The 72,089-nt window shown below is 34.3% G+C and overlaps 1 protein-coding gene across 1 annotated transcript; it reads left to right on the top strand.

Moving 5' to 3' along the window:
- Positions 1 to 14,098: 14,098 nt before the first annotated feature.
- On the top strand, positions 14,099 to 55,880 carry LOC148947219 (intraflagellar transport protein osm-1-like). The gene is made up of 7 exons (XM_089097323.1): positions 14,099 to 14,242; positions 23,623 to 23,806; positions 36,727 to 36,996; positions 39,639 to 39,809; positions 43,920 to 44,123; positions 47,599 to 47,835; positions 55,652 to 55,880. The coding sequence occupies exons 2-7, from the start codon at positions 23,666 to 23,668 to the stop codon at positions 55,868 to 55,870; spliced, it is 1,242 nt and encodes a 413-aa protein (XP_088953449.1). The 5' UTR covers positions 14,099 to 14,242; positions 23,623 to 23,665; the 3' UTR covers positions 55,871 to 55,880.
- Positions 55,881 to 72,089: the final 16,209 nt, after the last annotated feature.

Genomic DNA, 72,089 nt, shown 5'->3' with positions numbered 1-72,089 from the left:
TTGCTTCAACACACTAAATTTCTAACAAAATCCCAAATAGTTATTATATCATACAAAAATTCAAACTTATTCAAAAAATAATTCTTAAAAAGCATAAATAATTATTTGAAAATAAAAAAGCTATTAGAAAATCTAAAATAGTTCTTTAACAGCAAAAGCTATTCTTAAAAATAGAAAAAATCACGTACATAAATCCAAAATAGTTTTAACAGAATTAAAAATTTAACAGCTTCTGTAAAATATGAAATACTTCTCACAGAGCACAAAAATTCTAAAAACACCAACAGTAGTTATTACATAATACAAAAATTTAGAACAAATTCCAAAAATATTTATTAAAAAAAAAAAATCATAATTAATAAATACAAAAATATTTTATAAAAATAAAAAATATTAATAGCATAATAAAAAAAAGTTTTTTAAAAAATTTGAATACTTGTTAAAAAACAAAAATATTTCTTAAAACATCAAAAATAGTTCTTACAGAATATAAAAAGTTCAAACAAAGTCAAAATTGTTCTTACGAAACATAAATAATTCTTAAAAAATATAAAAAGTTCTAAGAAATCCAAAATAGTTCTTACAAAACAAAAATTATTCGTAGTAAATACAAAAATACTTTACACATTCAAGATATCTGGCATTTAAAACTACTAAATGCTAAAATTATCTTCTAGAATACTAACGCCTAGGAATCGATAACGAGCAGAAATCTAAAAAAACCTAAGTCTGAAAGCCCTAAAAAGATAATAAACAATTTTATTTCATGGTTTTAGGCACATAACTGGCTTTGCATTATGCATAAAAAAGACAACGAAAACAAATAGAGATCTATAGCCAGTGAACAATAAGCTTTCATTGGTCAGTCTGCCATGTAGTTATTATAGCATACAAAAAATTCAAACTTATTAAAAAAATAATTCTTACAAAGCAGAAACAATTCTTGCAAAATAAAAAAGTTGTAAGAAAATCTAAAATATTTATTAAAAAACAAAAGCTATTCTTAAAAATCTAAAAAACCCTTTACATAAATCCAAAATAGTTTTAGAAGAATTAATAATGGATTATGTAAAATATGAAATACTTGTCACAGAACACAAAAATTCTACAAACACCGAAAGTAGTTGTTACAGAATAAAAAGAATTCAAATAAATTCCAAAAACTGTTCTTAAACAACAAAAGTCATTCTTACTAAATACAAAAATATTTTAGACAAATTCAAAATAGTACTAACAGAATAAAAAATAGTTGTTGCAAAACTTGAAATACTTGTTACAAAACAAAAATATTTCTTAAAACATCAAAAATAGTTCTTACAGAATATAAGAAGTTCAAACAAAATCAAAATTGTTCTTACGAAACATAAATAATTCTAAAAAAATATAAAAAGTTCTAAGAAATCCAAAATAGTTCTTACAAAACAAAAATTATTCGTAGTAAATACAAAAATACTTTACACAATCAAGATTTCAGGCACATAAAACCACAAAATACTAAAATTAACTTCTCAAATAATAAACCCCAGGAGTCCAGCACGAAAGAAAATCTAAAAAACATAGGTCTGAAAACCCTAAACAGATAATTAACTATTCTAATTCATGATTTCAGGCACATAAAACCATAAAATACTAAAGTTAACTTCTCGGCAAACTATTCATCCCAAACTAGAGGTTTCAGGAAAGAAACGCTAATGAGAGACTAAGAATCATAGCTCTGAAAAGTCCTAAAAGCAAACTACACATCCCAAATCATAATTTTCTGACAATACACACCTATGAAAGACTAAGAAATCTAGCTTATAAAAGTAAAAAAAAAAAAAACCACCCATCCCAGATCATAGGCTTCAGTCAACACACCCCTATGAAAGGCTAAGAAAACCAGCTCAGAAAAGTCAAAAATAGCAAACCACCCACTCCAAATCATAGGTTTCAGACAACACACACCTACGAAAGACTAAGAAATCTGGCTATGAAAAGTCGGAAATAGCAAATTACACACCTCAAATCATAAGTTTCAGACAACACACGCGTACAAAATGCTAGGAAACCTTAGCTCGGAAAAACCTGAAATCGCAAACTACTCTCCCCACCCTTTTTGTTTAATAAAAAAACCACCTATTAGGGCCAACATTTGGTTTCTATTATAAGAGTAAAGTTTTTGTTTTATTTTCATTAAAAAAAAAAAAAAAACCATCTAATTTATTAACTGTTATTTTTTATAAATACAAAATATGAATTAATTTTATGTATATTATTAATTGCTTGAAAAAAAAACGAAAAAAATACTACTAATAACAACTCACTGCAATACAAAACCATCTGATGTAGTCACTGCTATGTTTTATCAAGAAAATACCATACATACCTATGAAAGGTTAAGAAATCCAGCTCAGAAAAGTAAAAAAATAGCAACCCACACATCCCAAATCATAGATTTCAGACAACACACACCATTAAAAATGACCCCTGAATCAAAAAGGTCGCTTAATTAGAATAAATAGCTCTTTTGAAATCAATAAACAAACTTTAGCCTAGAGAGTGAGGTATTGACGAAGATGCGACCCTCCTCATATAGGTATTTTTTTCGATAATAGTGGGCAATTGCTCCTTATATCGCAATTGTCACCACTACTAACCTCAGCTCCTGCTGTAGCTAGTTTCGAATATTGAGATTTGTATTTTTTATAAGTATTAATGAAAAATTAATGTATTTTTTCAAGTTTAGGGGGCAATTGCTTCTTATATCCCATCTGTCAGCACAACTATCCTACCTTTTGGCTGGATATCGCTTTGAATATCTTTCCTTCTAAAAGTATCATACCCAGATTAACAATCTAACTAAACCCCTATTCTGTATGTGAAAGGGGCGGCCCCCGCCGCAAAAACTCGCGTTTTAAGAAACAGTTTGTCTTTCTCACGACTCTTTTTTTTTAAAACAATAAAAAACTTTATCGTAAAGAGCAAGGCGTTGAGGAGGGGACAGCCCCTTTCATATACGGAATAATTTCTGTTCGGTTTAAGTTTTACCGTCGTTCCTTGCTTTAATTTTAAAAAAACTTGTTTTTTTTATTTAATATACTTAATAAGTTACAAAAAAATTATTTTTTTAATTGATTGTATAAATTATAAAAATAAAGTAGATAAGAGCATTAGCTTTCGAATGAGCCATTAAACGTCAATCTAAAAGTGCTGGTAGTCCACTAGCCCCCAGCTTTTCCACTTGAGACATTGCACCAAAAGTGCCGTTTTTAGTGCCGTTTTGAAGTTGCTGATGGTTGAATTTATAAGGATAACGTAGATATGAGTAATATCTTTTATACGAGCTACTAAAAGTTTGTATAGATAACTGCGATAGCAATACACCCAAAAATAATACATCCGATACCGATACACAGTGCAGCACTTTCCCCAAGGGACTAGGAGGGTCATAATATCACCAACACCCAATATATTTGACTCTAGCAATGTCTCTTGTAAGCGTCAAATCTATTAAGTATCTGATGTAAGCACCCCATTCTTTAATTACCCGTGAGCCATTCTTAACCATCGCAATACCTTTATGCTAATACCTCTTCGCAAAAAACTCGCAAATCTCGTAAACTAAAGAAGTAATTATATCACTGTTGCTAGCTCCATCATTAATCTCCAATAATGTAAATGCATCACTCATTTTTTTCCTCTACTAATATCCTTGCAAATAAAAACTATTCTCATTGAATTCAATTCTCTTACTAATATGAATTGTAAAGAAAACTAAAAAGATACACCTGTTTTTCCGACACGGATCTAACCTAAAAAAAAAAACTAGTATATCATGAAATAGAAATTCAGTTAATTGTGTCAGAAAAAACTTGAACCAGAATAGATTATAACCAACCTGTTTGGTATGGGCGCGTACGCAAAGTATATACCTTCAAGCAAATTCCATATGATTTTTCAAATTACTATAGCTTCTATAGAAATGATACCTCTTTGCAAATGACCCTGGTAACCCAATTACTTGAAAACTTACACACATATCTATGCCTAAGGCGTAAGTTTGAATGTAAGTTTAGAATCTTATATGGCCTTACTACTCAAGTGAGAAACGAGTGTGTTTTATGGCTATGAAATATTAAAGCCCAGATAGGTAGTCTATTCCAGAAAAAATAATAAGGTACTTATCTAGATGATAGAGACAACACTAGAACTCCGGACGAAGTCATAGAAATCAAGACTCTACCAAGGAAATTGTGATCAAAGTGTAGAGATCATGGTCCATTTCTATGCCATCATTAGCAAAACAATGAAACCCTGACAATTTCATAAGAAACAAGAGCAAACTATAGAAATTACGGGTAACACTAGAAATCAAAACCACCGTAAAAATCTAAAGCAAAATGTAGAAATCACGGTCAACCTGTAAAGTCATTACCAAGACAAGGAAAGCTCGAGAAATGTTTTAAATAATCTGTGGTGTGAATTGCATTGGAGTAACATGTTCTAGCAATGAAATTTTGAGTCCCCGCAGTTCAAGTGAAAAAAAAACAAGAAAAAAAGGTTGTTTAATGGAATTCTTTAGCTTTTTTTCGGGACAAAAAAGGTTGAAAATATTCTAGGGAGTGAGGGTTGGTGCCCTGTAGAGGGCTGGTGCCAGTGTGAAAACAGTGGGGCAGCGCTATTCCGCTCTGGACCATAAGTATATTTTTTAACGGTTTGGGTATCTATCCTTCTCGCAAGGTGATTTTCCAACCTCTCCGATTAGGTATCTTTGCTTAAGATATGTACCGCCGTTATTACACAGCACCCGTGTGTGTGTGCCTTGCTGGAGCCTTTTTCTCGTGCTGGGGTCCTTTTAGTCGATTTGGCGAGATAAACTAGCGTCATTCATATTATACTTTGTCACGGAAATCCTTAGAATCTTCCAGAAAAACAATATACCAAAAATGGGTGGGAATCTTGGCAATACTGAAGAAATAATAGAACGCCTGGAATCTTGGGTGGGCTGCCAGGGGTATGAATCGTGCTAGCTGAGCGCTAGAAACAGGGATGATGTGATGTCAGAGGCGAGCAAGACCATTTTTTAACCTCCTTTATCGCCTAGCTGAAGCCTAGATTCCGTCCCCGAAATGAGTAGACACAGATCAAACTCCCCCGTAACGCGCGGAATAGGTGGAAACAAGAATTTCCCATCCTTTGTGCATTTTGATATTTTTGCTGAAAAATGTGTCCTGGGTTGCATAAGGACTGAGACAAACAGCTCGGTGGACTAGATACTCCCTCGGAGGCGACCAGCGAGCAGGCTTAAACCTTAGTGAACGGAGGTTGGATACCAATAAATATACACTTGAAAATTACCGCTTTTTATAGCAAAAAAAATATAAATATAGCAGTGGTGAGCTGGTTAGCAAAAAACGGGCATCCTCCCCTCACTGACACCCCCTCATCCCCTGGAGTCTTCTCCCCTCATATTTCCTTAAATTACACATGCTATTGTTTATATATTTTATTCTTTTATAAGCCACAATAATGCCTAAAACCAAGGCGCTATTATCAAGGCGCTCTCTAAAAATGAATGCTACTAGGAGGGTTGAACCTATTGTTAGAATATTGTTAAATATTCATAAATTTATCTTAATGAAAAAAGGGATATTATCCTTAAAAGCGCTTAAAATACTTTTAATCCATGTCTAATATCACTCCCACTCCCCTACCTTCAGGAGTTGTATGCTAGGAGCTATGGTTTTCTATAATACACAGTTCTTTTTGCGTATATCATGATCCTCTCCTTGATATTTTTGCTGAAAAAATGAACCCCAGGGGGCTGGGTCAGAGCTGAGAGAAACCCTTCGGGAGGACTGGACACTTCCTCGGAGGCGGGCAGTGAGCAGGGCCGGCGCCCTAGCTAATGGAGGCATGCTATCAATAAATATACACTTGAAAATTACCGCTTTTTGCAACGAAAAATTATAAATTTAACAGTGGTGAACTGGCGACAGAAAACAGGGCTCCTCCCCCAAAGATGCCCTCCCCTTTCCCTGGAGTCCTCTCCCCTCGTTTTCCTTAAATTACGCATGCTATTGTTTATAAATTTTTATTATTTTATAAGCTACAATAATGCCTAAAAACTACGTCTATTATCAAGGTGCCCTCTGAAAATGAATGCTAGGTGGGGGAGGAATCTATTGTTAGGATATTGTGAAATCTAACATCCCACTCGAAGAAATGGATATTTTTGTTAAAAGTATTTCAATAATACCTCTTAATATGGTTTAAATATACCATTAATATCAGCTCACCGGGGGAGGGGGAGTCTGGTGCCATATGTTGATGGATGAGGGTTGATGTCCTGTCGCTGTGGAGCGGTTTTAGATAGGTGAAATGCTATGGCGGTGTGGAGTATTTTGTGGGGCATTATGATTGGCTTGGGTTTCAAAAAACTTGAATCACGAGATTTCAAGAAATAATTTTTAATATGAAATGTCAGAAAAATGTCTTGGTGGAGATTACGTCTTGTCAGGGTTGGGGGGAGGAGTCATGTAATGTCATTGTTGGGTGAACTAGAGCTTAAAAGTTAGGGTGGACACATTAAGGAATTTTTCCCATAGAAGAGGTGAAAATCTAACTGGTACTAAAAGAAATGGATATTTTCCTTAAAAGCTCTTAATATGTCTTAAATTGCATGTAATATCAACCTTATTCCTCCGGTATTGCATGCTAGAGGGGGGGAGGGCGTATTGTCACGATAATGTGAATCTAATATCCCACGTAAAGAAACGATACATTTTCGTTTTATCGTTATTAATATCTTGAGAGCAAATGTCCTTTGGAGTGTATCAAATTGGGAGATTAACGCATCATTCTAACGAGTGGCAAAAAATGGAGAATCTTAGCTGTCATGCAATAGATTATTTTTAGAATATGGTTCCAGATACAAAATACTGGAAATGATTTCATTGACGACTTGCTTGGGACGCTGTACCATTGGAAGGGTACAGTCCTGGCTGTGTCAAGAATTCTAGAAAAAGAAAAAATATGAAAGGTCTTTTCGAGCGAAAAATGAAACTCCGAAAAAAAGAAAATGTCTTGAGGATTTTGGGCGAAAAATGTCAAAAAGGGAAAAAATATCCCCTAAAAGTCATACAACTTTAATGAAAATCACATCGTCAGATTCATTGAATCAGCGAAGCCTACTATAATTTTCAAGCTCCTATCTCCAAAAAAGTGGAATTTTGTGTTTTTTGCCATGTAAAATATCACGAATGCGTGTTTATTAGTTTTTTTTGTTTTCGCTTTTTTCACAGGGATGATCGCATCAAACCAGCGGTCCTAAAACATCGCAGGAGGGCTCATTTGAACGAAAATTTCAAGTTCTTATACCCTTTTTCAGTGACCAAAAAATGGAGCGTAACTAGGCCCCCTCCCACGCTAATTTTTTTCACAAAGTCACCCGATCAAAATTTTGAGATAATCGTTTTGTTCAGCATGGTCAAAAAATACAATAACTATGTCTTTGAGGATGACTTAGTCCCTCACAGTCCCCGGGGAAAGGTCCGCAGGTTGTGAACTTTGCCCAATGTTCAAACAGTTCGTGGTATGCACCTGAGAAAATTTGGTTGATTTTCGAAGAAAGGGGGAACGACCCCCTAAAAGCTATAGAACCTTAATGAAAATCACACCATCATATTCTACTACAGTAGGAAAACCCTACTGTAGAGGTTTCAAGCTCCTATCTACAAAAATGTGGAATTTTGCATTTTTTGCCAGAAGAAAGATCACGGATGTGTGTTTTTTTTTTTTTTTTATTTTTTTTTTTCAGGGATGATTGTATCGACCCAGTGGTCCTAGAATATCATGGAAGGATTCATCTGAACGGAAATTAAAAATTCTAGTGCCCTTTTTAAGTGACAAAAAAATGGAGGGCAACTAGGCCCCCTCACACGCCCATTTTTTTCCCAAACTGACTTGTTCAAAATTTTGAGATAGCCATTTTGTTCAGCATGGTTCGATATATGATAACTATGTCCTTTAGGATGACTTAATCCCCCGAAGTCCCCGGGGGGGGGGCTGAAAGTTATGGAGTTTACCCAATGTGTAGTATTGGTTATTAGGAAGTATACAGACGTTTTCAGGGGGGATTTTTTCGGGTAGGAGGGAGGTGGATGGGTCGGTGGTTATGTGGGAAGATATTTCCATGAAGGAAGTTTTCATGTGGGAAGGAACCTTGCTATGAAGGGGGCGTTGGATTTCCCAGCATTATTTAAAAAAAGATCAGAAATTAAATATAAAAAACAAGTTTTCCAACTGAAAATATGGAGTAACATCAAAACTTAAAAACGAACAGAAAATATTACGTGTATGATTGGGTTCACCCCCTAGTCAATACCTCGCTCTTTAAGCCAAAGATTTTTTAGTACTTTCATAAGAGCTATTTATTCTAAATAACGGCCTTTGTGATTAAGGGGTCATTTTTAAGAATTGGAACAAAATTCGAACTTTAGCAGGTATTGACTAAAGTTCTTCGAAAGAGCGAGGTTCTTCGAATGACTTCGAAAGAGCGAGATATTGACCAGGGGGCGAGCCCCCTAATATACGTATTAAAAATATATGAATATAGAAGTTCGTTACGTAAGTTAACTCGTAAGTTACGCATATTTATTACTAATAAAAACTTTCGTAAATAAAATTAAACAAGTTTCGAGAAAACCATTTAACCAAATAAAAGTAAAATTAATATGCAAATTTTGTTTTAATTATTCATGTACGGTGAGCCAAAATCAAAACCTGCATTAATTCAAAAACGTTCAAAAATTAAATAAACAAAAACAAGTTTTTTTAACTGAAAGTAAGGAACGACGTTAAAACTTAAAACGAACAAAAATTATTCCGTATATGAAAGGGGCTGTCACCTCCTCAACGCCTCGCTCTTTACGCTAAAGTTTAACTTTCTCACAACTCCTATTTTTTTAAACAATAAAAAACTTTAGCGTAAGGAGTGAGGCGTTGAGGAGGGGACAGCCCCTTTCATATACGGAAAAATTTCTGTTCGTTTTAAGTTTTAACGCCGTTCCTTACTTTCAGTTTAAAAAACTTGTTTTTTTTTATTTAATTTACATATAGAATTGGTTATTGGGAAGTATACAGAAGTTTTCAGGGGGATTTTTTTCTGGTAGTTGGGGGGTTGGGGATTGCATGGAAGGGTCTTTCCAGGGAGTATGTTTTCATGGGGGAAGGGACATTGCTATGAAGGGGGCACCAGATTTCCCAGCATCATTTGAAAAACGATCAGAAATCGATTAGAAACGATCAGATATACGAATATAGAAGTTCGTTACGTAAGTTAATTTGTAAGTTACGTCAGATCAAAATTTAGAGAAAGATATTTAGCCAAAAAAAGTTAAGTTAATATGCAAATTTTGTTTTAATTATTCATGTACTGTGAGCCAAAATCAAAGCTGTATTAATTCAAAAACCTTCAGAAATTAAATTAAAAATAGTTTTATTAGTTGAAAGTAAGGAGCAACATTGAAACTTAAAACAAACAGAAATTATTCAATATATGAAAGGGATTGTCCCTTCCTCAACGTTTCGCTCTTTACGCTAAAGTTTGACTCTTTCTCACAACTCTATGTTTTTAAACAATAAAAAACTTTAGCGTAAGGAGCGAGGCGTTAAGGAGGGGACAGCCCCTTTCATATACGGAATAATTTCTGTTCGTTTTAAGATCTAATGTCGCTCCTTACTTTCAGTTGAAAGAAACTTGTTTTTGTTTATTTAATTTTTACAAGAGATGATGGTGTCGAACCATATAATTTTATGGTTTTTTTTTTGTTTTTTTTTTACAACAAATATGAAACACCAGATTTATCGTTAAGTCAGAAATAAATCATCTATTTCTGAAAAATAACCTGCAAACCAGGTTTTTTTCTTTTTTAAATATTCATTTATTATTCAAACACACGTCCCAATGGAGGCTCTATTTGTCACGGTAGTTAGGCTTCTAGCCACCTGCTAAATGGTTTCAATTTAAATGTTATTTTTCTAAAACTACAATGCATTCATGATGCCAAGTACACATAGAATTACTATGAGGAGAGGGGTCGAAAACAACCAAAGAAAGTATACTTTCATTAAAAATACCGGAAAGTATTAGCTAAACTTTAGTAATACTGAGATTTCATGGGGGCGGGGGAGGGGGAGAGGCTGAACACAGAACAACCAATCCATGAAAATAGGTAAGTCAAGGATGTTTTTTTAAATGCAGATACAAAAAGGTATTTTTCAAAATCTGTTTTTTTTTTTTGGTTTTTTTATGCAGTTTTGTTTTTTTTTCAATTTTTTCAATTAAAATTCTATGAAAAGTATTTTTTTCATATCATTTCATATCATATCTGGGGCGGAGGAAGGGGGTAAGACCTAAGTGGCAATTGCACCTCTCTCCTCAAATTGCTTCTCCTGCTTGAACGTGTTCAAACCTTACCATAGAGTTTGCTGCCTTAGGCGAGGAAAAGCGGAAAAACCCACCTGGGATCAAAACTGTAGATATGCCTGTATATTAGGCTCACTAAACTAAAATCTGACGAAGGTTAATTTTTTTTTCTTGAACCACTATAGACGTAAACAAATGCTCTTTAGAAGGCTTTAAGGCAAATGCTCAAAAGAATTTTTTGAGAGGGGATTACAAAAAAATTAAAATTAAAAAACGAATAAAAAAGTTGTTTATATAAATTTTTGTTACGTTTTTACAAGCCAAACAAATATTTTTTACGTTTGTGGGTGGGGGGAGGCTTCAGACCCCTACCCCCCTGGATACAGCCTTGGTCCCGGGGATAAAAGAAGAGAAAAAAAGAAGTCAAACAAAGTAAAAAACAAGTAGTAAGAAAAGGAGTCAAACAACTCAACGACATGTGACAAATATAAAAATATGGACAAAAGAGAAACACCTGTAATTATTAAAAACAAAAACTGCTTTGAATAGAATATTAAATAAGATTTTCTCTAACTAGGATTTAAATTAGATCTTTATAGGGTATTAAATAATAATAAAAAAAGTTTCTTTAACTGAAAGTAAGGAGCAACATTAAAACTTAAAACGAACAAAAATTATTCCGTATATGAAAGGGGCTGTCCCCTCCTCAACGCCTCGCTCTTTACGCTAAAGTTTTTCATTGTTTTAAAAAAAGAGCTGTGAGAAAGAGCAAGGCGTTGAGGAGGGGACAGCTCCTTTCGTATACGGAATAATTTTTGCTCGTTTTAAGTTTTAATGTCACTCCTTACTTTCAGTTAAATTTATTTTTTTTATTTAATTTTTGAACGTTTTTGAATTAGATGGAATTTTTTTATTTTGGCTCACCGTACATGAATAATTAAAAATAAATTGCATATTAATTTTACTTTTATTTGATTAAATGGCTTTCTCGAAAGTTGTTTAATTTTATTTACGAACGTTTTTATTAGTAAATAAATATACGTGACTTACGAATTAACTTACGTAACGAACTTCTGTATCCATATATTTTTAAAACGTACATTAGGAGGTTCACCCCCTTGTCAAAACCTCGTTCTTTACGCTAAAGTTCGAATTTTGTTCCAACTCTTTAAAAATGACCCCTTAATCACGAAGACCGTTAACTAGAATAAATAGCTCTTATGAAAGCACAAAAAAATCTTTGGCTTAAAGAGCGAGGTATTCACTAGGGGATGAACCCAATCATACTCTTAATAATTTCTGTTCGTTTTGAGTTTTGATGTGGCTCCTTACTTTCAATTGAAAAACTTGTTTATTTTTTTATTTAATTTCTGATCTTTTTTAAATAATGCTGGGAAATCCGGCACCCCCATCATAGCAATGTCCTTTACCCCATAAAACTTCCTGCGTGGAAATATACTCCCGCATAACCCCCGACCCCCCCCCCTCACTACCAGAAAAAAAAATCTCCCTTGAAAACGTCTTTATACTTCCCAAAAACCGATACTATATATAAACCTTGGGTAAACTTCATAACTGTCAGCTCTCCCCCGGAGACTTTGGGGTATTAAGTCATCCTAAACGACATATTTATTATTTTTCCGACCATGCTGAACAAAATGGCTATCTCAAAATTTTGATCGGTGAACTTTGGGGAAAAATGAGCGTGGGAGGGGGCCTAGTTGCCCTCAATTTTTTGGTCACTTAAAACGGGCACTATAACTTTAAATTTCCATTCAAATGAGCCCTCCCACGAGATTCTAGGACCACTGGGTCGATACCATCACCCTTAGGGAAAAAAACAACAAATAAACACGCATTCGTGATCTTTCTTCTGGCAAAAATTACAAAATTCCACATTTTTGCAGATAGAAGCTTAAAACCTCCTCAGTAGGGTTCTCTGATACGCTGGATCTGATCATGTGATTCTCATTAAGGTTCTGTATCTTTTAGGGGGTCGTTCCCCCTTTTTTCGAAAATCAACCAAATTTTCTCAGGCGCATAACTTTTGATGGGTAGGACTAAACTTGATGAAAGTTATATATTTGAAATCAGTATTGAAATCTAATTCTTTTGATGTATCTATTGGTATCAAATTCCATTTTTTAGAGTTTTTGTTACTATTAAGCCGGGTCGCTCCTTACTTACAGTTCGTTACCACGAACTGTTTGATTAGCAAGGGGAAAATATAGGGGAGAAGGAATCTAGGAGTAACTTTGATATTTCTCAATGAAGTAATTGTGTCCAAATTTAATTATTTTTCACTTAATACCAGTCACATATCGCTAAAAAAACTGAAATGGAATAAGATTCATACACAAATTCAGCTAACATTAAGGAATTAACTCATGCTAGTCCGCGATGATTCATTCTAGAGCTTGTATTGTAGAGGGGGGGCAGAAACCAAAATCATGCAAAATTTAAAGGATATTAGCAATGGAAACATATTGAGGGGCAGGGATCTAGGAGCTAATTCCATATTTTTGACAAAGGAATATTGTCCAACTTATTGTAATGTTTTTTTTTTACTTTATTTACTTTCGCTTTATTTACTCATGTTAAACATGACCAATAGGGTACATATATTAGCATAAGTTGGTTATAGATTCACAGTGTCACACCGGTTGGAGACTGGTGCAAACCTATAAAGCACCGGTTGGAGACTTTTTTGAAGGTTACACAACCCAGGACATATTTAAGATCACTGTCTGTTTTCGCCTATCATATTATGCTATGATGTTACTTTTCCCTATCATACTATGAAGTAATGTTGCCTGAGCTGGTAACCATCCCTAGAGTTGCTTACTATCAAAACCCAAGATAAGTGGTATTTTCTGAAGCGGTCTATGGTGCAACGAATTACGCAATTAAAGTTTCTAGGGATTCAAGATTTCTTTGCAGCTTTTTTTGGCGCAAATTCACAAAATTATCGGGGGGAGCTTTTGAATTTCTTAACTGAAGATACGAATAAAAGCATTTTCACAAAATAGGGAGGGAGACAAGGCAATTTGTAGGATTATTGTTCAAGGGGAGGTGTAATTTTTTTTACAAAACACAAGAAGAATTTGTTTATATGCAATTTTTGTAATTTCGTCTTGGAGGCCAGGGGTGAGTTACCATAATTTTTTGATAAAGTATCGTAAACAAGTGTTGTTGTTTGTTGTTTTTTGAGGGAGACAAGGTTTTTTTGGTGAGTCAGACAAAATTTTCACGAGGGGGCTTCAAACCCATAACCGCCTTGGGGGCTTCAACCCCAAACCCTTGATATGGCCTTGGGGGGTATATTTTTTGCAAAATTTTTCAACAACAAAAAATAGCATCTTTCAGAATCTAGCGGGGGAGTTTCCCCCTCTCCCTTGGTTGATGCCCTTGTTGAACAACGTTGCGGGGATTGAACGTCTACCCCTTCCCTGCGCGCAACTGTGTCAAATATTATATTCAGAATCGTAAATAGTACCTGGCCCATGACAGTTTTCTCTTCAGAAGTCAATGCATTAATTAGGCCTTTGTCATTAGGTTTTTGTGTCTTAAAGTAAATATGCAAATAAGGATCCAGGCGCTTCCTCATAAGGTATGCAAGGAACGTAATTTAAAAAAACTTGAGTCATTACTTGGCTGGAGATTAATATTGTTAGAATGTTTTGTCTAAGGTGCGCCAAAACCATCAAAGCAAGTTATTGGACGGATAAGACTATAGGCTGAATGGTTGCATCGTATTTCATAAAAATGTGCAACTTCTGAGCTAAAGGAATTCTGAAAAATATTTGTAGTTTTGAAAGGGATATCCATTGTATAGTAAGTTTTCTCATTGATTAAATTTTTGTTTTATTTGCAGACAGGGCCGTATCCAGGATTTTTTTGAGGGGGGGGGGTATAAAAGGTTTTTCAAGGGAGTTTTACAAAAAAAAACTTTAAAAACATATCAAAATTTTGTTTATATTCATTTTTGTTATGTTTTAACGTGTCGGACAAATATTTTTTGGGGATTGGGTTGGGGGTGGGGGGGGGGTTCAAAACGCCTATCCGTTCCCTATCAATATGACCTTGCTTGCAGATGCATCAATTTCAGGGGAGGGGTAATCCCCTCCTCCTAAATACCCTTGATTTTAAAAATCACCTTTCTTGGGCATTTGAAAATGCCTGTTTTTGTGTGTTTCATTTAAAAAATTTAGACATATTCCCCCAGAAATTTGAAAAATATATTGCCCCCATCCTACTACATCTTGTGAATTGACACCCCTGATTACTTGCTTTTTATTTAGACATTTATATCGATTCTACTTTTTATTATATCAAAAAAAAGTTTTTCGACTGAAAGTAAGGAGCAATATTAATACTTAAAACGAACAGATTGTTGCATATATGAGATGGACTACCCCTTCTTCGCCCCTCACTCTTTATTCTAGTCTTAAAGTTCTTTAAAAACACCTCTCACTCAAACTCAACGGCCCTTGTGTTTAAACATACTTTTATAAGGAATTTTGATAAATTCTTTAGAATTGAAATAAAAAATTGAAGTTAAAATTTAGCCTAAAGAGTGAAGGTTGAGGAAGGGGTTGTCCTGCTCATTTACGAAATAATTTCTATTCGTGTTAAATTTAAAAATGTTGCTCCTTACTTTCAGTCGTTTTTTTTTAAATTAAATTTCTAATCATTTTTAAAATCATGAGAGCAAGTCCCCTCCCCCCCCCATGTAACATTTTTCCTGGATTTTTTTTGCAGTTGGGAGCTCGAACTCATTACAGTGGTGTTCTTCGAGATGCCGTATTTGATGTTGTAATTTGCATTAAGATCTCTCCCCCGCCCCTTTTGCCTGAAATCCCCCTTCCCCCCTTTTGGTGACATTAAACTCGATGAATGTTATATATTTGGAATGAAAACAAAAAGCCTATTCCTTTTTTGTATTCATTTTTTTTCATCAAAATTCTGTTTTTTAGAGTTTCGGTTACTGTTGGGCCGAGTCAATCCTTACTTACAGTTCGTTACTCCAAACTGTTTCCACTGAGATGTGAATAACCATGAAGCATCCAACATGATTCAGTTACCAAATCGAAGAGTGGTGGTGGGAGGGGAAACTTATTTGAGAAGGTATGCAATGTCGATATATGATACGGTTAAATTTTCTTTAGGGGAGGGGCGTTGAATTTTCAGAAAAGAGCACAAAATGCAAGCTGGTATTACGGAAAATAATTAAACTATCTATAAATGTGTTCTAAAATTCCAGGAGGTGTTGTTTGGGCTTGGGAGCAGGCCTTCTCATAATCTGTGCCTATTCCAGGGCTTAGCGCTGAAAGTAAGGAAAACCGATTGGAGATAGAACTTAAGTTCGTCCAGGAGAAAAAGGAAAAAAGCCATCTAGCTTTACTTAACAAGGACATAACCTTAAAACCTAATCCAGGTCTTAGTTTATTTTTAAGCCGTTTTTTGTTCTTTTTGCTTCACGTGGGACGTACATAACAAAACATTTTTTGCCAGGACCAGTAAGTATATTTGTACATACTTTATAATTAGTCTAGGTTCTATATGTCAAGCCCCATTGGCACCAACAGTTTTCTGCTCTTAATTTTTTTGCTCCCTCTAGATTTAAAGAAAAACTTTTTTTGTATTTTCATTGAAAACCAAATTTCCTGGCGGAGAGGGGGCTTACGTTGGAGGATCTTTCTATGGAGGATATTTTTGTGGGGGAGTGGAATTTTCCATGGAGGGGGCTGGATTTATCGCATTATTTAAAAAATTATCAATATTTTTAATTTGTAAAGGCTTTTTAAAGGCTGTTTTGTGCTCTTTGCTTTACATGGGACGTAGATAACAAAACATGTTTTGCAGAACCAATAGTTATATTTCTATATACTCTTTGATTAGCATAGAAAATGTATATGTCAAGCCCTTAGGGTGCTAATTTAAGGTACAGGGAGGGGGGAGTTTTTTTCTAGATTGTTTGTTTTTTCTAGAGAAAACAAACAACAATTGTTTTGTTTTTGTTTTGTATTTTCATTGAAAATGAAATACTTTCCTCCTAGATATTGAAAAATACTTTTTTTCGGATTTTATTTTTTTCAAAGAAAAGAAACCTTACCCCAGACCCTATATTTTCATGAATTTACCCCCCTGTCTAGCCCAGAATTTATATATGAGCAAATAAACGATAATATAGAAACAAAATATTCCGCCATTTTTAATTAATTTTTAGGTTAAATCTAGCTAAACTTATACCTTAAATTAATCAATTTAATCAATTAAATTAATTAACATTTAAATTAATTAACATTTAATCAATTAAAATACATTATTTTGAAGTTTCTAATTATGCTGGATAACCTTGCACTGTTAACGGGACATTTTGTTCTTGAGGTAGACTACTAATTCCTTTCTTGTGACATAGTCAGCAAATAAAATAAAAGCTCAATTCAGCAGTTCTAGGGTTAAAACCTTTACAGGGAAATTCGAAAGATGCTTGCTTTTAAAATTTTAATGGCCACCCTCAGAATTTTTATTATGAATCCAAATAAACCCACGGCGCAGCACCATATTTTTTCTCTTATCAGTTTCCCGTACTCTTATGGCTATTCAGGGTGCCAATTCACGAAAATGCACGGAGGAACGTTTTCTTTTCGATTTCAATATAAAAATACAAAAAAGCTATTTGTCAAAAACTAAAGGAGGGGTATTGTTTGATGTTTCCACCATATGATACTTTTCAAAATCTAGGGGTTATTTTCCGTCACCCTTTTCGCATATTTATTAAAAACGGACCCCCCCCCCTAGATAAAAAAAATCTTTTGGCTGTATCTTCATTCAAAAAAGAAAAAATCCTGGTCCCTGTATTTTGGTTCATTGGTATGATTTTGTGAGATAGAGCCGGAATCACAATCATGAATCAAAATCACAATCACAGGATTTGATGTGCACATTTCTTTAGGCCTACATCTTGAGCATAGACTACATAATTGTATGACCTTGATTAGACCAAAATGAATGACCTTAAATGTATGACCCATGTGCGACCATGGATGACCTTAAACGTATGACCAAATGAATAACCTTCCATCTGGTAATCCAAATCACGGAGAAATATCAATCTGAAAAGAATACTAATAATGATTGTCAAAGCTAGTGTTAACAATATGTATATAATAGCCAGTCTAGAGCAAGTTAAGTTCCAACGAGAAATCTCTTCAGGAGGAGGGAGGGGGCAAGATCAACCAGGACTAAGGCTTTTACAATATTTAAATGGAGAATTTCTGTCATTAATTTGTTGATACATTTTGTAGCTGTTCTTGTTTCCTACAGGGAGCTTTCAAAGGGGGATTTAGAGCAAAATCTTGGAGGGGGGGGGGGGTAAATGTGATAAGGGTGCCAATAATTGATAAAATTAACAATTTTGTTTACAAAAAAGGAGAAAAAAAAGGAAAAAACGGAAAGAGGGTGAAAAAAAAATCTTGGGGCATATTTCCCTCGGCCCTCTTGGATCTGCCCCCTAGACAAGGCCGTATCCAGGGGGGGGGGGGGTTACCCGGTATGAACCCCCCCCCCCCGAAATTTTTGACCGAGTCGAATATAAGTAGAAAATTAGTAAAACCTAGGTAAAAATCAGTAAAATTAGTCGAAAACTGAGTCAAAAATTAGTAACCACCCCCCCGAAAAAAAAATCCTGGATCCGTCCCTTGCCCCTAGCTTCCTCTTTTTTGTGCACATGTATAATGTATTGTTTTTGCACCACAGAGGGGAAACTGTTGTTATCAAATATTCAATGATTTAACAACAGTCCATGTGGAAAAATTTCCCAGAATAGGTTATCCCAGAATAACCTAAATCGTAAGTACTAGACAGCAGTAGCGTCCATTCACAAAATTGTAGGGGAAGGTAACATTATTTTCAAGGTCTGTAGAAGGATTAATATTGTTGTTTTTCATTTTTTCACTGAGAAAACCGAAAAATGGCATTTTTCGAGGAAAATACGAAAAACGGGTATTTTCCAAAATCAATGGAGGGCAAAATTTTATTCATGGAGGGGGGTAAAAATATAACCCCCCCCCCCCCCCGATCGCCACTCCTTCTAGACAGACGTAGTATATTGTCCCATAGTTTTAGGACTGTATATATGCGAATGATAAGCTGGTTTTTCCTCAGAAAGGTAGCATATTTTTTGCAAATTAAATTATTTTTTTTTAAACTTGAACACACAAGAAAGTCAATTTGTTTTCCCAAGCCATCAACTAGCGTATCAGGTGAGAAAGTAGCCTAAGTAACTCGTCAAATCTCGTACTGCAAAGTTTTTAGCATGCTGAGAAAAGCACGCTGAAATGGAACACTAATCTAGAGAAAAACCTTAGTTTGGAAGCTGCCGTAAAATAGGGTGTTTTTAACTAGAAAAGCCCCTATGTCTGTCCAGCCCTTTAGTTGCTTTAAGACCAGGCTTAATCAGGGTTGCTAAATTGACACACTTTACAGCAAACGGACAAATTCCCATGTTTTGGGACACAATGACATAAAAGGGCAAAAAAGTGACACGTTTTATGTCATTTGTTGGGCTAACGTTTGCCGTTCGTTTGCCGTTTTATGTCATTTGTTGGGCTAACGTTTGCCGTTTTATGTCATTTGTTTATGTCATCGTTGGGCTAAAATGACAAGTTTTAGGAATTTGGGACAGAAAAAGGAAACATCTTGTAAATTTATGACAAAAAAAATTCCCAGCTGGATGTATATATTGGTTAAAAAAAATCACCTTTCACCGAAGTAATGGTTTTTTTCTTGTTTTTTGGTAGTGCAAAGTATGAGATTTACAGTTTATATGAGTTTCATGCTTTTACCCCAAGCCACATTGTATCAATGTTTTGTATGGATTGCTTTCGTTTTCATTATATCTGATGCTAACTTTCCGCTAAAAGACGTCTACAAGTGTCTTTTGGTCAGTAATACAGCTGGTAAAAAATTATTAATCTCTAGTTTCTGAGATCCCAAGATAGAAACATTTTAGCTAATATGACACATTTTGGATAATCAGGGGACACATTCATAGACCAAAGAGTTGGCGACCCTAAGCTTAATAAACATTAAAAAATAAATATAAAAAAAACAACTAAGAACTACTGGCGCATCGTCAAATGGTTGTGCCATTAAACTTGATAATCAATAACGTTTGCCGTTTTAAGTCATTTGTTGGGCTAACGTTTGCCGTTTTATGTCATTTGTTGGGCTAACGTTTGCCGTTTTATGTCATTTGTTGGTCAAACGTTTGCCGTTTTATGTCGTTTGTTGGGCTAACGTCTGCCGTTTTATGTCATTTGTTTATGTCATCGATGGGCTAAAATGATACGTTTTAGGAATCTGGGACAGAAAAAGGAAACATCTTCTAAATTTATAAAAAAAAAAATTCCCAGCTGGATGTATATATTGGTTAAAAAAATCACTTTTCACCGAAGTAATGGTTTTTTTTCTTGTTTTTTGGTAGTGCAAAGTATGAGATTTACAGTTTATATGAGTTTCATGCTTTTACCCCAAGCCACATTGTATCAATGTTTTGTATGGATTGCTTTCGTTTTCATTATATCTGATGCTAACTTTCCGCTAAAAGACGTCTACAAGTGTCTTTTGGTCAGTAATACAGCTCGTAAAAAATTATTAATCTCTAGTTTCTGAGATTCCAAGATAGAAACATTTTAGCTAATATGACACATTTTGGATAATCAGGGGACACATTCATAGACCAAAGAGTTGGCAACCCTGAGCTTAATAAACATTAAAAAATAAATATAAAAAAACAACTAAGAACTACTGACGCATCGTCAAATGGTTTATCGCCATTATCCTGATGCGCCATTATATGGCGCATCGCCATTAAACCTGATAATCAATAAAGTATTTAAAAGTTGAATGATAAAGAAAATTTTATCTTTATTTTATTATACTTGCTTTTAAATTCAACACGTTATTGTGTGGTCTTGTTCATGCTGTAACGAGATCTTGCTTTTTATTGTTAGACTTTCTCAACTTCATGAAACGACTTTTGTGCTAGATACGCAAATAAATATATCAGTCATGGTTCAAATTTGATATATATATTTTTTTTTCTTTGATGCATTCACATCCGGTGTTAAATATACAGTCCAGCTTGAATAACGCAGGATTTTTTTTTCCTTTTTTTGTTGTTGAAATATGAAGGAGTTGGTCAACTTATTCTTTGACATTGAAAAAAAAGGCTGTATCTGGTGAATATCGCAGAACACGAACACAGTAACTAAAATCAACAAGCCATATGTTAATTACACGGTACTTGTTGAATATCCCGACCCAACCCACGAAGAGAAGTTAGGTTAATCCTAATGAAATATACAAAAAAGCGATGAAAATATAATACTTTTGAAACTAAACTATGGAAACTACAGAAGAAAATTATGGAAAGCAGGCCGCGCAGGACGCATTATGTTAAATCGATAACCTCACCTAACCAACTCTATATGTTAAATACGAGAAAATATATTCGTATTAAAGAAAATATACCTACAACGTCATTTTTGTCAATGAGACTAAGCTAATTATAACCTATTGCAGATAGACAAACAGGTTTTTCTCGGATCTTTCAGATCAAAATTCTTGAGTGGGGTTGGGATATTTAACAAGCACTAATTACAGTGTGTATTTTAGAACTTAATGCTGCTGGCACGCTCATGGGTGCCAATTTACTAAAATTCATGGGGGGGGGGGTAAAGATTAGTTTTAATTAAGTTAAAAAAACCTGGTATTTTTCAAAATCTACAGGGAGGTCATTTTTTTTATCTTTTTCAATAAAAAAATATAAAAAAACGAGTGTTTTTAAAATCTAGGGTGCAATTGTTTTCCTGCCATCCCTTTCCCATATTGGCAACCTTGAATATGCCTATTGAGCGAGAGGAGGGAAAGTTTAATGACTAATTTTTTGTGGTAATAAAAGGGGGTGGTATGATTATTTAGCAGCAAAACAAATCCTGTGAATTTTACAATTTTGAGAAATTGCTAAATACTAAGAATTTAGATAATGGCCAAAAAGTGTGATTTTTTTTTAAAGTTATACTCTCGTTGTGGCAGTTTGCAGAGTTGAAGGATTAATTCCAAGTATCTGAAGATCATTAGTGCCAGATTAGGTTAATTTTTCCCAATTACAAAAGTGAAAGTCTTATTTGGCTTTTGAATTAAAAAAAACAAAACAAAAAAAAACAGAAAGGCTAATACTATCTGCCAAATAGTAATTTAGTCTAGCCTGTGTGAATAATGTTGTGAGCCAAACTAAAACTATACTAAGCAATTGACAGAAAGTATCCGAATGAAACAGTTCATGGTAACAAACTGTAAGTAAGGAGAGACCCGGCTCAATGATAACCGAAACTCTATAAAAAGGATTTTTGATACCAATAGATTGATAAAAAGAATCAGATTTTTATGCTGACTTCAGATATAAGTTCCATTAAGTTTATTATTATCCATCAAAAGCTACGCGCCTGGAAATTTGCCTCATTTTTTAAAAAAGGGGGAAACACCCCCTAACTGTCAAAGAACCTTAATGAAAATTACGCCAGCAGATTCAGCGTATCAGAGAACCCTACTATTGAGGTTTCAAGCTCCGATCTGTAAAAATGTGGAATTTTGTATCTTTGGCCAGAAGAATGATCACCGATGTATTTTTTTTTTTATTATTTTTTTTTTGTCTTCTTTTTTTCTTTTTATCTCCTAAGGGTGATCGTATCGAACAAAAGGTCCTAGAATATCGCAGGAGGGCTCATTCAAGCGAAAATTAAAAGTTCTAGTGCTATTTTTAAGTGACAAAAAAATGGAGGGCAACTAGGCCCCCTTCCACGCTCATTTTTCCCCAAATTCAATTAATCAAAATTTTGAGATAGCCATTTTGTTCAGCATGGTCGAAAAATATAATAACAATATCTTTGAGGATGACTTAATCCCCCACAATCCCCCGGGGAAGGGCTGCAAGCTTTGAGCTTTGTCCAATGTTTACGCCTAGCATTGGTTATTGGAAAGTATACAGACGTTTTCAGGGGGTATTTTTCCTGGAAGGGGGGATGAATTGGGGGTTATGTGGGAGGGTCTTTCTATGGAGAAAGATTTTATGGGGGAAGGGACGTTGCTAGCTATGAGGGGGGTGCCAGATTTCCCAGCATTGTTTAGATCAGAAATTAAATAAAAAAACAAGTTTTCAACTGAAAAACTTTTCAACTTAAAATTTAAAACGAGTGGAAATTATTGTGTATATTATTGGGTTCACCCCCTAGTCAATACCTTGCTCTTTACGCTAAAGTTTCTTTAGTATTTTCATTAGAGCTATTTATTCTAATTAACGGCCTTCGTGATTAAGCGGTCATTCTTAAAGAATTGGAAACAATTGTAACTTTAGCGTAAAGAACGTGGTATTGACTAGGGGGGTAAACCCCCTAATAAACGTAATTAAAATATACGAATATAGAAGCTCGTAAGTTAAAGTAAGTTGATTCGTAAGTTATGCATATTTATTACTAATGGAAACGTTCGTAAATAAAATTGAAAAACATTCAAGAAAGCCATTAAGCCAAAAAAAAAGTAAAATTAATATGCAAAGTTTGTTTTAATTATTCATGTACGGTGAGCAAAAATAAAAACCTGCATTAATTTAAAACATTCAGAAATCAAATAAAAAAATTCTTTTAACTGTAAGTAAGGAGCGACATTAAAACATAAAATAAACAGATATTATTCCGTATATGAAAGATATTATCCCATCCTCAGCGCCTCACTCTTTACGCTAAACTTTGACTCTTTTTCACAACTCTATTTTTTAAAACAATTAAAAACTTCAGCGTAAAGAACGAGGCGTTGGGGAAGGACAGCCCCTTTTTTATACGGAATAATTCTGTTCGTTCTAAGTTTTAATGTCGCTCCTTACTTTTAGTTTAAAAAACTTGCTTTTTTATGTAGTGTCAGAAAAGGGTCAACTAATAGACTATTGTTAAATTTTGTTGTTTTTTTTTTCGTAGAGAATACAACAACAAAAATTTTTCAATGAAAATACCAAAAAAATATTTTCCAATACCTAGGAGGGGATAAAAAAACACTCTAGAAGGTCATTGCGCCCCCCCCTTCCAATTTGCGCTCCAGTTGGAGTACATTATAGTAGCTTCTTCAAATTGAGTTGATTGCAGTTTTTCTTGCAGATACATCAAGAAAGAGTTGTGGAAAGAAGCTAATGATTTTGCAATGCAGTCCGGAGACATGAACATCATAAAACAAGTTCAAGAGGCTGAACTGGATGCTGCAAAAAGACAAAAGGACCTCTCGAAACTGGAAGAGTTAGCCCTGCGTCTAGGACGAGTTCAAATAGCTGTGGACGCATTTATGGTTTGTACACGGATATTTAGAGAGTTTTCTTGTGAATGATGATATGACTAAAAATTTTCGGCATTTTTACTGGCTTGTTGGTTCTCAGAAAGAACAAATCAAGTTTCTCTCCAGAATAAGGGATAACGTGATTGGCTTACCATGATACGTCGCACAAAATTCACCAATGGAATTAAAGCATACTTTTTAACGCGAAAAAAAGAGCAGTAATGTCTCTTTTTCTTTTTGGTTCATACTTATCTATTTTTTTGATCGCACATGGCTGGTGAAAATACTAAATAACACATTTTTTTGCGCTTAAGCTTCTTAAAGTCTATTAACTACTAGCCTGAGAAGGCACTAAATCCGCACACGGATGTAGAGTGGTAACTGAATTATTCGCTTACTTTTTTTACTCTTAAAACTATAGTTTTCGGTGTGGTTCAGCTTTTATATTTCAAAAATATTAGTACTGCTGCTACGAACAACTCTTTGCGAGACCAAGCCACCTAACGCAAACCATTCCACGCACAACCCTCCTCGAACCCAACTTTTCAAAGCTTCACTTATTACCCACTTTCATGAAGTTCCAGTTTCCTTAAGATCTTTTCTTATAACTTTGTTCCACCCCGTTATGGACAACGCACTTTTTGTTCACCTCAGACAGATGGCCAAAAAGAACAACTTCTGCCAATCTGTCATCTAGAGCAGTAAAATTCTGTCCGTTATGGACAACGTACTTAACGGACAACGTTGTCCGTTATGGACAACTTACTTTTTGTCCACCTCAGACAGATGACCAAAAAGAACAATTTCTGCCAATCTGTCATCTTCTAGAGCAGTAAAATTCTGTCCGTTATGGACAACGTACTTAACGGACAACGTTGTCCGTTATGGACAACTTACTTTTTGTTCACCTCAGACAGATGGCCAAAAAGAACAATTTCTGCCAATCTGTCATCCTCTAGAGCAGTAAAATTCTGCACACTGTTTTTACGCCGCTTTGGTGGGTATAGTAGAATTTCCAAATATCGAAAATATACTGAACAAAGAGATTGATAAAAAGTTTTCGAGGTACGTATCAGGAAACTATATAGAAATAACAAAGAGGGGTCAAAAAGGAATAAGTACAGTTTTGCTGGCACCCTACGATTGTATTTACTCCTATTTGCAGAAATTTGTGAATAGCTAAGTCGAAGCTTTAACCTAGCTTTGGAAACAGCATGCAGTGGCACCAGTTCACGAAAATTAGGGGGGAATCTCTTTTCAAAAATCTAGGGGGCAATTTCCATGCTTTTCCAATGGAAAAACACAAAAACATTTTCAACGAAAATTTAATTAATGGTTGTTTTTAAAGTATGGGAGAGAGGGGGCAAAAATTGCTCCCTTTCACTAACAACATTTGAATGAAGTAACTGTAAATTATTTGTAATAGATATTTCTAATCATCTGACATATTCAATTAGAGATATGAAAAAGAACATGACAATCAAAAGGTGACCAGTGAGGAGTTTCATCACTAAAAGAGAGGAGCTCATATTCTTTCAACAATAGAGGGGGAAGAGGCAACAAAATTATCATAATTGGAAAGCCTCTTTCAAGTGCAGCTAATTAAAACAATTTTATCAACGTGATAAAATAAGAGGGGTTGGGCTAATATTTCTATTATGTTGATTCGTCAGTTTTTGCAGTTTTTTTTCAAATTTTTTGTAAATTTTCGGTCTTATAGCTTGTTTTTCTTTTTTTTTACTACTGATTAATTAAAAAAAAAAATTCCACAAAATAAGTTTTGCAAAGAAAAGTAAAGAATTAAACCAAAAATGAGCAAAAATAAAATCAAATGATTTACCAAGCGTCAAACTACCATGAATCAGACAAATCAGACAAAGCCTGAACATAATTTGCACTTTACTGAAAGAAAATATAAAGTTTTTTACTTTCATAATTTTAATCAATCAAATAATATTAACGTTTTGATTAATAGATATCAGTATTACGTATATTAAGCTGACAATGCACATTAATTTGCATTTTTTCAGTGAAGTGCAAATTATGTTCTGGCCTTGGGAAGGCATAGGGATTTTGAGCCCTAGTCATGTTAATTTCTGCTCTTTTTGAGTTTAGTAAAATCTTATATGCCCTCTTGTAAGCTTTCAATAAAAACCTTATATGCCCCCAGCGCATAACTTACAACCCTTACCCTGAGGGCTGCAGGGGGAGTGTCATCCTCAAAGATATAAATTCCGGACCTTTCAACTACTTTGAACAAAATGGCTCTCTCAAAATTTTTATTGGATGTGTTTGGGGAAAAGGTGAGCCTGAGAGGGGTTAGTTGCCTTCCAATCACTTTCGACTATTAAAAAGGGCACTAGCCATTTCAATTTCCAATCAAATGCCCCCTTTTTGAAGTTTCTACGACATCACATTCTATAAGAACCTTATATGCCCCCAGGGCGTAACTTGCAACCCTTGCCCTGAGGGTTGTGGGGGGGGAGGGGTTGTCATCCTCAAAGACCTAATTTACATAACTTTCAACTACGTGAACAAAATGGCTATCTCAAAATTTTGAGTGGATGTGTTTGGGGAAATGGTGGGCGTGAGAGGGGGGCTAGTTGCCCTTCAATCACTTTCTACTATTAAAAAGGGCACAAGCCCTTTGAATTTCCAATCCAATGAGCCCTTTTTGAAGTTTCTACGGCAAAGCTTTCTATAAATACCTTACATGCCCCCAGGGTATAACTTACAATCCTTGCCCTGAGGGCTGTGGGGGGAGTGTCCTCCTCAAAAACATAATTTCTATCTGGAAATCAACTACGCTGAACAAAATACCAATCTCAAAATTTTAATTGGATGTGTTCGGGGAAATGTTGGGCGTAGAAAGGGTGTTAGTCGCCTTCCAAGCACTTTTGGTTATTAAAAAGGGCACAAACCCTTCTAATTTTCATTCGGATGAGCCCTTTTCGAAGTTTTGTACAACAACACTTTCGATACGAAGTGCCCTGGTCTAAGACTAAGAAACCACAAAATTGATAATACATTGTGCCCACATCGTTCTTTACTTAGGCAGAGCTATTGCGCTGCCTATGATAGTGATTATAGAAATATTTGAATTATCGAATTGCCACTCTTCGCCACCGTCCTCAAAAAGAAGGAAAAATTATCCCTTTCAGTATCGTTTTTTTTTCTAAGAACCTTTTCCAAGATAAAATTCGTCTTTCGAGAAGTAGTGGGACATAAAGGATAAAGATACTCTAGGGCCGTTGCATACAAATAGGGCGTCGATTTGACGTTTCAGTTGTTGGGTCTTCTTAGCAGGGATAAGTAGTGGCCTTGCTGTTGTGGGGATAGATCCCTGGGTCTCGTATTGCCAAGTAGAGCAGCAGTCTACTGTGGTACTACTGGGTTAACGAGAAGCTATAATCACTAAATAATATGTAGTTTATAACCAGGCAAGGATAATTCCGAGAACTTTATTTGCAACGGAGCGCAGATGGGATTTCCTTATTTGGCTCTTTAATCCATGGAAATTTTAATATTAATTATTTCTAATTATGTGCACAATTATGCACAAAGGTACGTTGGAAATCCGTAAGTACCATGTAGTTTCTTTGGGTGTATAAATAAAAAAACATACAAAATATTCATACTTACGATTTCAAATCCGCCCCACACACACACGCTTTCGCTGATTAGCGCCACTGGGCTCAGGTGCTAATAGCATTCAAACAGCGTGGTTTCGAAATGATTATGAACATGAACTTGAAAAGGGAGAAGTGCCTAATAGTGGCACCAATTAGAGAGAATCGGGGGGCATTCATACCCCCTAGACTTTTTCCCTTTCCCCTTGGATTCTGAAAAAAACCTTTTTTGCTATTTTTATCAACAAATATTTTTTTGGTATTTTATCAAAGAAAAAGAAAAATCCCCCTCTCTTAGATTCTAAAAAATAAATTTGGCTACCCCGTAACATTTTTGTGAATTGGCACTACTGACACCTATTGATCTTAGGAAAACTTAATTAAATCGCTATAAAAGCAAGGCGATAAGAATGAGTTAAGGAATTACAGAGGTATTAGCTTGATTAATTTAGGAAGAAAATTACTGAGCTCCTTTTCAAACTAAGATCCTTTTCAAACTAAGATATGCTGTTGGAAAAGGTTTTAGAAAAAACAATGAGGTTTTAGGTAATAATTTAAAAGTGTCTGAACCATCAGACCCCTTTAGGCCTAAGGCATGTAGATTATGAATAGGCATTCGATTCAATGCATTTGCTGCCAGGATTGGATGGACCTATACCAACAATTGCTGCCAAAGTAATGCTCAAGTGTGGGTCAATCCCCCTGAAAATCTAAAGCGCCGACAGTGGTGCAAGAAAATACACCCTAACGAGCAATGTTGGCATGGTTCTGAAGATCAAGAGCTGCTTGCTCTAATGGCTGGCGAGAGGGGGTGAGTGTCGCCTCTCTTTAAGAGTTCTCGGAATGGATAAAACATTGGTGGAAACCTTGATACTGCCAAGGAAAAATATTCCTCAAAGGAAAATAAAGAGATTGGCAAGTCCTATTTTAAACACAATACCCATGGGGATACCAACAGCCCAGCAGCTATTTGTTCTATTATGCTTTTTTATAATTATTTTTTGGGGACATTGGTGCAATTTGTCTTTGTTGCCTGAGCTTAGACACAGTTTTGTGTGCCCGTCCCAAATAATATTTAAATGTACCGCTTCAAAATCCTGAATAAGAAATGTTAAAGATTGTCTGGTATAATTGCCTATAGATAGTGTTCGGAACTCTTTTGACTGACCGTCTATCAAACAATAACCTATACGAAAAATGTTCTTCCTTATAGGGCTATAGTGAAAGAAAAGTGTAAATGACTAAGCCACGTTTCAAACAGTTCGTGAACTGTAAAAAAGGAGTGACTGTGGTCGATAGTGACCGAAACTTTAAAAATCAAAACTTTGATAACAATACATATATACCAAGAATTTTATTTGCATGCTGATTTCAAATATGTAAAATTTATTAAGTTTAGCCTTACCCATCAAAAGTGACGAGCCAGAGAAAATCTGCTATTTTTTTTCTAGAAGAAAGATCACAAATGCGTGTTTATTTGTTTCTTTTGTGTTTTGTTTTTTGTAGCTGTTTTTTTTTCTCCAGGGTAATTGCATCAAACCAGTGATCATAGAAGATTGGTAGAGGGCTCAACTAGCCCCCCGATTCTCTCTAATTGGTGCCACTATTAGGCACTTCTCCCTTTTCAAGTTCATGTTCATAATCATTTCGAAACCACGCTGTTTGAGTGCTATTAGCACCTGAGCCCAGTGGCGCTAATCAGCGAAAGCGTGTGTGTGATGGGGCGGGTTTGAAATTAAGATACAAATAAGCAATTTTTAAGATACAAATAACCCTTTCTCAGTACTCACTCTTTATGATACAGTAATACAATTTTTTTTAAAATACTTTTCGTTCAAGTTCAGCAGAAGTTGTGTTAGAGTAATCTTTCAGATAGAATTGTTATAAAAAGTCAAAATTTAGCGTAAACAATGAAGGTCGAGGAAGAAGAAGCTCCCCCTCACATACAAAATAATTTCTTTTCGCTTTAAGCTTTAATGTTGCTTTCCTCCCTTCCCTCTCCCAGTGTACAATTTTCTCCGGAAACTTTCCTCTAACAAAAACTTTTCCCCGTGGAAGATACCCCCAGCAAAAAATGCCTCCCCCCAAAAAAAGAACTGTATATTCTCCAATAACAAACACTATATGTGAATTAGCAAATTGCGTAGCTTACAACCCTTTCCCAGGGACTATGGGGGCCTTGTTATCTCCAAAGGCATAGTTATTGAACTTTTCAATTATGTTCAACAAAGTGGCCATCTACAAATTTTGATCGGGTGTCTCTGGGGAAAATGGGAATGGGAGGGGGGAGCAGCCCCCTCATATATGGAATAATTTCTGCTGATTTGAATTTTTCATTTTTCTCCTTACTTTCAGATAAAAAGACTCGTTTTTTCCATTACTTATGACAGTAAAATGAATTTTATATGAAAGGCTGACTTTGCAAATACATTCTTTTGTGCATCTGGGCATGAATAATATTGCAAGTATATTCGAACTTAAGGTAATGAAATTCGGCTATAAAAAAAAAAACTAATTTATTATTCACCTCACTAAATGATGTTTGGAATGTTTTTCCTTAATTTAAGGCCATGGTTATAATGAACGTGCTAAATTAGGAGCTAATGAAGTGATTAAAAAACTAAAAAGATTACAAATCTGAGTTGGTTGCAAAAATGGAATATTGAAAAACATCAAATTAATGATGATTTGAGGCATGCCTGCACACACGGAGATGGGGTAGGGGGTTTCTCTAAAAGACAAAAGTATATTTCTCTTCATAGAAAAATTTAAAAATGGCGAGATTTAATAACATTCCATCCTAATCATACGCATTGAAAGTGCCCACATGATTTCATTTCAAGCTAAATGCACTGTGTCTACCTCCCTGCTAAAATAGAAGCAAAAAAAGACAAAGACAATTTTTTCAGTTTTCTTAAGGGCCCAAAATCAAATTTATCTGTAGATAAGCTCATCTTGGGCAGTTGTTTCATGATTTGAATTTTTTGAACAAGAATTAAGTCTTTATATCCAAATCCGTTTGCATTTCTTTATGTTTCAAACTAACGTGAGTCTATCTTAAGTAATTATATAGTATTTTTAGAATGAGTTTTCTGAAATTGCCTCAAATCTGTCTCAGTGTCTTTTCGGCATAGGGTGAAATTAAAAAAAATGATAAAAAGAGCATTTTATTGAAACAATTAAAGATGGGCTTTATACCTTAACCTTAGTTTCAAAAATAGCATTTAAACTTCAGAGTCTCAAAACCCCAAGAATGCTCAGTAGAAAAGCTATATGTCATCTAAAATGTGTCAAGAAACGTAATGAATACTCCACTCCAGTTCCCAATTGTCATCCAACTAATCAACCCATTGCTAGCAAAAACAATGAAAAAATTGTAACTGGGCCGTTAACTTGGCACCCTGGGATTTTCCTCTTTCTTCCTCCTCTTTCCATTTTGTTCCTCCTTCTGTTGACCGCTCTTTCTGTTCCTCCCTTTCCTTCACGATGCACAACAATCTTCCGAATTTACTTCAAACCAACTCTGCTATTTTCTTAATGTTCCAATTATAGGAACGGTCGTAATTTATGAATTTTTATTAAACTGTGTAATATGTCTTAAGACGAAACCATACGGGATGAAATACTAAAAGCTGAATTTTTAAACCACTAATTTCTCTTTTGGGAATATTTTCGAACTATTTTTTGGAGGGAATACGTTTCTTATGCTAGCTATAAGAAAAGTACGCTATTAAACCACCATTTTTCTATTTCTGCTGAGGGAAACTTCAGAAAAATCTTATAGGAGCACCGAGGGGGGCTCTTGTACCCAACGATCCGTGGTCTCAAGGCATGATCATTTAAAATCATTTTGTAGATACTTTTAAAGTGATTTAAAGACTTATTTTTCTGTTTTTCCAATTGTTTTTAAGTAATTTTTGAAAAAATTTCACGATGATAAATCTTAAAATAGTTTCAGGACTGTCACAATTGCTATTTATTGGTAAAACATATTATGCATTTTGACCTTTGTTCTTTCTCGAATTAATCTCGGGATTAAAAAAAAAAAAAACGAGTTTTTCAACTGAAAATAAGGAGCAACATTAGAACTTAAGACGAACAGAAATTATTGCATATATGAGGGGGTTGCCCCCTCCTCAATACTTTACTCTTTGTGTCAAAGCTTGCCGTTTTTCGAAATATTTAAGAATAACTATTAGAAAAATAAGCTTTGTTTTAAAAGTTCTAAATAAAATTTATGCGTAAAAAACGAGGTATTGAGAACATAATGGAAGAAGAAATAGAATTTTTAAAGGCCAAATGAAAATATTTGGCCCCATTTTTGAAAATATTAAAAACCTATTTTTGCTCGTTTTCTTTTTTTTATGTTATGTCAGGCCAATGTGGTTTAAGAAATTATCTTAGATGATGAGAAGAGGGCGACTCCCTTATGTATTTAAATAATTCTTTCGCGTTTCAAGTTTTAATGTTGTTCCTTACTTTCAGTTGAAAAAACTTTTTTCTTAATTTATCCTAGTTTTTTTTTATTTGATTTCTGATAGTTTTTAAATGATTTCCGTAATCTAGCTCCCCCTTCATGGAAAATTCCCTTCCCTCATTAAAATTCCTCAATATAACGATCCTCCCATGTACCCCCTACTAGAAAAATCCCTTCTCGAAAAATATATGTATACTTCTCGATAACCAATACTATATGTAAACAATGGGCAAAGTTCATAGCTTGCAGCCCTTCTCCGGGGATTGTGAGGGGTCAAGTCACCCTCAAAGGTGTGGTTACTAGATCTTTCGACTATGCTGAACAAAATAGTTATCTACAAAATAGGTGTCTATGCGGGAAAACGGGCATAGGACGGGGGCTAGGTGCCCTTGAATATTTTTGATGACTTAAAAAGGGCACTGAAAATTTTGATTTGCGATCAAATGAGCCCTTTTCCGTTCCTCCAGGATCATTAGTTCGATACGATTATCCCTGAGAAAAAAAGACAAAAATAAATAAACACGTATCAGTGATCATTCTTCTGGCAAAAATGCAAAATTCCACATATTTGTATATAGAAGCTTGAAACCTCAACAGTAAAGTTCTCTGATATTCTGAGACTGATGGTGTGATTTTATTAAGATCACTTATATTTTGGGGCTGTCTTCCCCTCTTTTTTTAAAAATTTGGCAAATTTTCTAAAGCTCGTAACTATTGATGGGTAGCACTAAACTTCATGATTTTTTTATATTTTAAATAATCATCAAAATTCATTTTTTTTATGTATCTATTTTTATCAAGACTCTGTTTCTTAGAGTTTCGACTACTAACTTTTTTTTCAATAGCAGAATATGAATGACTAACGTAAAATTACGTTTGCTACTTTAAAATCGGCATCTATACGCATAAATATATCACAAGCATATTAGCAGCTGGTCTCTCTTGCTCCCCATCAAAATATTGCAATTGTGATATCCTAACTTAAACTATAGTTACTATGATATCTTAAAGAAAAAATATTTTTTTTGAATCTTCTATACTTAAATTTTTACGACCTGTTTATTGTTCTTAAGACCTTTGTGTTATTTCTAAATTCAAAATCGTAGCACATGAACTGTAAAACGAAATTTACGCGCTATACTTAAAAAGCAGAAACATTCCCCTAGAAGAGACCTTACTTCCCTGTTCGGCCATTCCAAGAGATTAAATTTCGGGTAGGGCGATTTCCTATATTTTTTTCTCCTTCCCTCTAGATTTTCGTAATGCCTTTTTTGGTGTTTTCATTCACAAACACCAATTTTCATTTTCATTTTATTGTACCAATTTTCATTTTATTGTATTTTGATTTTCAAAATATCGAAAAATGCAAGATTGTTCCTGTCTAATTTTGAAAAATACATTTAGCCCTCTCCAATAGGTTTTCATGAATCGATATCTTTGTCCCCCCCCCCCCCTATTTCATGCCTCAATGTAACGTGTACTTTTCTTTTAAAAGGGGCTGAGTAATCTTGCACTCAGACTTCATGAAACTTCCAAAAATGTCAAAATATCAGAAAAATATTCATTTTTCTGACATTTTCATCTAGGACACTAAAATCATCCTTCAATGGATCGGATTTGATCCACTGAGGGTAAGCTATGACTTCTATTTATAGAGAGGTAAAACGAGGCACTTTTATTCTTTGGGGAAGATTTTGAAGTAATAATTTAGAGAATGCACGCATTCACACTTCTTTTACCTTTATATATTCAAACATATTTCATATGATTAGTCTGTCTGTTCAGAATTTCAGTCGCTTTCAAGTTCGATTAGTCATCAAGATCAATATAGATCACCTGGAAAACTGGAAAAGCTGGAAAACTGTGTATTGTGGAAATTATGGTAGTTGCTTACAAAAAAATCCAAACCAAAAGGACGTTAATCTTTAGAGTGTGGTTGTATTGAAAAATTCTGTTTGGGGAAATTATGGTTGGAATAGGTTAAAAAAGAAGTAAGAAACATTTGCTTCTCATCTTAAAGTAAAACTTTATTACTTAAGAATCTGTGGACAGGAATATAAAAAAAATCTGAATGAATCGATTATAAACTGCTGACATGGCGGATCTGTTCTTTTGTACAGCTGGGAATCGATTACTGACAAGACAAGTAAAAATCAATCCACGACCCTGAGTTGCCAAATTTTAGAAGCGCGTCGTGAAAAAAAAAACTGACTAGTGATAATAATTATTTGCTGTACCTGATTCAGAAACGGTAACTATTATTTCGATTAATCTTGATGGTAAAATGGTAATCTGGTTTCCCAGATTCTCGGGTTCAAGTCTACAGGATAATCTATCCTGGGAATCTGGTTTCCCAGCGAAAACATGTCTACGGGAATCTGGGAAACAGCCTGAAAGCCCTTGATAACGGCATCAGATTGAAATCAAAAGATTACCATTGGAATCAATATGGTTGAAAATCCTTTACAGGTGACTTATAGCCCCGCCCTTAACAACAAAATAAAAGCGCTTTTTTGCATAGAAAGCACTATTTTCTCTTCTTTTTTTATTCTTGTTTCCTAGGGGTGATACTATTAAACCTATTGTCATAGAATGTTGGCAGAGGTTCTTTTGAAGGAAAATTATCATATTAGTGCCCTTCTTAATTAACAAAAGAGATCGTGCCACAGCAAGGTGATGGACTCTGCCATATTTTGCCACCAAACATCATTTCTTGATGAAAGAGTTTCAAAATGCCAGAGAATAGAAATTATAAGATAACCACCGAATTTTTCACGGTATATATCCGCTCTCATCTTTTCAGACCTCAGGAGAGTGGTGTTTTTTGCCCTTTTTACCTCAAAAAATCGCTTTTTCCCAAAGAGGGATAAAATGCCAAAGAATGCGCATTTAATACAGCAAATCGATTTCTCGTGGTCTTAAACTCTAAACAATTTTTGAGCCAATGATCTGGACAAAGAACAGCAAAATCGTCATTTCTCTCATTTAGTACCCCAAAACATTATTTTTTTTTTTCTCTCAAAACGGATCAATATACTGGGGAATACAAATTCTAATAGAGCCAATCGATTTTTTATGGTGTAATGGTGTATATGGTGTATGTTTTAAATCCAGCCATCTCCTCTCTGTATGCCTCTTAAATCTACAGCCTCTCTCTACGTGCCTATTATTGGTTATTGGTTGTTATTGGTTCGTCTTAATAAACTTCATCCTAGTTATTGGTTCGTCTTAATAAACTTCATCGTAAAGTGCCATATGGCCCTTCCGGAATGAAAAGGCCGGAATGCATGATAATGGCATCATTGTTATCTTCATAGTTAAAAATCTTAACTTGAGGTTGGACCCGCTCCCCCTCTCTCTTGTTTATTTTCTCTCCCAGCCCTTCGATTAAGTGAAAACTAAAAACGTGCTATGAAAAAAGAATTGCCTAATGAAAACAAATGTCATTCCTGAAAAAAAAAATTCATGAAAAATAACAGATTTTTATGCACTAATTTTCGAAAATGTAAGTGATTAAAAGTGATTAAAAGTGATTAAAAGTGAATAAAATTGATTAAAAGGGAAAAAAAGTGATTAAAAGTAATAAAAATAAACACCGATGGACTCCCTCATCAGGTGTAAAAGTTGTACATATCTTTTTGAAAAGTTTAAGAGAAGTAAAACTTTTATTTAATGTCGTATTTTAACAAAAAATCATATTGAGTTGTTTAGTTTCATTGCTTCAATTAGACCAATATCTTTTTATAGGCTTTATTCTGTATGTTTAAACAAAAACGAGTAAAAGCTAATTAAAATAATTCATTCTTACGGTAGTAAAGCGCGAAGTTAAAACTTAAATCAAACAAGAATTATTTCTTCGCAGATTAGGCGAGATATAATTTCAAAATTAGCTTTAATAAACTGGCTTGTGATTTTTTACGACAGTTGTAGACTTTTAAAAACTTTGACTTTACTGGAAACTGAGCTTCCTTGAGTTTTTGAGAAAGTTTCAATTCCATACTAAAAGTTATCGATGTCATGACTGATGGAAGACTTTTCAGAGACTTATCAATTAGTCTTTATCTTCTGCTGGCTACTCAAGGAAATATGCGATCCTAAGGGAACATGTTGTGTAAGGTCAGTTTTGTGCTTTCAGTAAAGTGCTAGTTTTTAGAATTCTACAGGTTTTGGAAAATATTACGAGTCAGTTTACTTTGGCTAGTTTTATAGATATAATTTGCGTATTATCCGGAGCAATAATTTTTGTTCATTTTAAGTTTCAACTTCATTCATTACTTTCGTGACGAAAACTTCTTTTTTTTTAAATTAATTTGAGTTCATTTACGAGTATGTTTACGTGCATATTTAACAGTATAATTGAATTTACAGGTATATATATGCAGGATTAATTATTACACATCATAACATTTACGTATGAGTAATACTCACAAGTATATTTGAACAAAAAGCTATTAAAATCTTATTATGAATAGCTCATTTATTATTCAAGTTGCTAAAATGTTTTGATATGTTGATCCTTATTTTCAAGCAACTTTATCATAAACATGCTAAATTGGGAGTTGATCAAGTTTTTCAACCACAAAAAAATATTAGAATTTCAGCTGGCTTTTAAAAGACTCCGTCAACAGAAGGTATTGATGGTGAAGAGGGCTTTTCTGCGAAAGATATGGTTTTTTCGTCATCCAGCTTTTCTATCATTCTAGTATTTATCTATCTACCAACTACCATTCTACATTAAATTTATCAACCAATTTATATCAAATTCTGATGAATTTTCCTGTTTCCGTTTGACTCGTTTAACTACTGAATCTTTTTATTTCTCATAGGAAGCCGGACTTCATGCTGACGCAGATCGTCTACGCAACGAATATAGCCTACCATCGCCATCTAATAATGCCAAAAATATTCAAAGTGACTACTTAACTTCATTTCCTAGATCGTTTAACTTAAATATCATATCTAGTCCATCAAGTTCCTCAGCTATAGACAAGTTTGTAGAAAACAATGATTGGTCAAGTGCTTTAGCGTTAGCCCTCTCCATGAATTCAGATGTTTTACCAGACCTTCTTCACAGATGGCTCTCTTCTCTTGGTGATGTAAGTATTATTCTTTAAGGTTAATATCTTTCGAATGTCTGGGAATTGTAATGACGTGTAAAATATTCACTTAACCAATTTACCGAAAGTATCGTCAAAGTGACGATTGAAAAACGAATCGCGAGGAGAATAATCTCCAGAAATTTAGAAGGATGAATTATCAAAATCCTTAGAAAATCAAGAAAGCTTGCAAAAATCCCTAGAAAACCCTAAATAAAAAATTCACCCCTAGAAGAACTCAAAAACCCCATTTCAGGGGAAGGGTTGTAATGTGGAGTTCTAATATGTGAAGATATTGTGTTACTTTTACTTTGTCAATCATCAAAACAGAGCACCATCTAACACTGATATCACTATCTAACGTTCTATAGGTTTGGTCCTAAATTTGATTTAAGGCTAATAAAAATAATTATTTTATTTGGTTTTTCATCATTAGGATCTTCCTGGGTAACACTAAATACTATTGTTTTCTGTTTTTTCTTTTTTTCTTTTTCGTCTCAATAATTGTCTCCTCCTACCAATTTCCCACATGTATTTATCAGTGGTATTAGATAGTACAGCTTTAATTTCAGCAGCTTTAGCTAATTTAAGTGGGTAATTTACAAGTAACTTAGGGGGTACCAATTGATGGGGGCCAGTCACCTCCAGGACTTTTTCCTTCCCTGTATTTTCAAAAATACCTTTTTTGGTATCATGATTCAAATCCTTGTCCTCCCCACCCTCACTTACATTTCGTAAATTGGTGCCCCTGAAGAAGCTGCGCAAATAGTCTTACGTACATCTCAAATATGTTCCTTTTTCATACATATTGCTGTTGATATTTAATAAAAATTACTATCTACGATAGGATTACGAGAATCCCAGGAAAAAAGGGAACTCAAATTGTAAAATAAGTAAACCTCTCTTTTAAAGATTTTCCTCTCTGATAAGAGAGTTCCTTTCTTCTAATATTAATTCTTCTGCTCAATCGCCCGACAGCAAATAATTTAGAGTGATTCCGGTTGCGTACACTTTCCGACGCTAATCTTAAAGTACCAAGAACATGAAAATCAAAACATTTTTCGCCCCCTTGACTAAAATAACTCACAGTGATTCTTTTCGCGTACACTTGCCGACACTAATCTTTAAGTAACAAGAACATCAAAATAAAAACAATTTTTGCACCCTGGTTCTTGATTTTCTAAGATTTTCTTTTGGTTGTTTTAAAATTAAGAAGTTTTTAGGAGTTACATCAATTTCGATAGTATTTCCACGCTGAACCGTGAAAAAAAGACAACACATTAATTAAACTGTAAAATGTTTTTTGTACATAACATGTTCAACATTACCGATCTGATGATTTCTAAAGGCAGTTATACTTTCAAAAGATAGCTACACCTTCTTAAGCAATTTGGCAATACTGCACTTTGACAACATTTTTGGCAACACAAAAGCTGTATAGATGATTTTTTTTCTCTCATTTTTTACCCGCGTCCCTTTTTTTAATACGGTGCACGCTACTACTTAAAACTGCATAACTGCATATGTAGGTTTTTTTAAAGTGAATCTTTTAAAAAGTAAAATTTATTAATTTATAGCTTATGTTTTGTTTTTTAAACCCCTTCTGAGGTTGATATTAATTGTTTTTTTCTTTTTGTGGATTAGTTTGATCATCTCTTCTCCATATCATGCTGTGCTGTTTGGAGGGGATGTGTGTATGTTATTTTTTGTTAATAATTGATATCAAGTTAAATTAAAAATTAATTAAAATTAATTGTGGATTTTCCCGTATTTTCAAAATGAATGTGGTTATGCAAATTTCTGCTTAACCAGTTCAAAAAATTAGATTTCATTTTACTCTTTTTTACTCTATGTTCCAGATTGGGTCTGAAAATCGTTGCTAAAAGGAGTAAATACAACCGTCGGATTTTAGCGAAGTTGTACTCAATTGTGACTGACCTGCGGTATCTTACCTAGTCTGTTTCCAATTTTCATTAAAAAAATCGAAAAAATCCGAAGTTTCCGTGCTGCTTGCTCTGGCATTTAGCATTCCTACTTTATTTGCTACCGTAGTTTATAAAATAGAAAAACTGAGAAAGATATTAATGTTCCAAATCTAACGGCTTAACTGGCCTGATTGGATGAGGGGTTGTCTGATTCTTCAATTTCGAAGCTTCATGGTGTTTTCGCCTAGTTGACCCTTTTCATGTTGACTTTCGCTTCTTTTTCTTAACACATTTTTCTTTACGACTGTTTATTTTATTTAGAAGTGGACTATGCAAAAATTGCTATTAATTTACCTAAATATTGATCGGGTTATGTCATATTTATTTTGAATTATTCACAGAAAGCGGTTATTTTTCTATAAATTTGGATATATGGTCCTGTCCCTTCTCTGTGGAATTTTTGAATTGCTGATTAACTATTTAGTAAGGATGAGGGACGAGGAAGGGATAAGATTTTTTCGCCAAGCAGCTGATCTGTTTTTTTAGTCGCAAGGCCGTATCTAGGGAAGTGGGTAGGGGTTTTGGACCCTCCCCCCACTCCGAAATGTTTGTCTAACTCGTAAAATCGTAACAGAAATGAATATAAACAAAATTTTGATGTGTTTTTTTTCCTGTTACTTACTAAATGTTACAAATATAATTTCACCAAAATCTTAGGTAAAATCGCTGTCTTTGAATGAAGTACTTCCATTGATTTCTCGTTATGGTGCATACTTACCCACTGAATCATTAGAACTACTTCTTGCTGCTGGAAAGGAGCTTTGTGGTCAGCCCTGGAGCTTAGACTATAAAATATGGGCGAAAATCAGAGACTGTTTTTGGAATGCGGTACGTATTAATCAAGTATTCTTTACGGGTGATTGTACCAGTATTTCCACTATCTTCAAGTTTTTCGGAGTTTTGACGGATTTCACCGAAAGAAAATTGTTTTTCCAAAATCTTCCCGGAAACTAACATTCATAAATACACGAACATTTACACGAAATATTACTCGTTAGTTTTTGTTTCTGTTGATTTTCAGGGAGACTTCGAAAATATACTTTTCTTTATAGAAATTTGGGAAAACCCTGTAAAGATTCGGGGATATTCAAAGGACTGGGGTTGTAACCGAGTAATTTTGAATGATGCATAGAAGTGTAACCAAAATGATTTACTTTATTATTCTTCAATTTTTTTAACAATCGAGTAGCCATTTTTTCTATAGTCTCGTGTCAGGTATGTCGATGGGGGAGGAGTGTTTGTTTTCCCTCCCCCAGGTTTGTTTGCCTAAATCTAAAAGATAACTTTTTTCGGCATTTTCTTAGAAAAATACATTTTTGGGTATTTTCATTAAAAAATTCAGAAAATAGCAAAATTGCTCCCCCCCTCCTCTTGATATTTTGAAAAATAAATTTTTCTACAGTTTGTGAATTGATGCCCCTCTCTGGTGGGCTAATAAAGTATTTATCGTTTTTTTCTCAATATTTATAATGTATTTGGAGATTCTAATAGGGGACTTGTAGCGAAACTGCCCATGGTAATAAATGGTAAGTAAACAGTGATCTGTTTCGATAAATACCATAAATTTTCTGAAAACAACATATATGCTTGTACATTTCGAGAATCTGCTTCTTATGCTAGTTCCAGATATGTTAAATTCGGTAAGTTTTAAAATTATCTATTGTAAGTCATTGGCTCTAGAAATTGCATAATACTGGGGAAAAACTAATTTTTTCTGAACAGGACAGTTACGAAGACGTTCTTATTAATATTTTCCTAAGGGTAATCGTACTAAAACAGTACGCTTAGGAAATTGGCAGAGGTCTCATTTAAAAAGAAATTTATAGGGCATGTGCCTATCAGTAACAAACGAGGTCGCACCATAGCACGGTGCTGTTTTGAGTATTTTGTGCCACAAAACAGAAATATTGGTAGTAATAGGACCAAATACAAACAAATGGCAATTCAAAGATTGACTAACAGTGTCCTAATTCGTTAACATTAGTTTTGAAAATAACGAGTTAGATTTAGAGTCCAGAAACGGGAACAACGTGCTTCTAGAATTTTATTTCTAGAGTTTATATTTCTGGAATTGTCACTCAAAGCTGCATTTAAAAAATAGCGTCAGTGAAATAAGGTAAAACGATATTCTGGAAATCTATCTAATAAATCATCTTTTGGATCCGTAGATACTGTATACCAGGTCCGTATCCAAGTATTTTTGTTCGGGGGGACAAAAGAATTTTTTTGGCGGAAGGATTATAAAAAACTTAGAACGCATAAAAAATCTGCTTATATTCATTGTTGTTACGTTTTTTTACAAGATGGACAAACTTTTTTTTCTTTGGGGGGGGGGGGATCAACCCCGCTCCCCCTAGATACGGCTTTGTTGTGTACTCTTTCAAATGCTATCTCAGTTTTTTCACAGATCAGTGGCTTATGTACAAAAAAGTTGAGGTAATTCAAACAGCGTTATGTTCTATAACATGCTTTGCAAAGGAGAATGAATAAACTAAAAATTGAGTTTTTGGTGTGGTCATTGAGCTAAACGCATTGCCTTTGGTCATAGAGGTGCCTCTCTTGATCCAATATGCAAAATCAGAGAGCAAATTACTTGGGTGAACAGTTTATATTGCCCTAGAACAAATTCTTTTGCTGAGGAATCCTAGGATCAAAAATCCCTTTGTCTTTTGTTACTTATTTTACTTCATTTTTGTTTTCTTCTGATTTACCGGCACTTTTCCCCTAAAAGGAGGGGTAAGTGTTGAGAAAAAACACTTTTGACCGTCACCTTCCAAATCAAGAAACAGAAATAACCAGAAGGGCCTTGAGGCTGTGCAAAGTAAGAACTTTCACATGAATTCACAAACAACAGTTGTGATTTAAGTGATTTTATTTGGAGAAGTTAAACTTTTTAAAAATCATGTTTTTTCAACTGAAAGTAAGGAGCAACATTAAAACTTAAAACGAACAGAAATTATTAGGCATATGAGGGGGTTTGCCCCCTCGTAAATACCTCGCTCTTTACGCTAGACTTCAAATTTTGTTCCAATTCTTTAAGAATGACCACTGAATTATTACGTATATTAGGGGGGTCGCCTCATCGTCAATACCTCGCTCTTTACGCTAAATTGTAAATTTTGTCCCAATTCTTTAAGAATGACTTTTGAATCACAAAGGCCTTTTAATTAGAATAAATACTTTTTATGAAAGTACTAAGAAAAACTTTAGCGTAAAGAGCAAGGCGTTGACGACGAGGCGAACCCGATATACGTAATAATTTCTGTTTGTCTTAAGTTTAATGTTGCTCCTTACTTTCAGTTAAAAAACTTATTTTTTTATTTAATCTTTGATCGTTTTTTAAATAATACTGGGAAATCCGGCACCTTTATGAAAAATTCCATTCTGCGATAAAAATTCCTCCGCGGAAAGATCCTCCCACTTAACCTTCTCAAAGCTTAACCCACTTAACCCTCTTAAAATTGTTATCTAAAAATTTTGATCGGGTGACTTTGGTAAAAACATGCGCGTGGGAGGGGGCGTAATTGCCCTCCAATTTTTTTGTTCGCTTAAAAAGGGCACTAGAACTTTTAATTTCCGTTCGAATGAGCCCTCTCGCGGTATTCTGTGGCAATTTTTGAATAAAAAAGAAAACTATTGGTTTCACTTTCTTTCACTGATTTGTATTTGGAAAACGAAGAAACCAAATCCATATCGTTATATAGAAACACTGAATAATTTATTTGCCATTTAATGCAACTAATTAATTAATAATAATAATTTTTAATTGTATATAATTCAAATAGCATACAATATTAAAACACCAAATACACCATAGAGCCAATACATGAAACCAATTCTTGAAACCTACAGATATTATTTTAGACGGTAAAACTATTTTCTGTCACTAAAAATTGCGCTTAAAGGTACCAAGGACAGTGAAATGAACTCCTGTTCAAATTAAGTTAGTAAAAACTCATATAACTATATATATCCTTAAAATATAGTTAGAACTGAAGTTAAATTAGAACTAGAAGTTAACTATTTTATAAAGAAAAAGACCTCTATATGCAATTATGGTACTTGGAACACATTTTAATCAGTGTTGCCACATTAAACTATGAAATATATTTGCTTAAGCTGTTTGGTGCCACACTGAATTTTCTAGCTTATTATTTGCTGATTTTTCACCCAATTTTTTCAATCTAAAGCCCGCTATTGCCAAAATCTGAATGACGGCATATGGAGGTCTTCTCATTAAAAACTGAATTCCCAATTGTTCATTTTTTTTTTTTAAGATGTATATATCATATTTTTTTTTAATTTATTTATTTATTACCCATCAAAAAAAGGTACAAAAGACGGAGTATCACTAAAAAAGAAAAAACACACACAAAATACAAATTACAACCCATTAATTGCCGTGGAATAGTACAATCTCATTGAGCAATATTAGTCTTTTCTTGAAAATGAAAAATGTGATCCTTATAAATGATAGTTCTGTTCATTCAATTATTTGTGAGTTTTCTATGGCTAAAAAACGTTACGGATTTCCAACACTTAAGGCTTAGGTTCCCTGATCAACTTTTTAGCACGCTAGTCTTCTACAATCCCACGGTTTTAGTGTTTCAGTTCATATTTTTGATGATTTATCACTATTTTTTGACAATGCTAAGTTCATATGACAATTTTTGTGTCATTCCCTAGCCCATTTTCAAATCTTTTATTTGTTTAAATATGTTTCAAAGGTTGTAAAACATTCGAAAACATTCAAAAATCATGACTTTGGCGGGGTAAAAGGACGTATCTGATACTAGCCAATCCAACAGTGGAAATATCACGTCTTTTTGGTTGTTAGGCTTGTGCTGGTTCTGCGTATGCTTGTCGCAAAATTGTATGTTTCACAGTTAACATAAGGTGGTTAAAAAGAGGTATCAACCTTATTTTATATTATTTTAGGCTGAACTCTGGGGTTTGAGTGACAATCTTCGCCCAATTGTCGAGCGATATTTTTGGGCGACACATTTAATGGCAGTAAAGTGTGCCAGCGCTAGTCAAATCAAGTCTGAAAGTTTAGCTGCCAAAGCTTTGATTGGTCTCTTAAGATACGCAGATTTGATACCTGCTGATTGGCTTTTTCTAGAAGCTGGAAAATACGCACAGGTAGTGTTTTTAATTTTTTTTAATTAATTTTTTTTTTTAAAGGTAGTATTTTTAATTTTTTTTTTTTTTTAGGATTCAAATTTTCTTCCACTTTAGAAAACCTAAGAAAGTAGGTGTCTCAGAAGTACAATTATGTTATGGCTTGAATATCAAGTGCCCATCAATTCGAAATATTATTGCATAATTTTTTTACATAAATTAATTACAAATGACACACAATAACATAATCTTGCTAATAGAATTACAAATACAACATGCTATTTGAAGCCGAATGAGTGAAGCATTTCATGAATGAAAAACGAATTTTCATATGAATGCTTCGGCGCAAAAGAAACCTCTTCAAAACGGATTAAATTCAAAATATAATCAGCATAATTCAATAAATACTAATCTAGGCTATGATACAAAAAACTAGGCTTAACCAGCTGTCGTCTTAACCTAACCTAGGTTAAGCTGCTGAGCTTAAAGTACACTGATGTTGCATAAAGCTGGTTCAGAAATAGGGATTGTTTTTTCAAACATTTAACATGAGATTCTAGCGATTAAAGAAAAGGCGAGTCCATAAAGTTTTCCATTCTCTAACCATTTAATCATACTGTCGCTCTTAAGGCTTTGAAGGCAAAAAGTCAAATTTTCAAACAGTTCGTGGTAACGAACTGTAAGTAAGGAGCGACCCAGCTCAATAGAAACCGAAAATCTAAAAATACTTAAAGTTTACAAAAATACTTTAAAACCGCATTAGAAATTTGTTTATATGAATTTTGTTACATTTTTAACACTCCGACAATTGTTTTGAGGGGGTTCAAACCCCCTCCTACATACGGCCTTGGTAGGAAGGAATCATTTCTTAATAAAACAAGAAAGCGTTGCCTATTCCTTTTTACCTAAGTTAGCATCATCTAAATAAAGAGTCAAAAGTGAGGAATGAACTGGTTTTTGCTTTTCTTCATGAAACACCCCCTTAGTGGTTTAGGCTACATTGACAGTGTTTTGCTCGAGCTTCCTAAATTTAATGGAAATCAGCGTCTCAATGATTCCCTCTTTTCTCTTATTGGTTGTCGTTAACATTAATAAAGATACACTAAATATACGACAAATAATAAAAATACGAAACAATAAAGATACGAAATAATAAAGATTGATAAGGTGATCATAATAAAGATGATAAACAATCATTGATAAGGATATGGCACTGTTAAGGCAGTCATAAAAAGTAATTTCTCGAAGCTAGCTGGTTAAAGTTAATGTTTTTTGTGCATTTATTTATTTTTTTAAAATACTATACAGCAAAAAGAAAAACATAAACAGCTAATTCATGTCACAGCACTACAAGGCTCTGGTTTCTTGCATTTGTCCTATATGCGCATATGTTAAGGTTACTAGGATACTTTTATTGCTAACTGTTTAAATGACAGCGTAATTTTCTAAGGTTTTCGTTTTGGCACAACCGTCACAGCGGTACAGCCAAAGATGGTCCCCCTAGATCTCACTACACCCCCTCGCCCTTCCCTTCAGGCAAGAACACCAATAATTATGTATAAACCTTGACGGCAATATAAAGGTCAATCAATTAGTCAACAGTCAATCATCTAAAATGGCGCTGCGTTGTTTAAAACTTGAGTGAATATGCTCTTCTATTAATATTTTATTTATATGACTGCCATTATCATTTATGTAATGGGCATATATTAAGCTCGTTAACTTAAAATAAAAAAGAAATACGTAAATAAATTGTAGCATACGTAAAAGAAAATCTTAAAAGAAACAGTGCTTACGATGTTCTGCCTTACTCCTTATCGTCTGAATGAGGCTTTCGAAAGGTGACCAAAATTTTGTGGGATTCAAGAAGAAGAAATAAAGATATACATTATGAAAAAGAGGAAGAAAATTCAAAATAGCATGTTAAAAGTAGGTTTTACAATCAACTGAAAGTGTAAATCATTTTTATGGCTGAATAAATAAAACTGTAACAAAATGTAACAAAAATTAAAACAAAATATAAGGTACTAAAGGTTACGACAAAAAGAAAACACTTTATTTCAAGGAATAAAACGTACTTTCTTTTATGAAATATGATGTGAGATAACTATGTCAAACTACAGAAAAGCATGTAGATTTAGAGTACATCAGCGGAAACGTTAGATTTTTTTGTTACTTTGTATTGTATCACTATCACACATATCTCTAGGGGTTACTTTCTACAAATGTCCACAGGATAAGGTTAAATATTAATTGGGAAACCTTTATTTCACGTAAGCCATAGCACATCTTCTAAAATCACAAACTAAAGTTAAGAAGACATTTGGGAAAAAATCGGACATTTGGAATTTTTAAAATATTTTTCGCTTTGCAGCAGATTTAATTTTTAAGCTAGGTTTGCAGTGTATTCTATTTGTTGCTATTATAGATGACGTTTAAGACATTTTAACTTTCAAAACTAATCCAAATTTTGTCTGTTTTGTCTCCTTTTGTTGTTTTCACTAAGAGCCGTGTTTCTCTCTGATTGCTCAATTTCTATTATTTTTCGTATGTCTTACTGTTTATTTTAACAGTATAAGTATTAATTGAAAATTATGAACATAAACGACGCTTAGAAACACAAATATCGAGCAATACTTAAAAATTAGAAAAAGAATTAAGTAAGCATCAATTTAAATATTAAGTAAGCAGATGTGAATATTGAGTTTGAGTATAAATATTATGACCAATTCTTGTAAAAAAAAAAAAAAAAAAATACAAATTATGAAAAATATATGATTACCGAAAAAATTCTTTAGTCTTTTTGTAGAATAAGCACAAAAATCCGACGATATACCAACAATCTTATTTCCCAATGTGCTAGAGGAATTATTGGAATTGCAATAGATTCTGTTGGAACAGCTGTGTATATCTACGGACAGTGGAATTACCATCTTTATGCACGGTAATTTAATTCAACCGATATAATGATTCCAGAGACAACATTGCTAAAAAACATAAGAAGAGCCCTACTGCCTTATACTTATCCTTTTCAAAATGTGTTGTAGTTCTAAATATATTTTGAAGCCTATACCTAAAGATCATATACCCATGTACCATATCTAAAGATTTTCTACATTAAGATGCGAAATATATGTGTTGTAGGCGGTAAAGCATGAAGGGTCAGGAGAAGCGCTTGTAGTCGTGTTTGCCTCAGGCGGATTGGCGCCACAGTGAGTTGTTAATAGTAGTAGTAGTAATAAAACTAGTTAGGTATAGACGTTTTTACTGTACTTGTTTATTTTCCCCTGCGGTGCTCATTGTACTAACATTGTACTAAAGGGGGATGGTAGATGGTAGACAATATTATTTTAGAGGGAAGTTTGATCCCACTTTACCGTCTTATTACATATTGCCTGTAAATTACCTTGACTGAAAGAAATTTTGAGAAATTATTTCCTAGATTGTCTCCCTTTCAGGACAAATCTCAGAGAGTAATTATCCACTTTATTTTCAGCGTCAAGAATGGTTGACAGCTGCTTTTATTCTGTACAACGCGGGGTTGGATCTTTGCGATGTCGTAGAAGAGGGCACTGTTAGTGATGGAATAGATCCAGTAGAATGGGAGGAATGGGCAGAGCTTGGAGTACCAATTGATCAGCTCCGACTGGAAGAGCTAAAATGCGAGGAGTCAAAGATTGAAAAGGCCCGAGATTGGGTCTTATCCATTTCATTAGATCCTAAAGCTGCTAAGGTACGTGTAATGTGATGTTTTCTTCGTCAGTTTCAAAGCAGAGGTGTACGCAGTCTAAAATTTTAACCTATGTATAGGCCAGACTAGAGCCGTCCAAAGAGGGGATGACCGGAACAAGCTGCCCCGGGCACCGTGGATGTGGGGAGTTGGTGCACCGCGGCCAGGGGGCTGGCAACTTTGACTGTCAGCCTTTAGAATGTTTCCTTTATAATGTTTCCATCTTTCTTATATATTTACTCTGGAGTTTCTTTTATAATGTTTCAATTGGAACAAAATATTACTGACATTCTGAATTGTAACAATTTAAACGATTTGGATAGCGTCTGCTTCGATTCATGGGAAACACACATACAAAGAAGAAAAATACTCACTGTTCAGGAATCGTGTTTTGTTTTTGTTTTTTTTACTTTCAACAAGGCTTTAAAATAAAAGCTAGATCTAAAAATAAAAACTAGAGCAGTGGTTCATTTTCGCTTGCCAAATATACATCAGCAGGGTGCTACGAAGATTTTTTGGCAGCAGGCTATTATTTGATACCGTATTTCTTGTTTCAAATATATGTTATTTACTTTCGTATGTCGTGATTCTGGCTGAATAGGGTCTGATCTAGTTCTGCTAGATGTCGCTAGTAAATAGAGTAGAGGGACAAAATCTATGTGAATAACGGTTGACTATTCTTTGAAGACATTTACTTTTCCTGGAAAAAATATTACTTCAGGCCTTTTTTTAAGTGTAGCTTACAGTTTCTCTGTTCTGCTTGTACATTCATTTAAATTATGGTCACGGCATGTCCTCTGTAGCTAATAATTGAATTCTTGAATTCGGCTTATAATCCGAATCTATTTTTAACGGACAATTTTTAAAGACTCAGAGACCGTTCAACCTGTGTGACCACTTTTCCATCTTTAACGAGACAGTTTACCTTAAGGAAACCAAATGGACCACTTACTAATTTTCTACAGACATAATAGATCTTTTCCTATCTCTGTGAACATTTTTACAGGCTGAGAGATCGTTTTCCCATTTTCTGCGTGCAGTTTTAGTATTTTCTTGTATTTCCGTAACTATTTTTGCAGGCTGTAAGACCGTTTAACAAGTGTGTCCGCTTTCTTATTCTCTGTGTAAAGACACAGTTTGCCTTAAGGGACTCAAAGAAAAAAATTTGCTACATACATGTTAGGTTCTTTTTCTATTCCTGTAACCGTTTTCACTACCCGAGAAACATTTTTACCAGTGTGTCTGAATGTACTATTACCTAATTTAACTGTATTTTTGATTTATTATACGGTACAAGATTGTATAAGAGGGGGGAAGAGGGGGTAAAACTTGAGATTCCATTAAAAACCTGATGGAATGGCCAATACTTACTAAAGCTCTCACTCATTTATGCAAATTAAACAGAATAAATTCAATTTTCATTCATTTGAAACATCTTATCCATTTAAAAGAATAAAAACAGATAAAAATTCTCAAAACTCACAATCATTTATTAGATTCATCCTCCATTTCGAATGCATACAAAACTTCCAATTCGCTTTTTTTTCTCTTACTTTTGCAAAAATTCTATGAATTTTCTAGATTGACAGTTCATTTGAAAGTTCTGTTTCATTCTTATTTCTCCTTATTTCTCCAAAATTCTCATATTAATTTCTCACTGAATTTAAATTTTACACTCTCTATTATTTCTCTTTTTATCGCCAATGATTTGGACTCTCCATTGAACTATGGACAGTAAGTCAAGGTTTTCGTAAAAGAAGAACCTATGCTATTTATTTTTCTTCCTTCATGTGAAATTAACTATGAGAGAAGTCCGTTTTTTTTTAAGAAATTTACAAGAGAGATAGAGAGAAAAAAATACATCTTACATTGTATCAGTCAGAATAGTTGAAAACTTTTAATTTATCATAAGATGCTTGAGATACACTAGTTCATGTCCGTTTTATGAAGTTCGGCTTCATTTTATCAAGTTCTTTTGCCATAGAATACGTTTCTTACTTACCGTCGGCGTCAACTAGGCGATGAACTGTCCTGACCGGCACCAACAGCTTTTGGAATTGCTTCCGACAACCTCGTCGATCTATCGGCTGTAGCTCTTCCAGTGAAACAGCCCTCCCAACGGAATGTATAGAATACATATCAGTCATAAATAAATTAAGTATACGTTTTCTAACTATGTTTAAGTTCTGAAGCGTAATCATTCCAGTTTTTCATGAGATGAGGATAGCCTACTGTACATGGAAGCCAAGAGCGACGTTAAAACCTAAAGCGAGCAGGAATTGCAGTAAATGGGAAGGGTTTAGCTGTTCACCTCAACGTCTAGCTTTCCTAATAGACCTTCAAATGGTGGTTAGATAAAAACCTATTAAAATGTAATAGATATATTCAATCGGTGATAAAAAAGGTTTTATTCACCTGCTTGACTTTAAAGGCATTCGTTCTATCCTCCATAATTAAATAAAATGTTTAGCAATGTATGTTAATTGAGGCAAATTACAAAATAAACTAAGATTATCATAATAAAAGGTAACTAGCACGCTCCCTTCCTCAGACTAATGATATCGTCTGATTATTTAGACTTAACCCCGTTTTTTGCTTTTAATTAAAACCGATTATTTTTCTAATTCATTTTTAAATGAAGTAAAACATTCCACCTAAAATATATTTAGTTTCGGATATCAACATTGGAGTCAATGACGCAGTTTATGAATTTCATGGAGGGGGGAATAGCAAGTGGATGCCTTCTGAACAGCTGTAGGCCTACTAAAAATCTCCAAAAAATAATATGTATGAAATGTATATTAATTAAGTCAAACTACAAAACAAACTAATATTATCATAAAGAGAGGTAACTACCCCACCCCCAATTTGTGATAACTTTCGATTGTTTTCAACTTAACACTGTCTGAACTTTCTTTCAAAACAATTAGTTTTAAGATTAAGATTAAGAATAAGAGCTAAGTATTCATTTAGCTCTTGCCAAGACAAGACGTGATGTGAATTGCCTGCCTAGATAAACCGGTTTAAAGCAGACTATGAGTGCTGCAAGCGATAATGACAGGTATGTTTATTTGCCTGTTTTGAACTTTATCCAAGTGAATTTTGAAGCGGGAATTGACGACGATATTATCGTGAGTCATGCGGTTGATTTTTTCGAGAATTCGGCTGTTTCAACTGCAAAGATTGAACTATATTCAGCTACAGTTCCATATGACTGTTGTCCTAAGCGCGTTGGCAATCAAGCAATTACAAATAATATCAGAGATCTGATTGATTTAATCTGGAAATGTGATTCTGAGAACGTAACTATTCCTATTTATGTGATTCGACTTCCAACCAAAGTTCCTACCATACCGGCTGTAGCATATTAACGCTTAGCTACCAAGATTAATAAAATTGACGGAGCTCTAGAAGTTATTGATTCTAAGCTCACAAATTATGATATGAATTTCCCGGCATTACCTACTGTCCCCGCGAATGATAATCTAGCCACAGTTGTTATCTCGAATGTGCCTATGGTTTTGAATAACCCAGCAAAACGTAGAGAGGTAATTAACAAGATCTCCGGTCATGAGGCAATTAGCAGCATACGGTCGTCTAACGATAAACTTGTTGTAAGAATCGATAATGTGGCCGTGAATGATTTTTGCAAGGCTGTGCCCTCAGTTTTAGCGAACTCTAAAGCCAAACTTAGCGAAAAGAAATATTTTGGTCTATTAAAGGGTATAGACACTGATTATGATATCTCTCGCCTTACTGAATACCCTGGAGCCTCTGACGTAACAAGGCTTGGTACTTTCCTTGCACTCAGAATTTCGTTTGTAGATGTTGCAACTAAGATCAATGCCATTAAAACTGGATTGAAAGTTGATTATGAATTTTTGCGCGTTTTTGAGTATTTTCATATCCCGCGTTGTTGCCATAGATGCCGTTCTCCTGACCACGTAGTTGCCAATTGCAGAAGCCCAGTCGTGAAATGCTCCCGATGCTCCGATCCCCACGAATCATCAAAGGACTCTCCCTGTCAGTTGTCCCCTAAATGCGCTAACTGTGGTGGAGACTATGTGTCTTATAGTTTGCGATGTCCCAAGTTGCGTGCTATTGCTACCAAAGGTATTGCCAAATGATATCTTTGCCTATCTCTATTTGTTCTTTTAATATTAATGGGACCAAAGATAAGGACATTTGTATTGATAATCTTCTTGATACATTTGATGTAGTCCTTTTTTAAGAACTTTTATTGCCGGCTGTGAGCGTAAATTTCCTTTGACGGAGCCCCGGCCACATTGTTTTTTCTAAAAATGCCCGAGGAACTCGTGGTCGTTCCTCCGGTGGGTTGGCTTGCGTGTTGAATCGGAAACTCTCTTCCCTTTCCCCATAGTGTTACGGATCTGATGATATTTATTTAGCCGTCAGGATTGGTGATCCTGTACTAGTCAATGTTAATTTGCCGCATAATAAGAATAATCTTGCGTCATTCACCCATTTTTTTAAAGCGTGCAAAAAATTGAAAAATTTGGTATCGGGTATTGAGAAACTTGGTTATGATTGGCTACTAATGGGTGACATGAACTGTGATATGACAATGTCCTCCCCCCCATGCGAGTCACTGCTCGAGTGCCCCCCCTTGGTTTCCGGATTCTGACAAAAGATCTTCCATTTACTTACAAACATGCCAGCGGCTCCCGGTCTAACCTTGACCACTGTGTATGCTCTGCTGGTGTTACAACTTCAACTGTCCAAGTTGATGAAGATGAAAGAGATTATGACCACATACCCATATCTCTGTGTGTGTCAGTCACATCTAAAATAACAATAAATGCTCCCCAATCCGTAGAAAAAAAGTAGTTTCAACGGTGAAAACGGAATCGTTGTGATTGGCCTCTATATGTGTCCACACTTGCAAGACTGCTCAGTACCGTTAATGTGCCTTATAACCTCATCTGTTGTGGAGTTACCTCACCCAGTGCTTGTTCGCAATTGAATATATAGTATCATCAAATTATTTTATGTTTGAAAAAAAACGAACAAGTAGCTGTCTCAATTGAACTTATTTGGTCCAACACGCGAAAGTTTGTTTGGAATTATGACCCTCTTTTGAAAAAAGTGAAAAATCAGGCCAAGCTATGGTTCGTATTTGGATTGCTTGTGGGCGTCCCTCTCGTGGTACTGTTTTTGATATTAAACGTAAAACGAAAACGGCTTATAAAAGACAACTGCGGTCCGTCCCTGAAGCTTGAGTTAATTTTCCAAACAGTTCGAAAGAGTGGAAGTTTGTGACGAATTCTTCTAAGTTTACTGATTAGAAGAGTGATAATATTCCGCAATCAGCTTGGATCCAACATTATTCTAATATTTTTTCCCGTGTTAATTTCGCTGTACATAGCTGATATTCCCAACTCCTTGCTAAGTGCCTTCCCGAAAAAATGCAACAAAAGCACGTCCCTCCTGTGTCAGCTGAGATAATTACTGATTCGATCAGGCGGCTGAAGTCTCAGTCTATTGATATTGATGGTATAAGTGTTTTTCATTTACGGAAAGATTCTCGAGAACTTGTAAAACATTTGCAGCTACTTTTTCAAATGTGTCTTTGCTGTTCTTTAGTGCCTGATAGTTTCCTATGTGGTACTGTTACCTCAATTGTAAAGAGAGGAAAAGACGTAAATAAATGTGATTCTTATAGGCCTATTACTGTCGCCTGCAATATTAGCAAACTTTTTGAATATGTGCTTCTTCCTTATATTATTGATTTTGTGAATTATGATGCTAATCAGTTTGGATTTAGAAAGGGGATTTCTTGTCAACATGCACATTGGGTGCTTGCTCTCCTTTTTAAGGATGCACAAACGAAAGGTCAATCATTACATATATGTGCTTTAGACATCTAAAGCTTTCGACAGTGTTGTGCACCCTCAGACTTTTTATTCTTTACATCAGCTTGGTATAAACCCATCGATTATTTCTCTGCTACGTTTTTGGTATTCGAATTCATATATGAGATTGAAATCGAATGGATGTGCTTTTGGAAATATTCCTGTTAAATGCGGGGTTAGGCAAGGAGGAGTTCTTTCGCCTCATTTTTTTAATGCTTGTACTTCGAGTGTGATTAATAAGAATCCCTCCAGTTGTTTTTTTGGTTTTTCGGAAGTGTCTTATTTAGCATATGCTGATGACCTCCTCCTGATCAGTTGTTCCAAAAGGAGGCTTGAACGGAATGTTAGCATGGTTGGATCTATGCTTAGTGAAATAGGCCTATCATTAAATACTTCGAAATGTGAATATTTACTTTTCAACGCTGTTAATCCCCCTGCTACTCCCCTTGCTTGCAACACCTTTATAGTACCTAGTGTCCCTGTTATCAAATGGCTTGGTATTTCCGTATGTGAATCCGTAGGAAGCATCCGGTGTAAATTTATTTGTGATTCGAAGGATAAGCTTAAAGCTGGTTATGCGAAAATAGTTGCAAATCGTGGACGTTTTAATAGGCATGGTCTTGCTAAACTCTACTGTAGTTTCTGTGACCATGCGATTTTATCCACTTCTGGGCTGTATCCGCTTTTTACTAAGCATGATCTGAAACAAATAAAGGTTAATTATTTTAGGTACTGTAAGTTCCTATTGTATTTGCCGCTTGCTGTGCGGAATAGGCGCCTTGTTGGTCGTTATGGTGCAAGAGCAATTCCGTCCTCGCTTGAAACGGTGTAAGCGAAGATCAGTCAGGATGCTAGTTTCCGGTTGGGCCCACATCACAGTCTTATCCGTTTTTTTTTTATTAGTGATTATATTTGTGGTTAGATTGTCGTTGTTCTTTTTCTTTTCTTTTTTTTGTATTACTCCACTATTTTACATTTATTGTACAGTGGGTTAAAAATAAAATAAATAAATAAATAATAAATAAAGTGAATCACAATATTCCACCTGATGTATTTATTTCAGGATATCAGTATTGGGGCCTATGGTAGACTTTTTAAATTTCCTGGAGGAAGAATGGCGGGTAGGATGCAGCGCTAAGCCTCCTATTGTAAAATTTAAAACTTATCAAAACGTAACAAATACAATCAGTTGGGGACAATAAAATTTTATTTACCTATCGGATTTTCAGGGAATTCTTCCCCTCGTCCATGGTAAACAAAAAACAAAAAAAAAACTATAAAATATTGTAAATGTATGTTAATTAAGGTAAAGTACAAAACAAACTTAGATTATCATAAAGAGAGGTGACTAGCCCTCCCCCAAATTTTTGGAAACTTTCGATTATTTTCAAACTTAACACTGTCTTAACTTTCGTATAAAACAATTAGTTTAAAGATTCACTCTCAAGTGAATTACAATATTCCACCCGTAATATTTATTTCAGGATGTCAGAATTGGGGCCAATGATAGACTTTTGAATTTCTTGGAGGAAGAATGGCGGGTAGGTGCATTCTGACAGGATGTACTGCTAAGCCTCCTATTGTAAAATTTAAAACTTATTAAAATGTAATAAATTCAACCAGTTGGTAACAACAAAATTTTATTTACATAATTTACAATTTATTTACATATTCTATTTACATTTACAAGATTTATATTTTATTTACATTTATTTACAAGGCTTTCAGGGCATACCTCTTCTCGTCCATAGTAAAAAAAATAATAAAGTGTTGTAAATGTATGTTAATTGAGGCATAAAGAAAGGTGACTAGAATCCCCAATCTTCAAATTTATAATAAATATTGATATTTTTAGGTTTAACGTCGCTTTATACTTTCATAAAAAAAATATTGTTTTTAAAATTCATCCTTAAATGAAGTAATACATTTTGATATATTTATTTTAGGATGTCAGCATTGGGGCCTATGATGGCCTTTCTGAATTTCTTGGAGGGAGAATGGCAAGTGGATGCGTCCTGACAGGATGTACCGCTAAGCCTCCTATTATGAAATTTGAATGCCAATTGGCTGCGTCGCGCACGGATTTCGATTTGCTTAGAAGCGGAGACAACTGGCCAGACTTGGAAAATTTCTTACAAAAATGGCTCGGAAGGCCTGTTGAGTAATTTATCTAAAGAGACACTCTTTTGGGAGGAGAAAGAGTCTTGGATACGGAAGAAAAATCATTTTTTCTGAAAATGTCCAGCTCTTTGGCCATGTTTTATTAATTTTGGTGCCTAAGAGGAGACTTTCCCCTCCTCCCCCAAACGATGTCTGTATAATTTACAACTTTTGTAAACAGCTTTTTATTATCATTTGCTGAAGTTTTTTAATAGATAAAAAAAAACATCTTGTCCACAAAACATTTAAACTTATGACTTTCCGATAAGGCTCAGGCGAGTTCCATAACGTCTTTCGAAATTCGAGTAAAAAACCCAAACAAAAAGTATATACTAAAGATGTCCCAAAATCAGCTCCTAATCTGTTAAACAATCGTGTCAGATATCAGACATGCTTTTAAGCACAGTTATTCCTAGGCTTGTTGGCACCAGGGGAACTATTAATTACAGAGGCCCCCCCCACCCTCTTGACTCAAAAATAAGCAAAAAAAGCCGAATCAAAGCAAAAAACTGGATCAAAGCGTTGACTACTTGTTGCATAATCAATTTATTCAAGTGATCCGTTTATGCTTATCAAGCAATATTTCTCCAACGACCAGAGGCTCAATACTGATAGGTAATCAAAGAAAAGTTAGTGATTATTTCTTAAATTACATTTAATCCTTATAATTTTTTTCGTAAAAAATGAAATTTCCTGAATGAGCTTGCTTTTAAAAGTGAGCATTCATAAAAAGAAAACTTTTAGAAAAAAACTAATGACGAACGAGCACAAACACTATACTTACCGATTCACCAAAAATTACTCAGTTGGACATCTGAAGGACATCTGAAGGACATCAAGGACATCAAAAATTATTCAGTTGGAAACGTAATACATACCATTTGTCTGTATGTTAAACACACAAGCACCCATTTTACCCACAGTTGGCTTAAGGGTGCCTCGTATGTAATTCCTTTCACGAGGAGGGGCGTGGAGGGGGGGGGAGACAATTTTTTTCAAAATACCAAAACAGGCGAATTACATAAAATATTCAGAAGCAATCATAAACATTCGGTAATTTCAAAGGAGAGGCCAGGGCAAAGGCCACATATACCTTCTGTTCTCCTTTGGATTAAGGTAATTCTGCAAAATTAAGTGATTTGAGTTTGATTTAAGTTTTTCGGACAAGCGCAAAGACTAGTTTTTTGGTTCAAATAAATAGATTTTTGGCTTAAGTTTCAGTATGCATTCCATGAAAATTTTTATGGTGAATTCAAAAATACGATCGCAGATTTTTCGTCGCCCTTACTTTTTGCTTAATACTTTACAAAACTTTCTTCTGTGAAATTTGGCTGTTAATGTTTTTCGAAAAATGTTACTTCCAACTATATTTAAAACTTTTTCTAGCATGGTTTTCTATACCAGATTTGAAAATTTGTCCTATACTTGCACATTTTTGCATGCTAATCTTATCAGTCTTTTTTTTATCTGAAAAGCCCAAAGTTTCAAACTAAAATCATAACAAGAAAACCATAAACTCAAAAGAAAGAGAAGAAAATACATTACACTGAACAGTTCTGTACAGACCGCTGTCTTGCAAAAACTTCCTATAAAATAGGAACACCATTTTATTGAAAAATTTTTAAATACGAGCAGTAATTATATTTATGAATACGTGTAAGTTATTTCTCGAAAGCGGCGCTATAATTTTTTATGAAAATTGGCATACTACCGTTGTCGGGTGTGAAAAAATGATCTAGATATGTCCCAGCTTTAGAAAAATTCTTTTAGGGCTTCAGTATCGGCAAAAACTCTTTTCATGTGAATAAAAATATATTATTTTTATTAGTTTTTACTATGTTTTACTTGGAATAGTTGTTAAACTCCATCTTTTGTCAAGTCTAAATACTTGTGTAGGGCCTAAATGACCTTAAAAATTCTTCTTCCCAAAAGAGAAAGTGGAGAAGGACGTAGTCGATACATCTTATCTGAATATTGATATAGGGACGTGTTTTGCTAATCGTTAGGTATCTTTTGTAAACTTGCATTTAATTATCTCTGCTTCTGAAGATGTGGGATATTAATGTAGTGCAATAAGCATTTTAATGTCGTGCAATTTTAATGTAGTGCAATTGCATTTGCAATTATAATGCAAAATGCAATAAGTATTTTAATGTAGTGCAATTTTAATGTAGTGCAATTGCATTTGCAATTATAATGCAAAATGCAATAAGTATTTTAATGTAGTGCAATTTTAATGTAGTGCAAATAAGTCCTAATAAAGCACAAACTATCACATTCAAGCTTGAGCTAATGATAGATGGTGCTACTTTCAAAATCTAATCCTTGTCAGCTGGATTGTGGCATCCCAGCAAACAAATCTTTCAATGACCGAACAACACCGTTTCATCCCACAAATTCTGACAACATATCAGCAAATGTTACAAAGAATAGCTCTGTATGTGTTCTGTCGGTTTATATTTGATTCGGTTGTTAATTTTATGCTGGATTTTCTTGTTTGTTTTAGTCAGTCAGAGCTAAACAGCCATTGACTAAGTTTTATTAAAATCCATTATTTATATTACAAAAGAGTCTTTGGACTGCATTCGACAATCCACTCACAGATTCTGAAAGGTAATACGGGCCAGTTTTCTTTAATGCTCCGTAGTTACATTTTGATGCTTAGATTCTGGTTGAATTTATGGAGCTAAACGAAGACAGACTAGTTAGAGCCGCTTTATTCGAACAGTTCGTGATAACGAACTATAAGTAAGGAGCGATGCGGCTCAATAATAACTGAAACTCTTAAGAAACGGAGTCTTGATAACAGTATTTACATCAAAAGAATCCAAATTTGGTGCGAATTCAAAATATGTAAAATTCGTCAAATTTAACGGTACCCAGTAAAGTTATAAGCCTTAGACAATTTGCCCAATTTTTGAAAAAAGGGGGAAGCACCCCCCAAAAATCAAGTGATCTTAATGAAAATCACTCCATCAAATTCAGCAAACTAGAGAACCCTACTGTAGAGGTTTCAAGCTCCTATGTACAAGAATTTAGGATTTTGTATTTTTTGCCAGAAGAAAGATCACGGCTCCGTTTTATTTTTTTTTTTTTTTTCTAAGGGGCTATCATATTGTAAAAGATAAGTCAGTTATAATTAAATATTGGGAGAGGGCTCATTTTATTGGGAATCAAAAGTTCTAGTGCCTTTTTTAAGTGACCATAAATGTTGGAGAGCAGCAAGCCCCCCTCCCCGGCTCATTTTTGCCCAAGTCATCCGATCAAAAAGTTGAGGTTGAAAAATGTAATTACTATGTCCTTGAGGATGACTTTACCCCCCACAGTTCCCGGGGGAAGGGCTGGAAATTATGAACTTTGCCCATTGTTTACATATAATATTGGTTATTGGGAAGTATGCCGATGTTTTCAGGAGGGATGTTTCAGGCAGCGTGGGGTTGTGAGGGGGTTATGTGGGAGGATCTTTCCATGTAGGAGTTTCTTATTGGGGAAGAGTAATTCCCATAATTAGGGATCCGAATTTCCAAGCAGTATTTAAAAAAACGATCAGAAATTATATAAAAAAAAGTTTTTTCAACTGAAAGTAAAGAGCAACATTAAAACTTAAAATGAACAGCAATTATTACGTTTATGAGGGGGTCTCCCCCTCGTCAATATCTCGCTCTGTACGTATTTTTGTAAGCACTTTTAAAAGAGCTATTTATCCTAATTAAACGGCCTTTGTGATTCAGGAGTCATTCTTAAAGAATTGAGACTAAATTTGCACTTTAGCGTAAAGAGCGAGGTATTAACGATGGGGCGATCCCTTTAATATACGTAATAATTCCTTTTCTTTTTAAGTTTTAATGTTGCTCCTTACTTTCAGTTGAAAACTAGTTTTTTTTTTATTTAATAAAGCTAAACGACGACTGATGCTTAAGAGTGGATCACGTGATTTACCTACAGATTAAGAAACCCAGGTACATTTTATTTTAGAGGGCGATGAAATTCAGTCTTGGCAGGGGTAGGTTGGCAATTCAGAGATATTGTAACATTGTTATCTGGCAAAATCTGGTATTGGGGAGGAACTGTTTCAAAATTCAATTTACCGGGCACGGTTTTATGCCAATGAATACAGCAAAGGGGTAATTGCCTTCCGTTTCGAAAATAGTAATAGTAATTACTATTCCGTTCCGTTTAGAAAATAGTAATTATATGTTTAAATACGCGTAAGTTATTTCTCGAAAGCGGCGCTATAATTTTTTCTAAAAATTGGCATACTACCGTTGTCGGGTGTGAAAAAATGATCTAGATATGTCCCAGCTTTAGAAAAATTCTTTTAGGGCTTCAGTATCGGCAAAAACTCTTTTCATGTGAATGAAAATATTTTATTTAAATTAGTTTTTATTATGTTTTACTTGGAATAGTTGTTAAACTCCATCTTTTGTCAAGTCTAAATACTTGTGTAGGGCCTAAATGGCCCTAAAAATTCTTCTTCCCAAAAGGGAAAGTGGAGAAGGAAGTAGTAAATTCATCTTATCTGAATAATAATAAAGGGACGCGTTTTGCTAATCGTTAGGTATATTTTGTAAACTTGCATTTAATTATCTCTGCTTCTGAAGATATGGGATTTTAATGTAGTGCAATAAGCATTTTAATGTAGTGCAGTTTTAATGTAGTGCAATTGCATTTGCAATTAAAATGCAAAATGCAATAAGTATTATAATGTAGTGCAATTTTAATGTAGTGCAAATAAGTCCTAATAAAGCACAAACTATCAAATTCAATCTTGAGCTAATGATAGATGGAGCTACTTTCAAAATCTAATCCTTGTCAGCTGGATTGTGGCATCCCAGCAAACAAAATCTTTCAATGACCGAACAACACCGTTTCATCCCACAAATTATGACAACATATCAGCAAATGTTACAAAGAATAGCTCTGTATGTGTTCTATCGGTTTATATTTGATTCGGTTGTTAATTTTATGCTGGATTTTCTTGTTTGTTTTAGTCAGTCAGAGCTAAACAGCCATTGACAGCCATTGAAAAGTTTTATTAAAATCCATTATTTATATTACAAAAGAGTCTTTGGACTGCATTCGACAATCCACTCACAGATTCTGAAAGGTAATACGGGCCAGTTTTCTTTAATGCTCCGTAGTTACATTTTGATGCTTAGATTCTGGTTGAATTTATGGAGCTAAACGAAGACAGACTAGTTAGAGCCGCTTTATTCGAACAGTTCGTGATAATGAACTATAAGTAAGGAGCGATACGGCTCAATAATAACTGAAACTCTTAAGAAACAGAGTCTTGATAACAGTATTTACATCAAAAGAATCCAAATTTGGTGCGAATTCAAAATATGTAAAATTCGTCAAATTTAACGGTACCCAGTAAAGTTATAAGCCTTAGACAATTTGCCAAATTTTTGAAAAAGGGGGGAAGCACCCCCAAAACATCAAATGATCTTAATGAAAATTACTCCATCAGATTCAGCATACCAGAGAACCCTACTGTAGAGGTTTCAAGCTCCTATGTACAATAATTTTGGATTTTGTATTTTTTGCCAGAATAAAGATCACGGCTCCGTTTTATTTTTTTTTTTTTTTTTTTTTTCTAAGGGGCTATAAAATTATAAAATATCAGTCCGTGATCATGAAAGATTGGGAGAGGGCTCATTTGATTGGGAAAAAAAAGTTCTAGTGCCCTTTTTAAGTGACCAAAAATGTTGAAGAGCAGCTAGCCCCCCTCCCCAGCTCATTTTTGCCAAAGTCATCCGATCAAAACTTTGAGATTGCCATTTTGTTCAGCATAGTCGAAAAATGTAATTACTATGTCCTTGAGGATGACTTTACCCCCCACAGTTCCCGGGGGAAGGGCTGGAAATTATGAACTTTGCCCATTGTTTACATATAATATTGGTTATTGGGAAGTATGCAGATGTTTTCAGGAGGGATGTTTCAGGCAGCGTGGGGTTGTGAGGGGGTTATGTGGGAGGATCTTTCCATGGAGGAGTTTCTTATTGGGGAAGAGTATTTCCCATAATTAGGGATCCGAATTTCCAAACAGTATTTAAAAAAAGATCAGAAATTATATAAAAAAAGTTTTTTCAACTGAAAGTAAGGAGCAACATTAAAACTTAAAATGAACAACAATTATTACGTTTATGAGGGGGTCTCCCCCTCGTCAATATCTCGCACTGTACGTATTTTTTTAAGCACTTTTAAAAGAGCTATTTATCCTAATTAAACGGCCTTTGTGATTCAGGAGTCATTCTTAAAGAGTTGAGACTAAATTTGCACTTTAGCGTAAAGAGCGAGGTATTAACGATGGGGCGACCCATTTAATATACGTAATAATTCCTGTTCTTTTTAAGTTTTAATGTTGCTCCTTACTTTCAGTTGAAAACTAGGTTTTTTTTTTATTTAATAAACCTAAACGACGACTGATGCTTAAGAGTGGATCACGTGATTTACCTACAGATTAAGAAACCCAGGTACATTTTATTTTAGAGGGCGATGAAATTCAGTCTTGGCAGGGGTAGGTTGGCAATTCAGAGATATTGTAACATTGTTATCTGGCAAAATCTGGTATTGGGGAGGAACTGTTTCAAAATTCAATTTACCGGGCACGGTTTTATGCCATGAATACAGCAAAGGGGTAATTGCCTTCCGTTTCAGGGCAGAAAAAAGGTATTTGATAGAAAGTGTGTGGCATGTTGAAGGGTGTAAGCTTGTCCCACCTTCTAAGGGAACTGTTGTAAGATTTGGACTATTTTTTTTGGGAGTACTCGGTACTTTCTGAGTTCAGGGGGGGGGGGGGTATTTGTAAGAGATTTATTTGCTGCTTCCTGACTTTCTTCAATGTTTTAACCCAAAGACAGCAAATCGAATCGGTGTGTATATACATAAATACTTGAAATAAGAAAAAGTTTTTGCGCTTAAGTTATTTTGTCTATAGTTTACATTGTGAAATTCGAGAATAAATATTATACGAACTCTTTCCGTCAAAGCCTCTTTTTTCTCGTGAATTCCTTTGCATTAGAACAAAAGGTCAAACAAAATGTAGAAAGTCTAAATTTTCTATTCTAGACTAAGAAGGAGTCATAAATTACTGTACAAAGGAGGAACATGCACAAAAGACAGGGCAAAATACAATATAATTGGGGTTGACGTCAAAATAATACATTTTCAAACGTCAAAATTTGCTATATAAAATGACACAGCCTACAGTCAAAATTGTTCAAAAAAAAAAAAAATGTGCAACAAACACCCCTTGAAAAGATTTTTGGAAACAAAGTTTGTTCGGAAAGTTTAAAGTCTTTTGATTATATTTGGGGAGCAGAATTTGCTGAAGGAATTCTTAAAACGAAGAAGTTTTAAAGGAAAAAAGATATGGTGCTCTTTTCAAGGGCTGAAAAATAAAGTACTGATAACCATTAAGCTATTTTTCTCGAAGTATTATTCTGTAAAAGTTAAAATTCGGTTAAAAGAGCCCTATTTGAGGGGATGGTAGCTTTCCTCATGTTTAGGTAAACCGTGATTTGATATTAAAAAGAAACAAAATAAAAAAAAAATTTCTTCAAATAAAAGTAGAGTGATATTAGGACATTAAACAAAAAAAAAAAAAAAAAATTATACATGGAATCCCTTATGAAATACAATTTCCTTGCGACACATGGGATTGAACCAGAGACCCTTCAATCGGTATCCGCAGCTTCATCCATTATGTCATCTCAAGGTATCATTGACAATAATTCTTCTATAACTTTATTCACTTACTTTAGACAGTAATAATTATAATGGCTGATGTACAGCTGCTTTTAGTGTAGCTTATATGAGATGTGAGGATTTATTAAGGTGTAAATTTGTAGCTGACAATATAATTTAGCTAGGAGGAAAGCTAATACATAACTTGATGTCTTTTTTAATCCCTTTCTAATTCAGTAATTGCTTCTGGAAGAAATTCAATTTTGAGTCTGTAATGAGGCTTTAAAAGGTAAAACATTTCATAGAAACCAAAACTTAAAAAAAAAATCCTAAAAAAAAACCGTTTAGCGAGAAAAGATAGTCATATATAGCCGATTCCTAAATGGTAATTTTTATTTTAAGCAGCTTCATTATCGAAACGTTACTATGGAAACAATTTTGCAGAAATTTTAAAGATTCAGAGACTCCTCAATAATGACGTCATTTTGACTCTGACATCAATTTATTTTTTTTTCGATTTTGTCCAATGAAATACAAACTTGCGACACACTTTTTTTTTACGAAATGAAGATATGAAGTATATCCTTAAATTTCAGAAAGAACTTTTATTATTATTATTATTAGAATCATTTTGCTCAATGGATACAAGAATAAGAAGGTATTTTCTAAGCTACTTAGAGGAAACGATTGCTCACTGGCATCTATGCCCTTCTTTTGAGTAAAATTTTGTCTTCTGTTCAATTGACTCTCTATGATCTGTTCTATTTCTCTGACCGGGGACCTGATTTTTCAGAACTCCATGATTTTCCTGTTTAAAAATTTAGGTTCAAATCACTTCAACAGTCGATAGATTTTTTGACTTTATTGGAAAAAAAAAATGAAGTTTTGCTTGTTTCTCAACGCTAAAAGTATTTCCCAGTGATTTAACTTGTTAAGGGCCAGACAGACGTAATTTTTGGGCATCGATTTCAGCAGCTTAGCGGGCAAACAATAGGGGTACAAAAACGGTGTCCTTTGTTGATGTTCAAAACTAAATATCATGGATACCAATAATATACTGCAGTTTATCAATAGTAGCTTAATTTACCTCCACTCAGTTCTTTTGATCTTCCTGCTGAAGAGAAGAAACCGATTGAAGATTTAAATACCCCACGAAGAATTTTTTTTTTGATGATTACGATGAAATTTGGTGCCGTTTCCCACAGAAACTAGGGCATTGAAAACTACAACATTTTTCAACTACGAAACGCTGCCGTCTTCTTTGCAATTCGTTGCGGATTTGGCAAATCGGTGCCGGAAAAAGCTATGTGTATCCAGTCCTTTAGCTTTACTTGTGATAACTGTGGCGTGAAAAAGAGAGAGAGAGAGAGATCACTGCTATCCATGCAAAAATGCGATTTTCTTCTTTGTCAAGTTGGAGGTGGGGAGTCAAAATCTCCAGTTTAGAGTGTTCGATAATGATCAATTTAGTGGTGCACTTTTCATTCCAATCTGACGCCATATTTGAGGTGATTCAAGACCGTTCTCAAATTCTAGAAATTTGTTTTTCGCAATAAACTCTGCTAAAAATGTTTTGATTTCATTATAATGTTTTTCTTAAACGTGTTTCAAATTTTTGGTTACTTTTGGGTATAGATAGCTCTTTACTAGATTGCAATTATTGCTACAATCATGATTTTATGCACTTTTCCTTTGTTTGGAAACTGAGGAGAATACAAAGAGAGGATGAATATCTATTAAATATTTCACTTTCCATATCGCTATTTTTATACTGAAAAGTAAAATTATTATTAAAGAAAGAAAATGGTGTGACTAATCTTTATGGATACTTTCTCATGCTGTTTTTACACAAAATCTAGGTTTCCATGACACAAAGAGCAAATAGTTCAAGTTTAAAGATGCAAAGTGGATTTTCGTTCATACACTAGCAATAAATGAAATAGGAGCATAAATACAATCGAATAATATGTTGTTTTCTTACATATTCAACAATATCTGACATGAAATGGATTGATTTTCAGAACCACTGGCCAGCACTCTTCCTAATAGAACCCTTCTTGACTTACGATCGTCTGAGGGCCCATGAGCAGGGTTGCCAACTGAACACATTTTACATTAAGAGGACAGATTCCCATGTGCCGGGAAACAACGACATTAAAGGGCAAAAAATACACATTTTAGAAATTTAAATATAGGCCAAGGGCGGGTGGGTTTAGTGACTTAGTGTTTTCGGGATCAATAGAACTAATCAACTCAAAGATGATTTCTTTGTTAACCAGCCAGCCAATTCTTCGTTCTTCCATTCCTTTTAAGTATTTTTGTTTATTTTTGTCTAATTTCGACATTTTGTTTCTACAAGAACATCTTTTGCCTAGGTGAGTTTGAACTCCCTTCGCAGGAGTAAAAAACACTTGGTTTTCGGTAGAAGTGCGAAAACCACGTAGCAAAGATCACAATCAAAGAAAAAGTAGAATCATCTGCTGCTGTGTATACTTGCAAAGCTGAAAATGAAGCTGGCAAGACAGAGACGTCTTGCATTACAGTTGCACTCCAATCTTTTTGGTTACTTAAAAAGGGACAAGAACTTTTAATTTTCTTATAAGAGTCCTCTCCCAATATTCTAGGACCATTGCCTCGATACGATCACCCTTGCTTTGGTAAGAAAAAAAAAAAAAAAAAAAAAAAACAATATCTGTGATCATTCTTCTGGGAAAAAACGAAACATAGTTCCACAATTTTGCAGAAGGGAGCTTGAAACCCCTACGGTTTTTTGCTATTTTTGCTAAAATTTTTTTGATTAAAATTATTTGTAGATGTATAAGAACTAAAAATTCTTTTTAGTAGTTTCGTACTCAACTTTTAGTTAACTAAAATTCCGTTCGTTAAAAAAAAAACGTTCAAATTTAACTAAAAAAAAAAGAAGCAATCATAAACATTCGGTAATTTCAAAGGAGAGGCCAGGGCAAAGGCCACATATACCTTCTGTTCTCCTTTGGATTAAGGTAATTCTCCAAAATTAAGTGATTTAAGTTTTTCGGACAAGCGCAAAGACTAGTTTTTTAGTTCAAATGAATAGATTTTTGGCTTAAGTTTCAGTATGCATTCCATGAAAATTTTTATGGTGAATTCAGAAATACGATCGCAGATTTTTCGTCGCCCTTACTTTTTGCTTAATACTTTACAAAACTTTCTTCTGTGAAATTTGGCTGTTAATGTTTTTCCAAAAATGTTACTTCCAACTATATTTAAAACTTTTTCTAGCATGGTTTTCTATACCAGATTTGAAAATTTGTCCTATACTTGCACATTTTTGCATGCTAATCTTATCAGTCTTTTTTTTTATCTGAAAAGCCCAAAGTTTCAAACTAAAATCATAACAAGAAAACCATAAACTCAAAAGAAAGAGAAGAAAATACATTACACTGAACAGTTCTGCATAGACCGCTGTATTGCAAAAACTTCCTATAAAATAGGAACACCATTTTATTGAAAAATTTTTAAATACGAGCAGTAATTATATGTATAAATACGTGTAAGTTATTTCTCGAAAGCGGCGCTATAATTTTTTCTAAAAATTGGCATACTACCGTTGTCGGGTGTGAAAAAATGATCTAGATATGTCCCAGCTTTAGAAAAATTCTTTTAGGGCTTCAGTATCGGCAAAAATCTTTTCATGTGAATGAAAATATTTTATTTTTATTAGTTTTTACTATGTTTTACTTGGAATAGTTGTTAAACTCCATCTTTTGTCAAGTCTAAATACTTGTGTAGGGCCTAAATGACCTTAAAAATTCTTCTTCCCAAAAGGGAAAGTGGAGAAGGAAGTAGTAGATGCATCTTATCTGAATATTAATATAGGGACGCGTTTTGCTAATCGTTAGGTATATTTTGTAAACTTGCATTTAATTATCTCTGCTTCTGAAGATGTGGGATTTTAATGTAGTGCAATAAGCATTTTAATGTCGTGCAATTTTAATGTAGTGCAATTGCATTTGCAATTATAATGCAAAATGCAATAAGTATTTTAATGTAGTGCAATTTTAATGTAGTGCAATTGCATTTGCAATTATAATGCAAAATGCAATAAGTATTTTAATGTAGTGCAATTTTAATGTAGTGCAAATAAGTCCTAATAAAGCACAAACTATCACATTCAAGCTTGAGCTAATGATAGATGGAGCTAACTTTCAAACTCTAATCCTTGCCAGCTGGATTGTGGCATCCCAGCAAACAAATCTTTCAATGACCGAACAACACCGTTTCATCCCACAAATTATGACAACATATCAGCAACTGTTACAAAGAATAGTTCTGTATGTGTTCTGTCGGTTTATATTTGATTCGGTTGTTAATTTTATGCTGGAATTTCTTGTTTGTTTTAGTCAGTCAGAGCTAAACAGCCATTGACTAAGTTTTATTAAAATCCATTATTTATATTACAAAAGAGTCTTTGGACTGCATCCGACAATCCACTCACAGATTCTGAAAGGTAATACGGGCCAGTTTTCTTTAATGCTCCGTAGTTACATTTTGATGCTTAGATTCTGGTTGAATCTATGGAGCTAAACGAAGACAGACTAGTTAGAGCCGCTTTATTCGAACAGTTCGTGATAACGAACTATAAGTAAGGAGCGATGCGGCTCAATAATAACTGAAACTCTTAAGAAACAGAGTCTTGATAACAGTATATACATCAAAAGAATCCAAATTTGGTGCGAATTCAAAATATGTAAAATTCGTCAAATTTAACGGTACCCAGTAAAGTTATAAGCCTTAGACAATTTGCAAAATTTTTTAAAAAGGGGGGAAACACCCCCAAAAAATCAAATGATCTTAATTAAAATTACTCCATCAAATTCAGCATACTAGAGAACCCTACTGTAGAGGTTTCAAGCTCCTATGCACAAGAATTTAGAATTTTGTATTATTTGCCAGAAGAAAGATCACGGCTCCGTTTTATTTATTTATTTTTTTTTTCTAAGGGTCTATCATATTGTAAAAGATCAGTCAGTGATCATGAAAGATCGGGAGAGGGCTAATTGTATTTGGAATAAAAATTTCTAGTGCCCTTTTTAATTTACCATAAATGTTGAAGAGCAGCAAGCCCCCCGCCCCCGCTCATTTTTGCCCAAGTCATCCGATCAAAAAGTGGAGGTTGAAAAATGTAATTACTATGTCCTTGAGGATGACTTTACCCCCCACAGGTCCCGGGGGAAGGGCTGGAAATTATGAACTTTGCCCATTGTTTACATATAATATTGGTTATTGGGAAGTATGCAGACGTTTTGAGGAGGGATGTTTCAGGCAGCGTGGGGTCGTGAGGGGGTTATGTGGGAGGATCTTTCCATGTAGGAGTTTCTTATTGGGGAAGAGTAATTCCCATAATTAGGGATCCGAATTTCCAAGCAGTATTTAAAAAAACGATCAGAAATTATATAAAAAAAGTTTTTTCAACTGAAAGTAAGGAGCAACATTAAAACTTAAAATGAACAGCAATTATTACGTTTATGAGGGGGTCTCCCCCTTGTAAATATCTCGCTCGGTACGTATTTTTTTTTAGCACTTTTAAAAGAGCTTTTAATTCTAATTAAACGACCTTTGTGATTCAGGAGTCATTCCTAAAGAGTTGGGACAAAATTTGCACTTTAGCTTAAAGAGCGAGGTATTAACGATGGGGCGACCAATTTAATATACGTAATAATTCCTGTTCTTTTTAAGTTTTATTTTTGCTCCTTAATTTCAGTTTAAAACTTGTTTTTTTTTTATTTAATAAAGCTAAACGACGACTGATGCTTAAGAGTGGATCACGTGATTTACCTACAGATTAAGAAACCCAGTTACATTTTATTTTAGAGGGCGATGAAATTCAGTCTTGGCAGGGGTAGGTTGGCAATTCAGAGATATTGTAACATTGTTATCTGGCAAAATCTGGTATTGGGGAGGAACTGTTTCAAAATTCAATTTACCGGGCACGGTTTTATGCCAATGAATACAGCAAAGGGGTACTTGCCTTCCGTTTCAGGGCAGAAAAAAGTTCTTTGATAGACCGTGTGTGGCATGTTGAATGGTGTAAGCTTGACCCACCTTCTATGGGAACTGTTGTAAGATTTGGACTATTTTTTGTGGGAGTACTCGGTACTTTCTGATTTCAGGGGGGGGGGTATTTGTAAGAGATTTATTTGCTGCTTCCTGACTTTCTTCAATGTTGTAACCCAAAGACAGCAACTCGAATCGGTGTGTATATACATAAAGACTTGAAATAAGAAAAAATTTTGCGCGTAAGTTATTTTGTCTATAGTTTACATTGCGAAATTCGAGAATAAATACTATACAAACTCTTTCCGTCAAAGCCTCTTTTTTCTCGTGAATTCCTTTGCATTGGAACAAAAGGTCAAACATAATGTAGAAAGTCTAAATTTTCTATTCTAGACTAAGAAGGAGTCATAAATTACTGTACAAAGGAGGAACATGCACAAAAGACAGGACAAATTACAATATAATTGGGGTTGACGTCAAAATAATACATTTTCAAGCGTCAAAATTTGCTATATAAAATGACACCGCCTACAGTAACAATTGTTAAAAAAAAAAAAAAAATGTGCAACAAACATCCCTTGAAAAGATTTTTGGAAACAAAGTTTGTTCGGAAAGTTTAACGTCTTTTTTTTATATTTGGGGAGCAGACTTTGCTGAAGGAATTATTAAAACGAGGAAGTTTTCAAGGAAAAAAGGTGTGGTGCTTTTTTCAAGGGATGAAAAATAAAGTACTGATAACCATTAAGCTATTTTTCTCGGAGTATTATTCTGTAAAAGTTAAAATTAGTTTAAAAGAGCCCTATTTGAGGTGATGGTAGCTTTCCTAATTTTTAGGTAAACCGTGATTTGATATTAAAAAGAAAAAAAATAAAAAAGAAATTTCTTCAAATAAAAGTAGAGTGATATCAGGAAATTAAACAAAAAAAAAAAAATTATACATGGAATCCCTTATGAAATACAAGTTCCTTGCGACACATGGGATTGAACCAGAGACCCTTCAATCGGTATCCGCAGCTTCATCCATTATGTCATCGCAAGGTATCATTGACAATAATTCTTCTATAATTTTTTTCACTTACTTTAGACAGTAATAATTATGATGGCTGATGTACAGCTGATTTTAGTGTAGCTTATATGAGATGTGAGGATTTATTAAGGTGTAAATTTGTAGCTGACAATATAATTTAGCTAGGAGGAAAGCTAAAACATAACTTGATGTCTTTTTCAATCCCTTCCTAATTCAGTAGTTGCTTCTGGAAGAAATTCAATTTTGAGTCTGTAATGAGGCTTTAAAAGGTAAAACATTTCATAGAAACCAAAACTTAAAAAAAAAATTATAAAATAAAACTGTTTTGCGAGAAAAGATAGCCATATATAGCCGATTCCTAAATGGTAATTTTATTTTAAGCAGCCTCATTATCGAAACGTTACTATGGAAACAAATTTGAAGAATTTATAAAGATCCAGAGACTCCTCAATAATGATGTCATTTTGACTCTGACATCAATTTTTTTTTTCGATTTTGTCCAATGAAATACAAACTTGCGACACACTTTTTTTTTTACGAAATGAAGATATGAAGTATATCCTTAAATTTCAGAAAGAACTTTTATTATTATTATTATTAGAATCATTTTGCTCAATGGATACATGAATAAAAATGTATTTTCTAACCTTTTCTAGGGGAAACGATTGCTCACTGACATCTATGTCCTTCGTTTGAGTAGAATTTTGTCTCCTATTCAATTGACTCTCTATGATCTGTTCTATTTCTCTGACCGGGGACCTGATTAATAATTTTTTTCAGAATTCCATGATTTTCCTCTTTAAAAATTTAGATTCAAATCACTTCAACAGTCGATAGATTTTTTTGACTTTATTGAAAAAAAAAATGAAGTTTTGCTTGTTTATAAACGCTAAAAGTATTTTAAATTGATTTAAATTGTTAAGGGCCAGACAGATGTCATTTTTGGGCATCGATTTAAGCAGCTTAGTGGGCAAACAATAGGGGTACAAAAACGGTGTCCTTTGTTGATGTTCAAAACTAAATATCATGGATACCAATAATATACTGCAGTTTATCAATAGTAGCTTTAATTTACCTCCACTTAGTTCTTTTGATCTTCCTGCTGAAGAGAAGGAACCGATTGAAGATTTAAATACCCCACGAAGAATTTTTTTTTGATGATTACGATGAAATTTGGTGCCGTTTCCTACAGAAACTAGGGCATTAAAAACTACAACATTTTTCAACTACGAAACGCTGCCGTCTTCTTTGAAATTCGTTGCTGATTTGGCAAATCGGTGCCGGAAAAAGATATGTGTATCCAGTCCTTTAGCATTACTTGTGATAACTGTGGCATGAAAAAGAGAGAGAAAGAGATCACTGTTATCCATGCAAAAATGCGATTTTCTTCTTTGTCAAGTTGGAGGTGGGGAGTCAAAATCTCCAGTTTAGAGTGTTCGATAATGATCAATTTAGTGGTGCACTTTTCA

Source organism: Artemia sp. Qi Xiang Cuo, chromosome 11 (genome assembly GCF_049724085.1).
Source record: "Artemia sp. Qi Xiang Cuo chromosome 11, ASM4972408v1, whole genome shotgun sequence".
Classification (NCBI taxonomy): domain Eukaryota; kingdom Metazoa; phylum Arthropoda; class Branchiopoda; order Anostraca; family Artemiidae; genus Artemia; species Artemia sp. Qi Xiang Cuo.
This window is presented reverse-complemented; position numbering and strand designations above follow the sequence as displayed.

Coding starts and splice junctions, on each gene's coding strand:
- LOC148947219 (XM_089097323.1), top strand. CDS start 23,666: ATGCAGTCCGGAGACATGAACATCATAAAACAAGTTCAAGAGGCTGAA. Junction 23,807..36,726: donor TAGCTGTGGACGCATTTATG/GTTTGTACACGG, acceptor TATTTCTCATAG/GAAGCCGGACTTCATGCTGA. Junction 47,836..55,651: donor TAGATCCTAAAGCTGCTAAG/GTACGTGTAATG, acceptor TATTTATTTTAG/GATGTCAGCATTGGGGCCTA.